At 44.6% G+C, this 71,025-nt stretch overlaps 4 protein-coding genes across 7 annotated transcripts; 3 read left to right on the top strand and 1 right to left on the bottom strand.

Moving 5' to 3' along the window:
- Window positions 1-10,927: 10,927 nt before the first annotated feature.
- On the bottom strand, window positions 10,928-34,019 carry smarcc1a (SWI/SNF related, matrix associated, actin dependent regulator of chromatin, subfamily c, member 1a). 2 transcript variants are annotated; one of them, XM_062538524.1, is made up of 28 exons: window positions 33,781-34,019; window positions 32,341-32,460; window positions 31,934-32,019; window positions 31,744-31,825; window positions 31,318-31,410; window positions 30,923-30,992; window positions 30,437-30,506; window positions 30,014-30,089; window positions 29,739-29,864; window positions 27,950-28,068; window positions 27,484-27,611; window positions 26,931-26,990; window positions 26,679-26,716; window positions 26,298-26,419; window positions 25,805-25,876; window positions 25,458-25,571; window positions 24,864-25,017; window positions 24,514-24,624; window positions 24,019-24,072; window positions 23,441-23,699; window positions 22,745-22,906; window positions 19,483-19,541; window positions 18,789-18,924; window positions 17,795-17,955; window positions 17,372-17,506; window positions 14,979-15,312; window positions 13,913-14,038; window positions 10,928-13,446 (listed from the first exon to the last, which is right to left on the bottom strand). In XM_062538524.1, exons 1-28 carry the CDS (start codon window positions 33,964-33,966, stop codon window positions 13,352-13,354), a joined length of 3,348 nt encoding a protein of 1,115 aa, XP_062394508.1. In that variant the 5' UTR covers window positions 33,967-34,019; the 3' UTR covers window positions 10,928-13,351. The 2 variants fall into 2 exon arrangements, with proteins under 2 accessions (XP_062394508.1, XP_062394509.1); XM_062538525.1 differs by having other exon boundaries at window positions 27,950-28,044.
- A 10,685-nt stretch (window positions 34,020-44,704) lies between these two features.
- On the top strand, window positions 44,705-53,577 carry LOC134082331 (uncharacterized). Its single transcript, XM_062537977.1, has 13 exons — window positions 44,705-45,003; window positions 45,239-45,474; window positions 45,716-45,998; window positions 46,081-46,229; window positions 46,318-46,398; window positions 46,620-46,902; window positions 47,554-47,705; window positions 50,091-50,204; window positions 50,628-50,910; window positions 52,190-52,338; window positions 52,656-52,733; window positions 52,918-53,200; window positions 53,396-53,577. The coding sequence occupies exons 1-13, from the start codon at window positions 44,705-44,707 to the stop codon at window positions 53,553-53,555; spliced, it is 2,550 nt and encodes an 849-aa protein (XP_062393961.1). The 3' UTR covers window positions 53,556-53,577.
- Window positions 53,578-53,905: 328 nt separating this feature from the next.
- pkdc (protein kinase-like domain containing) lies at window positions 53,906-55,825 on the top strand. The gene is made up of 2 exons (XM_062537686.1): window positions 53,906-53,940; window positions 54,229-55,825. The coding sequence occupies exon 2, from the start codon at window positions 54,241-54,243 to the stop codon at window positions 55,210-55,212; it is 972 nt and encodes a 323-aa protein (XP_062393670.1). The 5' UTR covers window positions 53,906-53,940; window positions 54,229-54,240; the 3' UTR covers window positions 55,213-55,825.
- A 425-nt stretch (window positions 55,826-56,250) lies between these two features.
- Window positions 56,251-67,260, top strand: herpud2 (HERPUD family member 2). Of its 3 annotated transcripts, none has more exons than XM_062538522.1 (9): window positions 56,251-56,341; window positions 56,943-57,335; window positions 58,505-58,582; window positions 59,598-59,708; window positions 60,333-60,496; window positions 63,389-63,508; window positions 63,816-64,166; window positions 65,256-65,355; window positions 66,445-67,260. In XM_062538522.1, the coding sequence occupies exons 2-9, from the start codon at window positions 57,189-57,191 to the stop codon at window positions 66,619-66,621; spliced, it is 1,248 nt and encodes a 415-aa protein (XP_062394506.1). In that variant the 5' UTR covers window positions 56,251-56,341; window positions 56,943-57,188; the 3' UTR covers window positions 66,622-67,260. The 3 variants fall into 3 exon arrangements, with proteins under 3 accessions (XP_062394506.1, XP_062394507.1, XP_062394505.1); XM_062538523.1 differs by having other exon boundaries at window positions 56,253-56,322; XM_062538521.1 differs by lacking the exon at window positions 56,251-56,341 and adding an exon at window positions 56,421-56,569.
- The last annotated feature ends 3,765 nt before the right edge of the window (window positions 67,261-71,025 follow it).

Raw genomic sequence — 71,025 nt, 5'->3', positions numbered from 1 at the left:
TAGTTTCGCTAGCTCAGATAGAAGTGAGTATGTGTTCAGAGTTAACATTGATTTAAGGTAATAATGACAATGCTGGAACTACACTAATGTCAATGTTTTTCTTTTGTTAGCATTGCCACTGCCGTATTCTGTGTGACGAGACATTTGCACTGTAATTGGTCATTTAGGTGTATTAGCTGGATAGCTACAGCATAGACTATTTTGAAATCCACACTGAGTTCCTGAGTGAACAATCTTTTTGTTATTTTCTTTTGGGCAGTTGGACTTAAAGATTAAGCTCTTGCAATAAAGCAATTAGTTACGAGTATAAGTATAAGTGGGTTTGGTGGTAATACATAGTGTGTTTCATCACTGTTTAAGTTGAGAATACTGTATTTCATTTCTTTTCCATATTACAAATATTCAACTAAGAATCTATCAGAAATAAACCCTATCTTTTATATTTGTTGTGCTGTGTGTATTTTACCCGGCCACAAATTTTGGTACCAGGAGTGGGGTATTCTGATAGTTAGGTGTCTTGAGGTGCTAGGGTTGTTGCAGTGCAAATAAACAGAATACGGCAGTGGTGAAGAGTGGTGGCGGCGGCCTTCGGTGTGGTGGAGCCAAGCCTGGTGTGGTGAGGTCATTGTGCATGGGACGACGCCACAGACGTCGGACGAGGACTGAGAGGCCAGAAGAGCGCGGACAGAGCCAGACGCCTGAACCATCCAGACTGCTTCCAGGGACACAGTTCCAAAGACTTTATCCTTTTGATAGTGTTTATCAAGGACTTCTAAACAATATGACGGAGCAGGCTGAAGCCTCTGGGGCAGATGACATTCAATCTCAGTTAAGAGAGCTTAGAGATAAACATGAACAAGCCATGGCTACCATTGAAAGTCTGAAGGGTGAGGCCAGTAAGTCTTATGTCTACATTCCCAGAGAGCGACATATTGCTCCCTTTAGTGGTGATTTTGAGAAAGATGGGCGGTCAGTGGATTATTTCATTGAAGAAATTGAACGGGTCCTACGTGTACGAAATCAGTCAGCCCATGATCAGTATGATTTTGTCATGTCATTGTTGAAAGGGTCAGCCTTAGAAGAGGTACGGCTGCGCACTGATAGTCAAGTTGATCAGGTCGGTGACTTGTTCAGTTATCTGAGAGACGCCTTTACTGATAAACGTAGTGGGCCCCAACTTCTACATGACTTTTATAGTTGCAAACAGAGAGAGGGAGAGGACATACTTGACTATTCCCATGCATTACGAAAGGCGCTACAGAAGGTGATCAAACGATCACCTAGTGCCATCACCAATGAACAGGTTGTCTTGAGGGATCAGTTTATTGAGGGGATTCGTGACTCTACCCTTAGACGAGAGCTTAGGAGATATGTCAGGGATAAACCCACTTGCACAATGGTAGAGGTGCGTGAAGAAGCATGTCTTTGGACACTAGAGGAACCTTCTGTGAATGCCAAACAAACTAAAAGCAAAAGCAAAGTGTCTGATCAGTTAGATGAGACTTATTGTGCAGCAGTAAATGCTTATGCCAAGCCAGTGACTTTAAATGAAGTTCTTAAAGTAGTATCTGAGCAAGGGAAGCAAATAAGTGAATTGACACAAGCAATAAAGGATCTAGCTGTTAAGACGTCAAGTACCCCTAGTGTGAAGCCTAGGGCCCCTCTAAGGTTTACAGAGGCTGGACAGCCTATCTGCCTTAAGTGCCAGAAAGAGGGGCACATTGCAAGGGAATGCCCACAAAAGCCTAAAGCTAAAGAGGGAGCTAGCTGGGTTCAGGGAAACGAGACACCCCAGTTGCCATGAGCCGGGCAATTCGGGGGCAAAATGCAGGCTCAAAGATTTCACCGTCTCATGATCAGTTATTGCAGCGTGCAGTTGGCACTTGTCCAATGGTAGAAATAAGGGTGGGTGGAGTCTCTGTCCCTTGCTTATTGGATACAGGCAGTCAAGTGAGCACAATCACAGAAGATTTTTTCCGTAAGCATTTGGGGGGAGAAGATGAAGATATGCTTTCCACCTCTGGCTGGCTCAAGTTAACAGCCGCTAATGGGTTAGACATTCCCTATCTAGGGTATCTTGAATTGGAGGTTGAGACAATGGGAATGACCATTCCTGACTGTGGTTTCTTGGTTGTGAAAGACCCACATAGCTCACAGTTGTCTGTACCAGGCATTATTGGAATGAACATAATAAGTCAATGTCGTCAATTGGTTCAGGCTGAATTTGACACTACTTTGGGAGGGAAAGTGGACGCTGACTGGAGGATGGCATTTCAAAAGTTGCAAAGGTGTAGATCTGAAAAAACGATAATGGCAAGGATAGCTGGTAAGGATAGAGTATATGTACCTGCAGGGTCAGTCGTGACAGTCCAGGCCAGAGGACTGGCCATTGGTACAGAAAGTGAGGAGCAGTGGTTGTTGGAGCCTAGCAGTATATCCTTGCCAGGAGGGGTTGTAGTCATGCCTACACTTGTGAATCCGCATAGCAATCTGGTGCATGTGCAGGTGTGTAACTTGTCTGATGAGGATGTGTGGCTCCAGCCTAGAACCCGGCTGGGTATCTTGTCACCTGTGCAGTGCATGAATAGTGAGCAACAGTGTGAAGTGAAATTTCAGCGTATATCAGCAAACACTGAGCAGGTATCTTTGGATATGACTGAATCTCACCCTGAAACTAATGTGACGAGTCTCTTGGATAGGCTAGACATTGGTGGCACAGAGGAACAGCAAGCACAGCTGCGAGTGTTGCTATCAAAATATGCAGATGTATTTGCTCTTGGGGAGGATGACCTTGGCTATACAAATAAAGTAACTCATGAGATCAACCTGGTTGATGAGGTACCAGTCACCTTACCTTATCGTCGAATTCCACCCACTCAGTATAAGGAGGTGAAAGAACATATATCTCAGTTGTTGAGAAAGGGAGTCATACAGGAGAGCTCAAGCTCTTATGCCTCACCTGTGGTAGTGGTTAGGAAGTCAGATGGTAGTATACGGCTCTGCGTCGACTACAGAAAATTGAATCAGAAAACGAAGAGAGATGCGTTTCCTCTGCCACGCATCGATGAGAGCTTTGATGCTCTGCGAGGTGCCAGATTCTTTTCAAGTATTGATCTTGCTAGTGGTTATCATCAAGTAGCTGTCGCAGAACACGATAGACATAAGACCGCCTTTACGACTCCATTTGGTCTTTATGAACACCTAAGGATGCCTATGGGAGTTTGTAATGGACCAGCAACCTTTCAGAGGTTGATGCAGGTGACCATGAATGATCTGATTTTCCAGATAATGTTGGTTTATTTGGATGACATTTTATTATTTTCTGGAACTTTCAGTGAACATATAGAGAGATTGGACATTGTACTTAAACGCTTGCATGAAACAGGTCTTAAGGTCAAGATTGAGAAGTGTCATTTTCTACAAGAGAAGGTGACATTCTTAGGACATCAGATATCAGCAGAGGGAATAGCAACAGATCCCAATAAAATCTCAGCGGTGAAAGAGTGGCCCATACCCACTACGCTAAAAGGATTAAGATCATTTCTGGGTTTCTGTAGTTATTATCGGAGATTTGTTCAAGGCTTTTCAAAAATAGCTGGGCCACTGCATGACTTGGTGAATGTGTGCCTTAGTGTGGGACCTCCCGCCAAAGTAAATCAAATGCTTATGAGTCTATGGAATGCAGAGTGCCAGAGTTCCTTCGATGTGTTAAAAGAAAAGTTAACAAGTGCACCAGTGCTGGGATTTGCAGATTTCACTTCCCCGTTCATGGTAGAGACTGATGCGAGTGGACTTGGCTTAGGAGCCATCCTGTCACAGCGTCAGGATGACAAGATCAGAGTGATTTCATATGCAAGCAGAAGACTAAGAAATGCTGAGAAAAATGACAAAAATTATAGTAGCATGAAATTAGAGCTTCTAGCCCTTAAGTGGGCCATAGTAGAGAAATTTCGAGGATACTTGCTGGGCGCAAAGTTTACTGTTATAACGGATAACAACCCATTATGTCACCTTGGTACAGCTAAACTAGGAGCCATTGAGCAAAGATGGATGGCACAATTGGCCGTATTTGATTTTGAGGTGCAGTACCGCCCAGGGCGCTGTAACGCAGCAGCAGATGCCCTCTCTAGACAGCCCTTGGCAGGGGAGCCTGAGGCTACGTCTGAAGAGGCCGAGTATGACAATTGCATTGCCATTTGTAATGTGATCAGAAAGGGCACAGCTCTCGACCCGGAGTTGACCCTGACTGGTATGGAGAGATGTGAGGTCAGACAGATTAGGGCCGTGGATGTAGGAATTGCAACTGTTAGTCCTACTCAAGGGGCTACATCTGCCCTCCCAGGATATACAAAGGATGAATTGTGTGTGTTTCAGAGGCAGGATCCCGTTCTGAGTGAGTTCAGGACATTTTGGGATCAGAAACGGAGGCCTACAGGTAGAGAAAGGGGGTGTTTGTCTAAATCTGTGCAGTCCTTGTTCAAACACTGGACCCGTATAAGAGAGCGTGATGAATTATTGTACCGTGTGGTGCAGGACGTAAGATATGGTGAATGCTACCAGCTGTTGGTACCTGACTCCTTAAAAAGGCCGGTACTTGAGAGTGTCCATGATGCAATGGGCCATCAAGGAATTGAGAGAACGTTGCAGCTCTTAAGACAGAGATGTTTTTGGGTAGGACTGCATGAGGATGTTGAGTTGTGGATAAAAAGATGTCAGCGTTGTGTCCTAACTAAAATGCCTCAGCCTAAAATCCACCCACCCATGAAATCCTTTTTAGCAAGCAGACCTCTGGAGGTTGTGGCTGTAGATTTTACGTTGTTGGAGCCAGCCTCAGATGGTAGGGAGAATGTGTTAGTGGTTACGGACGTTTTCACTAAATTCACTCAAGCCTACCCGACACGAGATCAGAAGGCCAATACCACAGCTAAGGTTCTTTTGAGAGAGTGGTTCATGAAATACGGTGTGCCAGAACGACTGCATTCTGATCAAGGGCGGAATTTTGAGAGTGAGGTAATTGCTGAGCTTTGTAAATTGTATGGCGTGAAAAAGAGTCGCACAACCCCCCACCATCCGACTGGAAATGCTCAATGCGAGAGGTTTAATAGAACTCTCCATGAGCTGTTGCGCACTCTACCTCCAGACAAAAAACGCCGCTGGCCTGAACACTTACCAGAATTAGTGTATGCATATAATGTGACTCCTCATTCAACCACTGGTTACTCCCCATATTATTTACTGTTTGGGGTGGAGCCACATCTGCCTGTTGATGCATTGTTAGGGAAAGAGACAACAGAAGTACCAAACTGTGATTGGTTGGCGGTGCACCAGAGGAGATTGAAAGAGGCACATGCTCGAGCTAAGGAATTTTCAGCACAAAAAGCAGCCGAAAGAATTGCTTTGCAACGAGGCAAGGTGTATTGTCCTCAAATTGATATTGGTCAGTGTGTGTATATCCGAAATAGACCACAAGGGCGAAATAAGATACAGGATGCGTGGCAGTCTGTTCCTTACCGGGTGGTTGGGATCCAAGGGACCACATATACAGTTGAGCCAGTAGGAGGGGGGCTGACGAAAAGGGTGAACAGGGTGGACATACGGCCATGTGTGGGTGACCTGCTTCCTGTCTCAACACCGAGAAGGAGAAAGGAAAAGCAGCCTTCTGAGTCAGTCAGATCGAGGGGATCAGGGTCAGACTCTGAAAGCTCAGATGATGGGGAAATCATAGGAGAACTTGTTACCACTGATAACCCAGCTGGGGAAGAAGAACTGATTGAAGAGAGGCAGGTTCTAAGGGGACTTGATACTCCTTCTCAAAACGCTGACGAGACAGTAATTGAGGGTGGTGATGGTCAGTCAGAACATGAATCTTTAGGCTCTGAAATTGAAAATGAGTCAGAACAAGAAAATGAGTCTGAACCCCCCTCTGTCACCCGCAGAAGCACCAGACAGAATGCAGGGCAACATTCAAATATGCATCATCAGCCTAGATCAGCATTAGAGTCTGGTTCACTCAGCCTATCACAGCAGTAGTTTCACATACAAGTGTCAGTCTAGCTACAGTCTTCTTTAGAGAAGCAGTGAAGGAGGTTAGGAATACACGGACGGTCACCGAGGACGTTGACTGTTGAGCAGGGGAGAATGTAGCCTGGTGATGGAAGCTTCACTAGAGGAATGAGGAATTAGCTGTATTGCTGTACGTTGGTCAGGATAAAAAACACAAGGTCCCTTTAAGAACGTGCGCACAGTGTGATGTCATCAGCAATGAGACGAGTAGAAGTTTTCGGATGGAGCATGGTGTAATGAACAAGCCAGCAATCCTAGTTTAATGCACGTTGCAAGTGTGCAGTTTGATCAAAATCTAAGAGTTTAGATGTTGGAGTTTATGTATTAGGACAATAAAGTTGCATTTTGATCGATGACTCGAAGATGAGGATGGATTATCCAGGACTCATGACCCGCTAGCTAGAGACCTGGGATTGCGTTAGTTTCGCTAGCTCAGATAGAAGTGAGTATGTGTTCAGAGTTAACATTGATTTAAGGTAATAATGACAATGCTGGAACTACACTAATGTCAATGTTTTTCTTTTGTTAGCATTGCCACTGCCGTATTCTGTGTGACGAGACATTTGCACTGTAATTGGTCATTTAGGTGTATTAGCTGGATAGCTACAGCATAGACTATTTTGAAATCCACACTGAGTTCCTGAGTGAACAATCTTTTTGTTATTTTCTTTTGGGCAGTTGGACTTAAAGATTAAGCTCTTGCAATAAAGCAATTAGTTACGAGTATAAGTATAAGTGGGTTTGGTGGTAATACATAGTGTGTTTCATCACTGTTTAAGTTGAGAATACTGTATTTCATTTCTTTTCCATATTACAAATATTCAACTAAGAATCTATCAGAAATAAATCCTATCTTTTATATTTGTTGTGCTGTGTGTATTTTACCCGGCCACACTTACATAGAGAGAAGCCATTGTCTCAGACTGCAGACAAACATGTCACAGATCATATATATCCAACTGTATCTGTGGGGTGTCTGTGACTCTTGGAGTAAAGCACCTCATGCTCCTCTCTGTGCCCCAGACTGTGATTAGCTGAGCGGGCTGTTGGGGGCCCTGAGGCCCTGGCTGGAGCTGGCTTATTTACGGGGTCTAATTGGACGCTTGCAGACGGGCCTGTGGCTGTGTCCCACTTTTGTCCCATTCACGTCTGCCAGCCATTAGCTCCTGGCTAATAATGAGCTGGACTCGTCAGACACTGCACTGACCAAGCAGTCCCTCCCTTTCTCCGTGTGTGTGTGTGTGTGTGTGTGTGTTGGGCGTTGAGATGCAGCACATGGCAGAGAGACTGACTGTGGTCTTTCCAGATTAGACAAACAAACTTCATCACTCGTCTCACACATTCACTGACATTACCATTCCAATAGCTGGATATTGGGGTTTCTTGGTGTTATGTTGTTGTACATACAGTATGTTACTTGCCTTTGACACCAAGAAGTTCAGACAGGAGGAGCACACTGGCGTGCTAGAAATGGCTAGAGGTGGATGACACTCATCAGATCAACACTAGCAACACTAGCAAAGCAACGGGAAGGTGTTGGTGCCGGGGCTGTATGTTATATTGGGGATATGGGTTCCACTCACCAGATAGAGTTCGAAGAGAGCAGAAGGCCAAGATGATGCATCTCATTCTGAAGGTGGATCCTCTTGAGTGTTTCAGTAGTGGAACTGCACTTCCTTAACAGCAGATACTGGGAAGCCATGCAGGCAACATCAGGTGGAATAATGAGAGCAGTTGCCATGGGAACCTTCTGAGAAGGAGTAGGGCAACACAGAACATCTAAACGGCGCTGTCAGGCATGCAGCTGATAGGAAGAGAATTATGATGATGCATCTGACATGAATTCAGTTTTCCTTTTCTACTCAAAAAGTAGCACACTCACACAAATACACACATACACACACACACTCTCTCTCTCTCTCTCTTTCTAAACACTTGAACAGACCCTGGCAGCCTCTGAGCAGTGGCCATCTGCACATCACACACAGGCTGTCACTGTTTGTTTGTGCAATTTATTTTTAAATTTCGTCTCTTTTTTTTGCCTGCAAGGGACCAAACTGCAAACTCTCCTCACAAACACATTTACCTGGCACCCACAGTTCTCACCACTCAGTGTTTGCGAGGTGTTGGAAATATTTATTGAAGGCTCCCCACCAAACAGTTTTTTATGGACATCAACTTGGATGACTTGCTCTGTTCAGAGAATGTGAATGCTGCCATCCATGTATGAAAGGATAGTAGATATGCCAACTTAAATACCAAACTCTTTGGATCCCCTGTGCAGTAAAAAGAGATGCGTGTCCTCAATAATGGTGAAACTACAACATGCACAGTTCTGTTCCAAAGAAGCACAGATTGAAGGAGCCTGAGCTAAAGGCAGACTCCCGTGTCTGGGAGTGACCATGTCTTCTTGCTTCAGGAGATCAGTGGGTGCAAACACACACACACACACACACACACACACACACACACACACACACACACACACACACACACACACACACACACACACACACACACACACACACACACACACACACACACACACACACAAACACGTACCCACACCCACACCCACCAGTGATCACTGCAGTTGTGTGTTTGCACCATTGTTAGAGATTCTCTGATTCACGCTGTCGCATGCTCATATCACTGGATCAACAGCCACAGGGAAACAGGGGAGAGAGATAAGGGAATAGAGCTGGGGGGAGAAGGGAATGAGAAAGAAGTGGGTGAGTGGGTGTCAGGGTGACAGAGGGGGGCTGTCACAGCGGGAGACAGACAGAAAGAGAGAGAGAGAGACCAGAATCAGAGGTAAATGAAAACAGCACCATGGCTATCTCAAAAAGAGAACAAAAAAGAAAGATGGGAAGATGGCGAGAGAGGGGAAGGAGAAGAGAAGCAGGAGGGTGGGGGAGAGAGAGAGAGGGAGAAGAATGGTTGTGTGGGGGTGGGGGGGCACACACGCTTGAGTTGTGGTGCTGTGAGCTCATCCTGGGTGGCAGAATCAGCACAGCCAAGGGAGGAGGAAGAGGAGGGGGAGGGGGAGGAGGAGGAGGAGGAGGCGAGAAGAGATGGGAGGGAAGGAGGGAGAGGGATGGAGAAGAAGAGAGAGAGGGATGGAGAAGAAAAAGTAGATGGAGGGAGGAAGAGAGGGAGGGATGAAGCAATGTGTTAATTATGAAGCAACTAGCGTAGCGATCAGCTCTTCTTAGCTGCCATGACACCAGAATGCAAAGCGGCTTTCTCAGCTGCACAACCACTGCATGAGAGACAGCATGATCACAGTACTCTCTCCCTCTTTGTCTTTCTAAAGATGATATTTAATGCTCTCCCCCCGCACGCCAGGGTCAGGCTCTCTCTATATGCCGTTAGCCCAGAGCGAGAAGGCTAAGCACGAATCATTAGGAGGGCGCTGGCAGTGCCACATCTGGTGTGCCTGATCGCACCACTCGGAAACAAAGGCAGTTAACCATCATCCATATGGAGCCTGACCCAATGACAGGCGGCACAGTTAAACAGCCAGGTCATAAATATCCTTACACACACACACCCTATATAGTGCCTTGCAATCTGGGGCACTGCATCACACACACACATATTATATATATATATATATATATATATATATATATATTTTTTTTTTTTTTTTTTTTTTTCAAAACTGGCTATTTAATGAGCATTTTATGTAATCCCTATATCTCCATATGCACAGAAAATGGTGGAATCATTCCTGATTCCAGATCTTTAAATTCTAAAATCTCCTTATTCTTCCGGTATATAAAAAACAACCCACATTAAGTGGGAGTGAATTAGTTTGCCATTAGGCAAGAATGCCTAGACTGCTCTAATGTGTATGTGTGATTCAGACCATGTGTCTGGGTCTTCGTGAAGAGCAGGCAATCATGGCCTTCCAGATGGCCAACACATCCACACTGTGGCACATTCCAGTGCACGGCCACAAGACCGTGCCAAGCAGGCAGACACTGGAGGATAAACAAAAGTGCCTCTCACACGTCACGCTAAATATAGACCCGTCGCTCACATGGTGCCAGACGAGAAGGCAAGACGCTAACATGCTATGGCACCTCCACACACGTCCACCGAAAGTAGACACAACACGACTTTGCAGCTCTGGTCACGGTAGCCATCGATTCTTTTCAGTTAGAGGGCTTTAAATGTAAAGACTAGGCCTACACATTTACATTTAATTTTAGGTCTGACACATTGGACCACTTCTCCACAGAAATGTCTTAATTCTTGACGTTTACTGATGTCTGCTGCAGCTGGGTAAATTAGTAACTTGTAACAGACCGATTTCCTGTTGTTTGACGTGAACACAAGTGACTGGGAGACGCCAAACTAATCTAATCCCTTTCCACGACCATGCAGACCCACCCCACCCCATTGGTTGACTGTCGCAGGTCAACCCCGCTACACCTGCCGGATTATGCAGCTAGGATTAAGGTTTATAAAATTATATATTTTTTTATGATTTCTATTTATATTATTTATTTCTGACTTGGCTGCAGAGGGGCGGCGTTGTCATGTGACGTGTACGTTAAGAACCCAGCTGCTACTTTGCACTGCCAGGAGCTTAGACACAAATGTGTGTGTGTGTATGCATATCTGCAAGTGTGTGTGAAAAGCATCTATCAATCTATGCTGTGAGTGCACTGTGTATCAAGTGTATTACAAATATTAAATGTTCAGACCTGGGATGATCATTGATCAATAATTTTTCCCGTTAACTATACAACATGGTCCATTAAAAAATAATACATTATTTAGCGTGCCACTAAAGTGGCTTAAAACCATGTAGTAAAACACTTTGGGTGCATACTCTGGAGACACGGAGAGATGGTAGAATTTAAAAAACAAAAAACAAAATTTTATTTAAACAGTGATCAGGTCTCAGTACCAATGTGCCTGTTAAAATCAAAATCAAAACAAAAGAAATAACAGGAATAAACTACAAACTTCAGGGAACAAAGATAACAGAGAGTCTACACAAACTTTATTTTCTTAAAAATACATTACCATAAAATAAAAAGTAGCAATAAAAGATATATATGTGGGAAGGGGGCGGGGATGGGTGGGGGTCAGAAGGGGAAACGAGGGGTAAAGCGTTTTGGCTCCCGTCTCTCGTGTTTTGACCAGCCTGGAGAGCTGAGTTAGGGGCGTGTTCGCATGTGTGTAGCAATGGGGCGATGGGTGAGGCGTGTGTATGGCGTGAATGGATCACGCACGGCAATGGGGGGGGCTATGTATTAGGCGTGTGCGTGTTTAAGTGTGTGTGTGTATTGTGTGTGTGTGTGAGGAGGATTGGTACACCTGAGGAGGTAGGAGGGCACGCACCCTCCACACAGCAGTTATGCAGCAGTCACGTGGGCACACGGAGAGCAAGAGAGAACAAACTAGTGCATCTGCGAGCGAGGAAGAACGGAAAGCTAAAAAAAGAGAAGGGGGAAAAAAGAAGAGTGTGGAGAGAGAGAAAGAGAGGTAGTGAGAGAAAGAGAGAAGCGAAGAGAGGTAGTACAGTGAGAGAGGTAGAGCGAGGCAGGGGGCAGCTACGGCTTCAGCACCTACGGGAAGAGCGAGGGGCTGGCTACAGTATGTCTACAAAGCAGAGATCCTCCCTCCTTTCAGTGTGACACCAGGCAGAGCTCTTTAAGGACAGTGTGTGTGTGTGTGTGTGTGTGTGTGGGCGCAAGTATGACAGTGTACATGCATGTTTTAAAACAGTAACAGACATCAGTGTGTCAATGTGTGTGTAAGCGCCTGTGCATATCTGCTCTGTGGAACATTCGGAGGGAAAGAGTGTGTGTGTGTGTGTGTGTCTGTCTGTCTGTGTGTGTGTGCGTGCACATTTGCCTGCGTTTGTGTGAAGCACACTACTTGGCTTTGCTGCACAACTGCCCAGTGAAAGAGCAGAGTCAGAAGTTATAGCATGTCCACAGATCTACATTGATCTCAGCAGTGTGTGTGTGTGTGTGTGTGTGTGTGTGTGTGTGTGTGTGTGTGGCTAGCTGGGCAGAAGGCCATTAACAAAGACCTCTTCCCTCCATGTCCAATAAAAGAAACCAGCTGTGTTGCCAGACACACACACACTTGATGCTTTACACCACCGTAGAGAACGCACCAGAGCGAAGTCCTGGAGAGGTAGATTCCCAGATACACAGCAGGTTGGGGGGGCTGAGAGCAAAGATCCTTTCAGTGTGTGTGAACGTGTGTGTGTGTGTGTGTGTGTGTGTGTGTGTGTGTGTGCGAGCGTGTGTGTGTGCGTGAGTGTTTGTGAGCGTGCAGGTTAAGAAAGGTGACCCTGTGTAAGTGTATACATCCATGTTTGGTCACAGATGCAAATAACTTCCCCCATTTACAGTAACACCAGACACACACACGCTCACACATACTAATCTAACACACACCGACAACTCTACTTCACGGGGCGCTGAATGGGAACATTGAGCCGGACGCCCAGGGGCTTGGGACTGGAGCAGAGGTGCCACTAGTGAGGCCAGCTCTTCAGCTACAGTGTTATTCTGAGTTGCAGGGGAAACAGAGGAGAGAGAGAGAGAGAGAGAGACAGAGGAGAGCAAGAAAGTAAGTACACTAGTCCACAACCACCCCCACTACCTCCTTTCAGTTCCCCCCAGTGTGAACTTAGCTTATGCAGAACACCACAATATACACATACGGTCCGTCACATTACAGGGGAGGAGCTGACCGCCAGCCAGTGGCCACCTCTGCTCTCAAAGGCCCCTGGGTGGCTACTTAACAGCAGGGGTCACTACAACCAGCACCAAACAGAGCCTTACTAAAGTCAGAGATAGGGAGGGGGGGCAACCAGTGCTATTGCTGAGCTGGAGAGGCATGGGGGAGAGGAACATGGTATCCCTGTCCATGTGCCCTGAGCTAGTAAGCCTGTGTGTGTGTGTGTGTCTGTGAGCAGAGAAGGGCATAAGGCCCTGAGAGAGAGAGAGAGAGAGAGAGAGAGAGAGAGAGAGAGAGAGAGAGAGAGAGAGAGAGAGAGAGAGAGAGAGAGAGAGAGAGAGAGAGAGAGAGAGAGAGAGAGAGAGAGAGAGAGAGAGAGAGAGAGAGAGAGAGAGAGGCTTGGTTAGAGCGGAGTCACCCACCAGCGAGGCAGTCAGCAGAGACAGGGGTCTGTGCCCACAGGGTTCAGTGTGAGCAAAGGAGGGGGGGGGGGGGGGGGTGGAGGGGGAAGAGGGGGACAGTTTTCGCTTTCTAAACAAGAGGCTCTAAAAATGACCAGAAACAGTGTGTGTGTTTAGTTCTCAGCCACGCGAGGCGGCACCGGCGGCACGGGTCCTACGACGGGCGCTGGAGGCATCCCATCGTGCGGTCCAGGCATCGGTCCTGGGTCTGAGGAGAGACAGACAGTGTTACTACCCACATCTTGGGTTCTTTCACCTAAAAACACCCTTTTACGATTTGAATCGATCTGAACTAACTATGGTGTCTGTTTCCTTACTTCGTGTTCCATAGGCTGCTACCCTAACGTAAATATGAAGGCAACGTAATCTGCCTGGACAGACATCTGATACCATAACGTAAATTAGACGGCATGTTAATCTGTATTCGCTGCCATCACCTGTCCAGCTGTTCTAACGGTCTGATCTATTGGTTTGGACAAACACCACCACACACAGATCCGAGTGAACAAAGGCAATGACCATCTGATCCACAAGAACCAAATTCTAGAGGCTCGTTGTGAACTCTACCACTGCTGATCATCACGCTATAGAGACCTAGCACAGCTGTGAGCAACATCATGATGATGATGATGATGATGATGATGATGATGATGAAGATGGGTGGGGGTACTTACACATGCCGTTGGGGGCTCCTGGGTGTCGTGGGCCCATCATGGGGGGCATGCTGCCCTGGGGGGGACCGCCAGGGGGAGGGCCGGGCATCATGCGGCCAGGCATCGGCTGACCTGGAATCATTGGTCCTGCACAGAGAGGAGACCACAAAATAAGCCAATCAAAGTGTTGCAGGTGTAAAGGTTAAAATGAGGGGGGTGGAGCTAGTCACACTTCCATATTTGAACACTTCCATATTTGGTAATGAGCTGAGCGAATAAGTCTCCGTGGCCCACTTGAGGAGGACACATGCATGCATGCATGACCATGACCTAACACACACACACACACACACACACACACACACACACACACACACACACACACACACACTACTGAATTAAACACATGGGCCTAGGGACAGAGTGCTCATTCATTATAGAGCACACGGTGCTAAAAGGCCACAGCAGGGCTGCTCCATGCCTGGGTCTGATCAGCACATGTGCACACACCTCCCCTTGCTGCTAAGGCCACAGCGCACACAAGACGCCCGGATTAACCAACATGTACAGGGCCTCTACATGAACCGCATGCCTTTTTAAGTCACAACGTCCTTGTGTGGGATCATACATCAGTGTTTCCCATACACTGACTTATTGTGTGGCAGCCCACTACAATATCAACATTGACTACCACACAATGACCTGCTATGTTGCACTATTTAAATGGGATGAAATATTTTCATTGTAGAGCACTATGCACTTTCACACAGCCTCTCCTTGTGTCTCTCTCTACAAACCTGCATGTACGTTTAAAAAAACATATTGTTGTTGGCACAGAGGACCACTGGCTAAATCCTGATTAAATCTGTGGTTAAATCATAACCGCGCTGCACAAATTTATGCTACCCCCCGTTATCCATTACCAGAAATAGAATGTAATTCTGTGGGAAACACTGTACATCACCTTGATGCACACCTCAGCACACAGCAGCACTAGACTTTTGAACACCATCCTTCTCCCCCATTTACATTGTCATCCACACACACAGACCTGGGTGCTTTCTCCCTATACCTTGGCGGTGCTCACCTGTGGCGGTTGGGTGGTGTGGTCCCATCTGGTGGTGCATGGGCGGGAAGCCGGGGTGCCCGGGCCCTCCGGGGTGGCCAGGGTGCCCTGGGTGCATGCCCGGCATGGGCCCGTGGGGAGACGGCCCGTGGGCGGGCGAGGGCGCGGCGGGTCCGTGGGGCCCGTGCGGGGGAGGCCCGTGGTGGCCCCCGGCGGCGGCGGCGTTCTGGGCTGCGGCGGCTGCGGCGGCCGCCTGCTGCTCCATCTGCTGACGCGCCTTCATCTCGGCGTACTTCAGCTGCTCCATGTGGAACGCCTGCCGCTCCGTCAACAGCTGCTGCCGCTGGAGCTCCAACTGAGATGGAGACAGAGAGAGGACAGAGAGAGAGAGAAAGAGAGAGAGCGAGAGAGCGAGGGAGAGGGAGAAAAGAGACAGATAGAGACAGAGATGGAGGGATGATAGGATGAGAGAGTAAGGTGGAGGGAGACAGAAATGCCGAGGACAGAGAGAGAAGACAGGGGGGAGAGGAGAGAGACAAAAGGGGAGATCAGAGTTAACGTCACTCTAACCTGCAGCTCAGCACTTTCACATTCCGCTCCTTGCTCTTGAAAAGTTGCGTGCATGCACAGCTGGAGTCTGATCAATCAATACAACAATCAACACTCCAACCCCCAAACGATGGGGTTGGATTTCTGGCAATGTGGAGACATTGTGGGTTGATTTGGAACCGAGCACAGCAGTTGGGACTGAAATGTGCCGTGTGAGTTCTAACATGGTACGTGATGGAGAATAATTACATCGTGCCACACTAAGAGAGATGGACTGGAGCGCTACTGTGGAGGGTCTCAAAAGGGACTTGAGGCCACTACTGCTCCCTGTGGCACGCCACACAGACAGGAGCAAGAGTTCTGGGGTTACAAAGAGGGCACAGGACCCCGAGGGTCATACCGGGTTTTTGGGTAAAAGAGTGTGTGTGTGTGGGGGGGGGGAATGTGTGGGTGTATGTGTGTGTTTATCAGGGTGTCTGAATTATGGATGTGCAGTGAGTATAAGGGTGTGTGTGTATAAATATGAGCGTGTTCAAATATGAGCGTGTGCGTGTGTGTGTGTTGGTAAGATAAGCAGATGGCTGATGAAGGCGTCCACAGTTAAATGATAAATAAGCAGCAGCGCTGGGCAGTGAAGGAAGAACAGAAGGCTAAGATGGGGGGAATAAAAACAGGGAAAAAAAGAGTGCAACTGCACAGAGTTATATAAAGCCTAATTCTTCATGCACTATTTACAGCTAGCAAACTGGGTTACTATCTACAGGCTCGCAACGCATCTCTGCTGCTCGCCTCGTCTGTTAGCCTGCGAGGTCAGTGAGTGCGCGCGCGCGCGCACACACACACACACACTTTAAGCCATGGCTTCTCTTAAGACGTGAATGTCTAACACTATTTTTGTATAACAAGGGGAATTCCAGGCGAGGTGATGTCACGTGTGTGTGTGTGTGTGTGTGTGTGTGTGTGTGTGTGTGTGTGTGTGTGTGTGTGTGTGTGTGTGTGTGTACTGGGCTAGACATGGCTTCAGCAGCACTAGTGAAAAGATAGGAGTCACGGAAGAATATCATTTCAAATGTTGACATTTGGTCAAACAGACAGCAAGAAGGCTATTTCACCGCTGCAGCCAACGTGCATGTTATGCATTGTATAATATTTCTGTTCTATTACTGTTGACAGATTGCCAAACAACACTTCCATTTTAAACAAATGTAACGGACAATAACCTTTCCCTATCATCTACTGCACCTAAATGAGGCTGTGACAAACAGCAACACTCCCTCCTGCAAATGAGCTGCATTAATTTAATGAAGCCTTGCATCTGATTAGCATAACTCAAGAGCCAAGCCGACAGGGTAGGGTGGGAGCGTTCACTACCTCGGGGAGGATTGGGTCGGGGCACACAACTTCAGAAGAGACGCAGTCATTTAAACAAAAACAGAACATGGTTATCTAATACAAGATGAGTCATCGTTCGGGTAACAGAAGTGAACACAAACAGTAAGAGGATTTGAGACGAGGCAGACGCAACTTAAACGTCTTGCAGGTCTGGGGGGGTGGGGGTCGGGGGCTGTGAAACCTCGTCACAGATTCAAACAAAAACACAAACAGACAGACAAGCACAATAGTGATGATGTGGCTCAGTGCGGTGTGCAGACATGGCTGGCCTTTACCTTCAAGTTAAAAAAAGCACCCATTTGCACGTGTGTGTGTGTGTGTGTGTGTGTGTGTGTGTGTGTGTGTGTGTGTGTGTGTGTGTGTGTGTGTGTGTGTGTGTGTGTGTAACTTGGTGGGTGGAAATGCAATTCTTCATACATAGAGTGGGCCGAATGGGTTGCTGTGTCTGTGTGTGTGTGTGTGCAAGCACTTACAGCTTCTTTCTCGCGGTCCATGATGGTCTCCAGCTCCTCAAAGTGTCGGAGCTTGATCTCCAGCTTCTTCATCTGCGTCTCCACCAGCAGGGCCACCAGAGACTTGATCTTCCTCTCCTCTACGGCCGCCAGGTGCTACAGGGCAAGAGAGTGGGGGCAGCGGAGGGAGAGAGAGGGGAAGAGAGTGGGGGGAGCGGAGGGAGAGAGAGGGGAAGAGAGTGGGGGCAGCGGAGGGAGAGAGAGAGTAAAATGGGAGAGGGTCATTTCATTGACTAGGACCAGGTTCATTTGCATAGCCCATCACATGCCATGAGTATGTTTTTAGCAATAAATGATCCTTAAAAAAGAAAATCAATCGTATTTTTTTTGCAATATGTGATTTGTAAAAAGAGATTGTTGTTTGCATCCTTCACTGTAGGGTACCTTGGCCTTGGTGGCAGCGGAGGCGAGAGCGGCGGCGGCGGCCGTGGCGATGTTTCCTTCGCCAATGTCCAGCTCCACCTTCTTCTTCCGGGCCTCTTCCTGCTCCTCCTCTCCCTCCTTCCCGTCCTCCGAGGTCTCCATCGACTCCTCCTTGTCTTTCTCTGAAAAAGTCACCGCCAAGTAGTCAGCACGCCGCTGAGGTAACATTCCACACAATGTTGAGGTGTATGGCTGCTTTTGAGCAGTGCAGGCAGGGTCTGGTGACACAGCTGCAACTCATCAAAACAACATTCATTTGCCGATCAGACAATCCTCTTCCTGCTGCCACTCTTAGAGCAATAAATCCAAAGACTGTCTCGCTACCGAGAGGAATCATAAAGGGATTTGCCAATGGAACGAAATGGCACGTAGTTCCGCACTCCTAAATGGGCGTATCCATTACGTCAAAGATAAACTTTTCTCTGAATGAGCAATAAGAAAAGATTAATATAATTTTTAAATATAATGTGTACTATTCTGTTGTCATTGAGTGTGATGCCAATCAAACACTCTTTCGGACAAAAGATACATCATTTAACTTTGGAGTTGGGACCTTGCTACTTCTGGACTCTTGACAGATGCAGGAAATTACCCTCTTAGGAATTGCCTCGCTTTATCAACCGTCTCTGGTAAATCGGAGGGTGCTCAATACACTGAGTTTTTGGAAAATATCCAAAAAGCTGCTATGCTATGGACGCAAGAAAAAAAAATCTCTGATGTCTGACAATGAAGTATTATCTAATCTCCTCTACTCTACTCAACCATGGAAAGCAGAAGTCGAGTGGCTTTCCAGAAACCCCAGACCTCAGTGAACGTGGAACAGAGAGAGGCCCAGCCAGCAGCCCATTGAGTGTGTGACAGACAGCGCCGGGGCCTGATTGCCTCTAATCCCGGCTGGGCTCGCCTCCATTCGCTCATTCGGTCGCTCTGATTTGGCAGCGCCGGCGCTCCTTACCTCTGCTCTTCTCCTCGCCGCTGTCGTTCTCCTCCTCCCCTCGCTCGGACGCCTCCGCCCCCTCCGTCTTCACCTTCTCGCCCTCCGCCGGACGCTCCGACTCGCCGGGCTTCTCAGCCTCCTCCTTGGACTCCGCCTGGGGGAAATTCGGGAAGAGGAGAGGAAAACGGGGTGAGACAAGTGGGGAAACGAGCGAGATGAGACCGCTGACTGCAAAGGGGATGCCAAGACAGAGTCTTGGCCTTGTTAAGCAGGTTTGATTGGTCTCCCGTGAAGTCACGTTAGGAATTTTATTCCAACTTCAAGGGACTACGCTGGTATGAACTAAAGCAGAATGTCACTTAGTGTCCTTCCCCACTGGGTTCCTTATGAATAAGACTAACAGGAAGGCTCATCAGTAGTAGGTGTCCTCTACCCTAAATTAAGATACAATATCAGGCTGCCTTAGGGGAAAATAAACATTTCAAACTTAGTCGGGATGACATGGGCAATTCAGGCTAGTTTACTCTGGGCCATTTCTAAAACCATATGTCTGGGAGCACTTCATGATGGGAACCCATAAAAGAGGAATAAAGTGGGCAACACGACTATAAATACAAATAAAACTGAAGCAAGGCACAGCCGATTGTGACTTGTCCAGAAAAGTCTCTGCCACTTCTGTGAGCTCTCGAGCACGACCGGTCGGCCTGCTCACCTTGTCAGGCTGCTGGGCGTCCGTGGAGTCGGTGTCCATTTTCTCGGAGTCACTGGCCTCTGCAACACAAGCACAGAGGGACGCATTGGAAAAAACAGTCGGACAAATTAACAGGACGCAAGTGGAAGAGAGGAGTGGAATCTAATGGGGAGGAAGAGGAGGAAGAGGGTGAAGAGGAGGAGGAGGAGGGTAGAGGGTGGGGATGGGTGAGTGAGCTGATGCAGGCTAATGCTGTTTTCACCGTTTCACAAAGTGCACCGCGCATTAACCCGACACTAAAACACACCCAGCGCGCCCAAACACGCCCCCGGGGCCAGTTTACTTAGCGGCCAGTCGATAGGCTTTCCCCACCGCCACAGCCCTGACAGAGGCACACCACACACACACACACACACACACACACACACACACACACTGCACTGGAGGACACCGCGGGAGAGCGGCCCGTGTGTGTGTGTGTGTGTGTGTGTGTAAGAGATTCATGTTGGGCAGAGCCAGTGAGGATCTACGAGGTGGGTAAACCCGTCTGGACTGGCGGTGATAAACGGCTGTAGAGCGCGGCTGGGCGGTGAGCGGAGGAGTGAAGTGACCCAGCACAGAGTGGACCCATATTTAACGTGACCGCTCCGCAGCACAGGGTGTCCGGAACAGAGGCAGGACTCAGATTAGAGAGAGAGAGAGACAGAGAGAGAGAAAATGGACAGAGAGAGAGAATGAGAGTGTATGTACACTACAGAGGTTGGCAATGAAAGATAGATAATACTATCCACGGAAACGTTGTGCATATCACCATTATTATTCACACAGCACTTCTGTAGCGCAAACCTCAAGGTGATAGTTAAGGCCAACAGGAAGATAAATGTGCCCATTAAGACTTAAATGATCTGACCCATTTCAGACTTTACGATGGCAGTTTAGGCACTTTGAAGGCCGCTGGTGAAACAGGGAAGCCCAGAAGCCATAAGTGTGTTGTTATTAGTGGCACAAGTGGGACACAGCACAGGCCTAATGATGGAGCTGCATAGATGTGGTCCCACGGCTTATGAGATGGTGTTGCTATTAGCAGTGGGGAGAAGTGTGCACACCAAACAGTGGATTTGCCTTATGTGTCTTTTCATCATCTTTCACAGTTCTGTTTGGCCATTAAAATGCAAAAAAGAAAAAAGGAGTTTTCTAACTAACACGGGGCCAACACTGTTTCCAAAACCTCTCTGTTTGAGGGGCTCAACACTACAGTACAGAGCAGTAAGCTTGAGAGACATCATTGGAACAAGTGTTGCAGTTTAAAACCCAAATGCAGAGCTGTGGACTCCCTGCTAGTTGCACGGTAAGAGGCGCGATTCAAATAAATCTTTTCATTACTCCACACGCGGCTCTTTAACAGCCGGGAACACACTGGGAATGATTGGCCTGGGGGGGGGCAGGGGAGGGGGGAGAGAGAGTGTGTTTTGCCAAGAGGCCATGCCATGTCAGTGTGCTGACAGCGCTGGGTGATGATGGTAGCTGTGGTGTGATGTTCACGGGCATGGGGCTAAGCAACGTGTCTGTTTGTCTGTGTGTGTGTGTGTGTGTGTGTGTGTGTGTGTGTGTGTGTGTGTGTGTGTCGGACCCTCAAAATGTCAAAACCATCGAGCTTTGGCAGCTGACTATATTAACCTTTGAACCAGGGCAGAGCTTTTTGTGAGGCTTTGTACATGTGTGTGCGCGTTTATAAATGTCCATCAATATAAAAAGCTGTGTGTGTGTGTTTTAGCTGCTCCCTGCAGAGTGTCTGTGTGTGCAACTGCTGTTATGCATGTGCATATTTGTTTTGAGCAAAACCAAGCGTGTATATTTTTGCTCTGTGTGTGTGTGCACATTGAGTGGCAGTGTGTGTGTGTGTGTGTGTGTGTGTTAGTGTGTGTGTGCTCCGAGTGTGGCACACTGAGCTCACACTCGACTGACCCACTTTTAGCCACCCACCCCCTCCCCATCTGCTGCTGCTGCTGCTGCTGCACTAATCTGTGCGTTGCCACGGCAGCCAGCCTCTCTCTTTCTCTCTCTCTCTCTCACTCACACACACACACACACACATATATATATATATTCGCCTCTATGTTGCCCCTCTCTGGCCAAATCCTCTGTGCACAATGACACACACATCATCCATGACCACTGTGGGTGTGCAGGACACGGACTGAAGGCACACTGGCAGCCCCAGGTTAGCGGTCACATCCACCCTAGTGTCCCCTGCGTGGTCCCGCTCTCGTCCAGCCACATGATGGAGCAGTGGGACAGCTGACCGGCCCAGACTGAAGCTCAGGGTGATGCAGCGGTGTTGAACGCAATACCGCTTCCACGGGCCATCAGAAGGTGAGCTCTGGAATGATTGACAGGTGGCTCCAAAAAAAAGAAAATCACCTCCCCGTAGAGCCCCTAAAACCCACACAAGCTGCCCCCGCCCATTCATACATCCTGAAATAATCTGAAATCGGATATAATCTGAAATATGTATTAGGACAAATAAATAATCCAAGTTGATATTAAGCAACAAGGCGGGAAAAGCTTAATCTGTGCATGCATTAGTGGTGGGGCAGGCAGCAGATAGCAGAGCTGCAAACCAGTAGACAGGCCGAGGTGGCTGCAGCCTCCACCCATGATGACTGCATGTCCCTCAGTAGCTGCAGCTCAGATTAACACTGCTCAGCTGCTGCTCCCTGCTGGACACCAGAGCTACTGCACATATGACCAACAACAAGGTCTACAGCCGCTGCTGCATTTGTACTGGATGCAGGGCTCTGAACGTGGAAAGCCGGTACGGTCCGGTACTGCTTACCACTAAAAAAAATTCAGTGGCAGTAAGCAGTATTGGAGAGGACAGCAGCTGCCTGCCAACAACAGGGCTACTCTCTCACGTTGAGCGTGAGATTCATGCAATTGACAAATCTCACTGACTCAGGCCACACATGCCTCACGTACATGTTGGAGACTTCCATGTTGACACTTACACCAACACCGCCCACAGCTTTGGGAAAACGCACCAGCAAGCTTTTCCTTTCTGAACTCTTCTTTCTAGCTTCCCCTGATGTATTTGTATATTTGATGCAGTTTTCTTTTTTACAGACATCAGTGCTCCAATTCACATGTCAGGTGAATTAAAAAACATGCACACTGGGGTTAGGAGGAGAGAGGGGCCTTCCAAAGAGGGTAGGGAAAGAAGAGCATCACATGCTTGTGTGCAAGTGTGTGTGTGTGTCCGTGTGTGTCCGTGTGTGTCCGTTACCGGTCTTCTCGGGCTCCTCGGGGGCAGTGCCGGCGATGCCGCTGCTCTCCAGGCCGAAGGCGGGGTCCACCTTGCCCGTGTTGCGGGCGGCCTCCTGCACCTTCTTGACGTGGGCCTCCACCAGCTCAGCGGGCACCTCCTCACGCACACGCGAGAACTCCTCTGCAGGGAGGACACGGAGAGGAGGGAGAGGAGGGAGAGAGTTGGTACTGAATTATGCATCATCTACTGAGAAAATAGCCAAAGAGTAAAGGCCAGAATATACTCACAGTAATTTGTGTAGAAATCAACAAGACAAAACTGACACACTATTGTGTGTACACTAGCAATATATCGGCCTAATGTCAGTAAATGATACAACATTAAGCAATGGCAGTGGCCTATATTTATCTGCTGCGTGACATCAAATGTGCACCAGCTACATGTGCTGTTGTGCCTGCACTGGCACATGCAGAGATCGTGCTATGAAGGGCTGAAAGATTTGCAAACGGGCCAGTTTCTTGGTCATTGTGAATATTTTTGTTTCCCTACCAGTAAAGGGTAAAATTAACAACACAAACTAAGATTACAAATTAAAGAAATATCCGTAGAGGCATTTGCAATCAGCCAAATTGTTATTTTGAACCTTGATACCAGCCCAGAATTTCAAAATCAGTGCATCCTAGTGTACACACACACACACGCACACACACTTACCGAGGGCAGCTCTGGCTGCAGCGGCAGCCACGCGAGGGTCCACCACGGAGGCCAGGAAGGCGACGGTGCTCATGACGGGGTTCCCGGACTGGCTGAAGGGCACGGGCTGGTAGGCCAGCGGTCCCATGGTGGCCTCGGTGCTCTCCAGGTACGGGTCCTCGATGGGCAGGCGCAGGAAGTGCAGGATGCACTCGTCCTGTGTGCGGCTGCCCACGTGCTCCGACACCTTGTTCCAGTCGTCCTTGTACATCTCCAGAGCCTGAGAAAGACAGAGGGAAAGTACAGATAGAAAGAGAGAGAGATAGAGCCAAAGACACAGGAAGAGGGGAATTGTAAAATATAATACCAGTGAGACAGACCACAGAGGAAGTCAAAAGCTTAAGTTCTGAGCCGAGTGGTAAACAATTTTATTGAAGCCACAAGGCCAGAATCAGCAATGGTAATTAGGCTGTCTGCCTTGATGACCCAGGGTCTACCTCTGCCTGTGTGTGTGTGTGTGTGTGTGTGTGTGTGTGTGTGTGTGTGTGTGTGTGTGTGTGTGTGTGTGTGTGTGTCTTAAGAGAGCAATGGACACTCACCTCAAGAAGGAGCAGGGTCTCCTGTTCAGTCCACTCCCTTCCAGACTTGCTCGGCTGTAAGGGCAAAATGAATCAAGTTATTATTGCATATAGATACATGTGTATTCCTATACATCTTTCAGATTAAATGGTTGGAGTGCAGGCATTCCATCAGTGCTGAAAATCTTTAGCTGGCTGAGGGTAAACAGAAAACTAAACTCAGTTACACTTGTTCTTTATTACGCAGACACTACCATCCACAGAGACTAACTGGACAGATTTCAAATACACATTCAATCAGCGTGTTTGCTGGCTGGGAATTAAACTTAAACTTAGAAAAAAAAGACTTTTATTTATTCCATACTTTAATCTGTGTATCTGATCTGACGTTTTTTGGTAGGTCTCTAGCAATACAGACATTTTGAAGAAGAGCAGGGCCTTAAAAATCACTAAAATGTAATAAACGGCTGATGACTGGATACTCGAGTGTCTGAAACTGAAACTCTCGCCTCTCACCTTGGCAGGCTTCTTGGAATACATGTCTGTCCGGAGGCCAAAGTTCTGCATGTCACTGTGCTTGTCTTTAAGCTTATCTGGGAAGTTCAGCATCTGCTGGGCAGGCGGCACCTACACACACACAAACACACAAAGGATCTGTGATATGGCTGCACCGTTATAGGAAAAATGCATTACAGCTATGCTTTTAACTGAACACTCAATGAGGCAATGCATACGCTAGTTACAAACACACAAAGCTAGATAAGACCTTATAAGTGTTCTGGGTAGGCAGGTAAAAACCATAACCTACTTCAACTATGCTAAGAGCACACATTACTCTCTCTAATGGCTGCAATCCTAGTACTGACCTGTGGGGGGCGGTGGTGCAGAGGCACCAGGCCTGAGGGGGTGTCAGCCAGCACGTTGAAGTGGGGGGTCGGGGGTGGGCCCATGGGCAGTGGCCGGCTCTCTGCGTCCACCTGGTAGTTGATCAGTCCCCACTGCTCCAGGAAGGCATGGACCCTGAAATGGACCAACAAGATGTAGCGTTAACTAAGCGGGACACGGCGACTCAAGCTCACATGATCTCCTGAACACAGCATTGAAGCACGAGACGAGGCGAGGCGCTGCATGTTGTTCTCCCGCTGGTGGAAGGAGCCAACACCGAGCTAGCATCATGAGACAGCTCTGAGCAAGGAGAGATCTCACATCGGATAGGGAGGGAAGGAAGCTTTAAAACACACTGACACACACACACTGACACACACACACTGACACACACACACTGACACACACACACTGACACACACACACTGACACACACACACACACACTGACACACACACACACTGACACACACACACACTGACACACACACACACTGACACACACACACACTGACACACACACACAGGTTTCAGGCTCTATGACCTTGGGGCCCACCAGACGGAGGGCGATCTCACCTCATGACGGCACAGACGTCCCCGGTGAGGTTGCGGCGGCAGGAGGTGGAGGTGAGGTACTCCTGCGGGTTCAGGCGATAGGTGTCGATCATGAAGTTGCGGTACGCCAGGTATCTGAAGGAGAAAGGACAGAAACACGGCCGAGGACGTTAGACTCAGTTCTTGTGTCCGAGACGGTACGTGAGATCAGACAGTCAGAGGTAGGAAAGCTAGACACACCAACAGGATGTACTGCACATCACTACTTAAACACATAGCACATAGCTCATTGTGTAAATACATTGATATAGTGAGAGAGTGTGTGTGTGTGTGTGTGTGTGTGTGTGAGAGAGACCAGGAGGACTCACATCTCTGGAGTTTTGGATCTGTTCTTGCCATTGAAGAACTCTGGCAGAGCCCTTCGCTCAATCTCATGGATGCTAAGGAGAGAGGGCATGTGACAGTTAGACCACAACCACCACTGCACTGAAACACAATCCCGCTCTTCTTAAGCTGTCAGATCTGATGTTCATCTACAGATCATTCAGCTGATCACTTATGTCTCTCATGAACTGTCCTCACACAACTCTTCCTTTTCTGAAAGTGAAAAAGAATGGACTACACAGACATAGGATAACTAAATAAATTGATTTGTTTCTGTAATTAGATCTTCAGCAACGATTGTCCTCACTGTTACTTGCAAGCAATCCTGATTTGACGCGATCGAAGCGTTCCTACAGCTTTATTGCTTCGTCTAACTCGATCACTTTCGAATCAGAGTGAAATCCACATTGATAAATGACAGTATGCCTTAGATATGCCCATGTTCTGTCATCAGAAATCGGGGCCACTGTTTCTCACCAATTATAGTCGAACCAGGCGGCGTAGCTGGGAATGATGATGTGGTGGGTCTGCTCGGTCACGTTGTCCTCACCGGAGTCCAGCAGGCGGTTCACCTCAGCCTTGCTCTGCTCCTCATCATCCTGGAATGAGAGACGGACTCCTTAGTTTATGTTGTAACTTGTGAGGTTTGAGAGACGGACTCCTTAGCTTATGTTGTGAGGTTTGGAGGAATCAGACTATTCGCCCTCAATATATCAAACTCTTGTTATAGTGTTTAAAAAACGCAAACCCTCCTCCTAATCTTTCCATCTGTGTGTAACATCCTGTACAATCAATAAGCATTCTTATTGTGACTTCAATGCTCGTCTATAATTACACCAGAACTGTTGCTGCTTTTACCTTGCCACCAGACACCACTGAACCATCCTCTTGCTCATCTGAAAATTATTGGCAAAATGAAGGAGATTAATAATAATGCATCAATATTGTACTAATCAATTATTACTGACTGCTTAATTCATATTTGATGCCAGGGCTAATAAAGGAAAGCATGCACAGACAGACAGACAGACAGACAGACAGACAGACAGACAGACAGACAGACAGACAGACAGACAGACAGACAGACAGAGACAGACAGACAGAACCTACCCAAATCGGCCACAGTCCCTCCCTTCACTGGGGTATTTTCACTGTCTTTCTTCTGGTTGACTGCATGGACCAATCCAGGAGTGCGCACGTGCACGTGAGGGAGAAGCCAACGAAGGACAGGATAAAAATGGAACAAGCAATTACTCTACCTACACCAACAAAGGCCCTTCAGAAGGCAACAGTGTGTTGACGACTCAGAGAAGCCAGAGGCCTGTCAGAGTAATGTGGGACAGCACCGAAGGGACATTCTATGCACAAAAGGATAGCACCCGCCTCTTTTAGACAGACACTTCTACAGGAAAGACAAGACAGCACTGACGACATGTATTCCTCAAGCCAATGAGCTGATAACTTGCTGTCTTTTCAGTGGATTTTTGGAAACACTAAAATAAACCCTACTCTCGAAATTAGAGACATTTTCTAAAATTCTAAATTTCCCTATGCAACCACGGCATAAGCCAACTATTTACATGAACTGACTAGGAGGACTGGCCATTGGCAGTTTGAACCAGCTAGGTGGGCGGCGTGGGCAGAATAGCAGACCGTTACTGACCGGCCTTGGGCAGCGCAACCTCCTCCATGCCAGGCACAGGCGACGGGTCCTCCATGTCCTTGGTGAGGTCATCGTCCTGCTCGTCGTCATCACGATGCCCTCGGCGTTTCCAGTGCAGACCAGGGTTCCTGACAGACACAGCCAAGCAGAAGCATCAGCATAAGCAACAACAACAACAAACATAAAAGCCAACAGCCAACTGCTCAAATAAAACAACCTTTCACAGGCTCTCTATGGGGCATGTGGATAAAGCAGACAGGCGTTAACTCAAACAGGATTTTCTCCATCATGTCTCCTTCATCCGAGTCCCTTTCTGTCACAAGTTGAACAGCAGACTACCGCGACTCTAAATCAGCCCTTCTTGCTGCTCTTTCTTGAAGGGATTCTCGCTCATATCACATCACAACTGAAATTTGCTCAATCTCTTTCTGAGTCCTGTGTGGCGCAGGGGCGTGCTGACTCTTACCCTTTCTTGCCCCCTTTCTTGCGGGACTCGGCGGGGGTGGTGGGTGGGGACGGCGAGCGCCTCCTCTTCTTGCCTCCGGCCATAGACTTGCGGTCCTTGCGATCGGGTGTACGGGAAGACTGATCAGAAGCGTGGGGGTGAAGGATGAGAGAAAGAGCGAGAGAATGAGAGGATGGAACGGCTCCTACGCTTGGCAGGGAGGGAGGGAGGGAGAGAGGGAGGGAGGGAGGGAGGGAGGGAGGGACGGGCCGGCGAGTGGAGGGTCAAGGGTGGCAGGAGAGAGGAGGATGCAAGGTGGCGACGAAGGTGGAAGAAAAGAGGAGCTTGAAAGGATGGGTGAAAAAAAGATGACAACAGCAAAAACCACAACACACACACTGAAGCATGCAAGGTTCCATCACCACCCCACCACCCCCCAAAACACACACACACACACACACAGACACACACACACACACCTAAACCTGAGCAGTATGCACTGAGCAATTTGCTGAATAAGCAAGTGCCACTGAAAACAGGTCCCACTGAAAACACACACACACACACACACACACACACACACACACACACTAGGGCTTTGACTCCGAACTTCGTTATTCGAATATAATTCGAATTTTTGAAAAATATATGATATTCGAACGAATTTTAGGCAGCTCTTAATATTCGAACCTGTTATGGGCATTATTTTTTTGTACAGTGTTTGCATGCAAACATTGTTTTCAATTCAGATTCAGCAGCTTTCTCACATCTGGTAAAGTCGTGAATCACGAGCTCATTAGCAAGGCTATTACTAGTCATCTGGGCTCCTGTGATGTTAGCGAGTGAGCTTACTGTTGACATCTCTTGAGTTAGGCTACGGAATGGAAACAACTTGAACGTTATTAAATTCCGATCTTGCCATTGACAAAGACATAGACTATTCATATGACGACTTCACCTCTTTAATTCAGCTGTCTGGTTGAAGCTCTAAAATATTGTAAACAAAGTAGCATAGGTGGCTAGCTTCTCATAATACTCTACTGGTTTGACTATTCAGTTTCCCCGCGTGTGTGTAAGTTTCAAGGCAAACTAATAGTAACTTCCTCATTGGGACAGGCCTTGGAGTTGGAAGACATTGGTATTGAGATGGTCAGTCAACTTGAATGCAAGAGTTTTAATCTGTGCAGCATGCTAATCATGCTAACCGGATAATTTAGCTTGTTGTCTTCTATGCGTCATTGATTTCACGATTGTGAATGTTTAGGATGCATGTCGACGGACGGGTGTCCATAGAGCGCGCATGTGGGAGGACGAGAGAAAGCGGGCCATGGAGATTGAGTTTAGGCAAGTTGTACGCATAGTGCCTCCACCCGGGCAAGGTTATGTGCATCGGTGCAATCAAGCTTCCAGGGATCTCGTTTTCATGGAGACAGACGCGGTGTGCACGGAGTTGAGGGGCTGTGTACGTGTGTGTGTGTGTGTGTGTGTGTGTGTGTGTGTGTGTGTGTGTGTGTGTGTGTGTGTATGTGTTTGTGAGAGAGAGAGACACACAGATGCATGAGTGACAGAGAGACTGAGGGAGAGCAGGTTAAGGAAATTCAGCTTAACGAATGCTGCGTGTTTTTCAATAGCGTAAAAATAATGGTCAAAATATTATTAACAAATATTCGAAGACATTCGAAGTTTGATATTAATAAACAAACGAACTTCGAATATGATTTTTGGCCAAAAGTCAAAGCCCTAACACACACACACACACACACACACACACACACACACACACACACACACACCTTCCTTTGGTCCTTACCTCCTCTTCGCGAGGGAAGATGCGCTGGCGGAAGAACACCGGCTTCTTGTTCTCGTCCATCTCGTAGTCCTCCTCGGTCACCCACTCGTTGAAGTTGTCCGTGTCCAGCACCCATTTGGCGTGCACCTAGGTGGGGGCAGGGGGAGAGGACGGGACGGGACGGAGAGGAGAGGAGGACAAAGACAAGGGGGTGAGACTGAGCTCCTGAGCAAAAGGCCCCGGTGTAGAGTGTGTCAGAGATCAACACGGCGATGGAAACACTCCGTCACACTCACCCTCCAGGGCTTCTCAGAGCTGGGTGGGTCTTCCACATCCGCATCCACATCACTGGTAGACACCCAGGTGTCATAGCTGCGTACACACAATATGGGGTGAACATCCATTTTCAATGCATCAAAAATACACAAAGGACAGTAGCATTTTCTAAATATCAGTTCTTGCCGTCACATATCCTACATAAACCACGCCTTCATTATACAAAAAAAAAAAAAACATCTATAAATTAAGTGCATATAAAATGTCTCGTTCCACTCATGCAGTGCTAAGCATGTGTGAGACATCTTGTAACAAAAAGCCTGAGGTTTACTTTAGGCATTAGAGGAACATAAAGCAAACTGCACCACCAAACGCTTGCGATCTGCAGAGCCATCACGAGTGAATACAAAAAGCTGAACCGCTGCAATCACATCACATCTCACCTGTCCGGAGAATAGCCCCAGTGGATGAGCACCTGCTTATCCTTACGCATGACGGGACGCAGCCACTCATCTGAAAAACATCACATCACACACACACACACGTTTCTTATCTCCACTCTGCTATGAATAAAAACAGATGCATTAAGCGGTCTAGTGCAACAACTAGAGACACACTTTGTCAGGAAATCATGCATTCTTCAACATGCTGTGTGGATTCTTTTCCCTCAGACTGAACATAAGGCATAATAAGGCATTACAATGGGATGGGTATACAGCACAAAATTGTGTGTCCGGCTGTATTATGCTGAGAGTCTGAATGTCTTATCAGCATGTGCAGCTTGCTCCTCACCGTCAAGTTCACTGTTTGATCTGATCAGTATGTGCTTTTATTAATCACTGACCAATAACCAGAAGTTTTTGTTTGAGTGGTGGGATTGTTTTCAAGGTCAATGCTGTGGTGTTAAAGTGCAGAAGAGGAAGGCTCACCTTCATCCTGTTGTGAAGGGGATGGGAGAATGATGTGAGTGGCTTTGGACTTCTCCTCAGTGATGGTTCCCTAAACAAAAACATTGTAAGTTTCAAAAATAGCAGGGGGAAAAACACACAAGACATTAAAAATGCAGGTCATTTAAATAAATTAGAAAACAACTGTCTCCCCTGTACAGTAAGATCAAATGAGACTCTAAACAGAAGCAACATGATCATATCCCAGAGGATGAATTAAAAATGAATAATATGAAATAAATTAATATATTTACCATTATTTCCCACTACAGCTCTTAACGGTAAATACACTATGTGCAGCTTCTACAACAGGCTACATGAAGATTCCTATTACATTTCCTAAAACAGAGCAAACATACATCACATGATGCTTGTACCTGATGCCTTTTGATGATGTCCTTCAGTTTGCTGACTTGTTTTTGCTCAAGGTCGGATGAAAGATACACAATTGGGCGGGTCAGGCAGTTATTCTGAAAAACACAATGACATTTTATCTAGTGACATCCCTACCCCATCTTACATTTATATTTATTCATTTAGCAGACACTTTTTGTCCAAAGCAACTTACATTATTAATTATATTACAAGGGCCATTGTGCCCAGACCAACTTGGTGTTAAGTGCCTTGCTCAAGGGTGGTAGCAAGGAATTGAGCCCTCAATTTTTCAGGCTATTGCATACTAGCCCAGCTCCTTATCCACTATGCTACCACCACCCACGATATCTTGTGACATTCTTCACTTTTGGTATAGACATTCTCCTGTCCTCAGTCAAGCACCAAGTCTATCTATGCATCATATTTACCTGTACCAGGGTCTTCTCAACATTCATGAACATCTCTACATTCCTGTCCATCCTGGAAGGGTTCTGCAGGTCAAACCTTCGCCTATAGTCACACACAAGGTGGCACAGTTAGGAGGATGAAAGCTAGGCTTTAAGCATGAGCAACTCAACACCTGCATCACTCTACCCTCCCTCATTAAGTCTTACTCACCAGCCCTGTTCACTCTTAAATTTGTAGGCAGACCCCAAGATGTGACATAAGGCACCTCCTGCCTTGAAGTCAAGGAAGCTTTTAGCCTGAGTGGAGAAGAGATATACAAACCAAAAATGGTTAGTGCATGAACATTTCTCTCACACCCCTTTTTTTTCATTTACGATTTATGCAACTGATCTGGTATGCCATCAGTCAGTAACAGCTGAAAATGTACTTGGTACACACAAAGCTTACCAGTTGTTACCGCAGTTATCAAAAAGTCAGAAAGTTTATTTATATCACACATTTCATACACAGAGGTCATTCAATGTGATTTACATAAACAAAAGCAAAAAGTAATAGCAAGAAAAAGCATAGAAGGGCAAAAGTTGTAAAAATGTTTATAATCTTGTAGAAGAACTCACGGGTAGTTTGGTGAGGGCTGGGTTGTTCACCCTTCGGCCAAACGCATCCTCCTGGAACTGCAACAGCTGGATGACCAACCCAGCCAGAGACTTGCTAGAAGGGTTGTCAGTCTGGACATACTACAAACCAGAATTGTGAAGACACACAAAAAAATGGTGATTTACTGAAGAACACAAAGTAATTCAATAAATAGGGTCCATCAATAGTTAAATCAGTGCATAATGATCAATGGTCAAAAGAGTTTCCTCGATATGAATAGTTTAAAAGTAATACAGTGTCAAGAAGGGGCCCTTCAGGGACGTCCTCTTATGTTTACATGACCATTAGAAAATAACTACAAACAGTTTAGGGACGGGTCTTTTGTCTGCGGATAGTAAGACATGATGCCCTTTTTGTTTTTGAAATCAAGTCACTCATCGGTAGTTTAAACAGTCTCCTTTGTTTGAACGACAAATTGCCATAAACAACCGTCACCAGAGAATGAATTCGTTATTTACAATCTTTCTTTTCTCTCCTCATGGCGGAAAACAGGTTTTGAGCTGGTTGTAGACACAGACCATTGCTAGCGTCCGTCAATTTTTCATTTCATTCAATCCCATGATCTGCCAGACGTTAGCTAGCGGTTTGCTAATATTAACAGGTCAGGAAAACGTTAGCTAACCATAATCAGCCACTGACTGTGCAACAACACACATTCCCAAAATATTACTTTATCTAGTCCTAGAGGGAACCGACATACAATTCGTATCGATTAGAATATTTGGATTAACTGAAGTTAGGTTGTCTCCCGACTTGACTACACTGGGGGGTGGGGGGGAGAAATATCAAAGAGCCGTCTCTCAACCGTCTGTTAAGTTATCCATAACGTTAGCTCTTAACCGTCTGTTAAATTACCCTTTACCTTAGCCTTTAAGCGCTAGCTGCTCAGCTAGGACAGTTAGCAATGCATGCTGCTCTCTGTGTTTGTGATGTGACACATTCAGACTTTCTCCTACACATACAGACCATTTAAATTAAAAAACGGCCCCAAGAAAAACGACACGTACAGTTTTGGTCTAAATGAGCGGGCAAGCTTCATTTCCAACACCGTTTTCTTGCAGCGACCAGCCAGCACGCTACACAACCGTTAGCTGAAGTTTGTGAGCTAACGCTAGCCAACGTTAAGCATGTAACGTTGTCAAAACATTAGCTTGCAAGCTAGCTGATAAATACTTTTAGAATGCCCGTCTTGTAGACCTTGGCAAGAGTAAGCGTCACATTTCATGTCAATGACTGTGCAAAATACTGTGCAAAGCCACTTCGCTTTAGCACAAAACTTCCATAACAAAGTTGCTAGCAGGATCTGAAGGAACATTTCTATTGTGTGATGGTAGCTAGCGCGGGCCTTTCGATCAATGGAGGCTAGCTAGCATTTTAGCTTAGACCAGAGGATGGCCAACCTTTTTGTAGTGCTTCCCGATCCACTGGCGCACCGACTCCAATTGATTAATAGTTTCTGAATTCTCCCAATATTTTGAAGATGGCCCTCCATCTTTCTTCCTCCCGATAGCAGCTCCTGAGCCACTTTGACTGGCTGCTGCTCCTCCAGAACCAGTTCCTCCTGCTGCAGTCGCCGCTGTCGCCATTGTTTCTTGTTTGGTGCCCCTCTCCGGTCTCTTCCACAGCGACACACACCACACAAGTTTAAAAATGAAACTGCGCAGTCGCGGATTTAGTGGGCGGACTGAGTTTGGACATGTTAAATGTTAAGTTTACGAGCCTGCCGCCTGACCCCTATTAAAAATGAATGGTTTATGTTTGGATTTTGCTATCACTTTTCTATTGTTTTCCCACATCTTTATGGACATATAGCATATACATATTGTATGGAGAAAGTCAGAGGGTAACCACAATATTTGCCTGCAGCCTTTATGAAGGTGTTTCAAATAAGTTGGTCTGGGGCATGGTTGGGATGGTCCTGACTGGGCCCTTTTCCTATTAGACCCTACTCCAATTAGTTGAACTTGAGTACACCTCTCCCCTTTTTAAATAATGTATAGGCCTATATTGCCAATTGAAAAGAGTGCAATGTTGACAACATTGATCAGACTGGTTACATAGCCTACCATAGAATATAGAGCTAAATTAAAAACAGATATTTGTGTGCAGACAGCTTTTTCTATGGTAAAGATGATCATTGAATGACCCAAATTCAACAGTGCAACATAATAGGTTTAATAAATCATTTATTGAAGTGGGTAGGGGGTTTATAGCCTAAGGGCCAGGAAAAATAAACAAGCAACAGCAGAGGTATGAAGAAGCTGTTTGTGGTTTGCGGTGACATCAGGCATGGACTTCCTGTCCTGTCCTTCCCATCTCCTGTCCAGGGCCTCAGTAATTTGTCTTTTCCCACTTCCAGATCTCCTGGCTGTGTCCTCTCATCACCCATTCTAAGTTTTGAGTCCTCTCCTTCCCCTTTGCCGAGGACCATTCTGATGTTGCTTACATCTGTAATCCATTTGAATCAGTTGGTTTCCTGTAAAAAAATATCTGCCTCACTAGTGTCATCATTTGTCAGATAGAACATTCCTCGGCTACTGTTAAAATCAGTCTGCAGAAAACTTTGGTTGAATTTTGAGGGGTTTTGATAATATATTTATAAGTCACTTTGGACACTCCAAACTGCTCTACAACCATAGTTTTGAGTTATTTGGGACTTGCTTGTGTTGCTCGATGTGTGTCAAACTATGCGTGCTTTCGAACACCCGCCCAACTCTATCACTGATTGGTTTACCATGAAATGTTATTATAATAATAGCCTAATAATAGTATGGTATCCTAATAATAATCATCATCATCATCATTATTATTAGGCGATCATAGTCTACAGAGCTGATTAAGCAAAACCAGAGCCATAAATAGAGTTTCTGGATTTTTTATTTTAGGAATATTTAATTTACTATATATTTTTTCTACTGCCTATTCTTTGTGCACAGTACATAAATGGCACAGGGTACTGTACAATGTATTTAAATCATTTTAAACCTATTTAAATGAGTGTTTCTGAATGTTCTGTTGTTTTTAGCATTGTATGCTAACAATTGCTTGAAAAATAGGCTAAATAAAAATGAAATGAAAAATACTATGTAAATAATAATAATAGTAATAATAATACAAATAATATAAGTATGGTATCCTAATAATAATAGTTATTATTATTATTGTTATTGTTATTGTTATTGTTATTGTTATTGTTATTGTTATTGTTATTATTATTATTATTATTATTATTAGGCTACAGAGCTGATTAAGCAAAACCAGAGCCGGCTCTGAGCAACCTCATCAGGCATCATCAATTATGACATCCTACTAATGCCTATGACATCATCGGCTGAGAGTTCATCTTTGAACATTCAAAGAAAACATTGTTATAAAACATATGTCACTTTGACACAGACTGATGAAGAGACAGCATTGAGGAAAGTATTCTTCCTGCTATTGCTTCTGTTTTATACAATTACTTCACAGTTTTCAATTAAGATTAAAGCAAAACGTAAGAAAGGGCCTCAAATGGAGTCCCGTGGATGCTTCAGGGATGCCCTGAGGTCTGTCTGGGCCAGCATCAGGAGCATGGCAAAGAGGCACAAAACAACGCCGCAGGAACTTGCGCATTAGCAAGATACAGGCCATGGAGAAGATGGACCAGAAGTGGAACACGGGACTGAACAGAAAAGTTCCCAAGTCTGGATCCAACACCTCCAACCAGGAAAGGGGAAGAGAGCAACTTGTGGCCGCTGGATGGAAGCCGAGGAGGAAAGAAAGCAAACTGGTGAGGTGCAAAGTCCAGGAAAAGATGGACGTCACCCTGCAGGCTTTCCAGGACTCAAGGAAACCCCTGAAGGTCCAGCTGAGAGCCCAGAGGTCCCACTGTCTGGGTGACATGGAGGACGTAGAGAAGGAAAAGTCCAACCAGGACCACAAGACTGGTGAGACCAATCCCCTGAGTAAGAACAGGAAGAGTATGAGAGACTAAAGTAGTGTAATTCAGTAGTGTTTGAAGTGATGGCTGACCGAATATTTCCATTACCATTTCAGTAGCCTGCATGCCCCTGAGGGGAAAAAAGGCCTGCATCCTGAAATGGCAGGACGTGATCCTGGGATGGACACCACCAGTCTTCCAGGAAAACATGGAGAAGTGCAAGTTAATTTGAGAAAAAGAGTAAAAATAGAATAAACGATCACGTGGAATGCTTTAGCGTAATTCAGCAACTCTGTCTGATCTTTTCTACAGGCTGTGTACTCCTGTCAGGCAAAAAGGCCTGCAGCCAGAGATGGCAGAACATGATCCTGCATGGGACACCAGCCATCCAGGACAAAACAGAGACACGTAAGTGAAATAGTGGACCAGAATCAACACATTTGAATTTCAGGATGGTTAGGTTAATGTTTGGGCTGAGACAGTCTTGTTCATTTGTGAGACACTCAGTAAATTACTTGGTCTTAGAGCCTCAATCATGAAGCATGTTTTATATTAGAATACTGAAAAACTGGATCTGGAATAGAATTGGAATTGGAACCCAAGCTGTGCCATGTAACTGATATGTTTTTGGAATTAATGCATTTTGATAGGCACTGAGTCCAACAGCCCGACTGTTCCTGAACTGGGCAATGATGACTTGGAGGACAAAGTGCAAATTGAAAACAAAGAGAAGGGAGATGTGCAAGGTATGAGTCGAAACTCAAATGAATAACTTTGTAACAGAGTAAAACAGAAATATTACAATATTATATTTAGAAATGAATAGCTATTAGGAAGCTAACCCAGGATACAGCAAAGTTGAATTAATGCATGTCCTCTTTACATTATGGCACAGGATCTGTTGCAGAGGATAAGCACCTGCCTCCATTTGCCAGACTTGATGCTCGCAATGATGCATCAGAAGACTCCATCTCTGTCTATTATTGTTTGATTAGCTCTTTTATTATCATTTGGTTTATAATTGGTCTTTCTTCCCCTAACTACTAAATCAAATAAAGTATTTTGCCCATTAAAGATGTTGCTGAATCACTCAAACAAAAATGACCCCAGTCCGTTGTTTTAATTTCGGACTTTCATATAACAGTTCGCTAAGGCGTAAAACAACTGAGAAGTATTATTTTAATATGAATTGGAAATAATGCCCGTCCTTGTGTGTGTGAGTGTGTGTGTGTGTGTGTGTTCAACAATCCACAACAAATGCATTTCCAAAGTAACTTGACCTGCAAAGTATTGTGAATGTGGCCGCACATCTGGGCATTGAGCCAAAAAGTAAGTTGCCTATATGTAAGGAAGTAAGTAAGTAAGTAAGTAAAGCAACAAAAAAGGCGCATGGTGGGACCAAGTTATTGTAAAGAATTATCAATTTTTTGGTCCACAATCCATCTTGATGCTGCTTTAGGTAGAGCGTGTGTTTATTAGGTTGGTAAGGGATAGTTGTAATCTATCTACCAAATTAATCTGGTAGCTAGCGCATCAGCTATAGCTCTGCTATCAGTATGGATGGTTAATGTCAGTTACTTTCCAATGAGCAATAAAATGCCAGGTATGTAGATATTATGTTTATATAGTGGATCAATACAAATAACATTTGTTTGAACTCCACATTCATTTGACTATATTGGGCGTCTAGTTCAAAAACGTTTTTCTACACGGTAGGGCTACCCCTCCTCTGACCGGTATTTTGGCAACTAGTGCCCTGAATTAGTTTGACTCAACCATAATGGCAGCATATCCTCCACTACATACCTGGTTTACAGTTAGTTCAGTTTTGGTCTTAGACTAAATGTGTGGTGGGGACAAGCTTCAGTTGTTTAGGTTTTGTGGCACTGTCTCCTTTTCCTTTGGTGATCTTGGCCACTAATTTAGTGGAAGCATGTATAGCCTACGTTTTAAAGATGTTTAAGTAGGGGTAGACCGTGTTGAGACACGAGTATAGTTGAGACACCTTGAATATCTTGCATGCGCAGTAAGCCCAAGTTGTGATTTTTGTTATGCACATGCGTATTAGTGTCCTCTTCGATCATGGAAAATTTGAATGACAAAAATATCTCCAATCCAACATTATCGGCAAAAGATGTTTTCTCATAAGAAAATTTTGACGTCACCATGTGCCTTCCACAATGAATAGCTCATTAGCCTACTCTTATGAAACTGTTATACATAATTGGTATCATTACAAACGTTATCATGTGCCCTACAAACTGACATATTTATGACATTGTGTCATGTAAGGTCGTAGCAAAATCTGGGGAAATGTGTGAGGTGCTCTGCGGGGGACAGTTGAGACACACATTGTATTGTTAGCGTCATTACTCCAACATTCCATTTGCACGGTGGCCATATCTGTTCCTGCGTCACATGTTTTGTACATGTTTCGAACCCCTTTAACAAATGATAATGAAAATTAAATTAATGAAGTTAAATTAAAAACACTTTGCAATTTCTAGGGTTTTATTCATTACATTTTGCAATGAACGGTAGTTTACTATACTTCATTAAAAATGGGTGTCTCAACTGTACCATGGTACTGTCTCAACTGTAGGCCTACCACATATAGGTACAGTTGAGACGCAGTCGAGACAAAAATGCACCTTATGTTTATGAGCTAATTGTGGAAAATATAAACTACTTATGGGTATTATTGATTGATAATATTTAAGTCTACAAGCTCATAAAACGTCATGTGAAATATCATGTGGAAATTCACTTCTTTTCACTATCTATTTTTGTGTGTAAAATCAAAACGCAAAAAGTGTCTCAACTGTACACGGTCTACCCCTAGTAGCCTACTTGACAACGTCGTGGATAGGCACTTTTGCCCAGGGTATAATGTGCATATCACGATTGCATTTGAGCCAAAGACCTTCCTTTAATTTCTTGGAGGGAAAAGTGATGGCTATACTTCCATTTACAGAAAGCTACTTTTGGGTTATTTGGGATCGCCTTTCTGTCTCTCATTGATTGACTCGCTTAATTGTGCTGCTCGTTGTGTGTAATCACAAATTCCTTGCAATGTTTCAGCTTGTAATACAAACTGCTCCTTACCTCGAAATCAGAACACATCTTAGCCCTGACTATAAGGACTAAAGACTCAAACACTTAATTGATCAAAGGTGCTGAGTGAGTGAGTGTGTGCGGCCACATAGGTTCAGATATGAATGCGTTTGAAGAGATCACATGTTACCTTGGTGGCTGTTCCAGAATAAATAACCAATCTTTTCCAGTTAGGGCTCCTAAACCCTGGAACAGCCCTTACAGCATTAATTCTGTGCCGTCAGCATCAGGCTTTATATTCAGGCTTTATATCTGCCCTTATAAGACACACTTGCCAAATAGAGTAACTGGATTTTTTTTATTTTAGGAATATTTAATTTACTATATATCTTTATACTACTGTCTATTCTTTGTGCACAGTACATAAATGACACAGGGTACTGTACAATGTATTTAAATCATTTTAAACCTATTTAAATTAGTGTTTCTGAATGTTTTGCTGTTTTTAGCACTGTGTGCAAATAAAATCTTGAAAAATACTATGTAAATAAATAATAATAATAATAATAATAATATAAGTATGGTATCCTAATAATTATAATAGCAATAATAATACTAATAATACTAATAATAATAATAATAATAATATAAGTATGGTATCCTAATAATTATAATAGCAATAATAATAATAATAATAATTATTATTATTATTATCATTAGGCTATCATACAGAGCTGATTAAGCTAAACCAGAGCCTAGATGGCTCTGAGCAAAACCTCATCAGGCATCATCAATTATGACATCATGCTAATGCCTATGACATCATCGGCTGAGAGTTCATCTTTAAACATTCAAAGAAAACATTGTCACTTTGACACAGACTGATGAAGAGACAGCATTGAGGAAAGCATTCTTCCTGCTATTGCTTCTTTTTTATACAATTACTTCAAAGTTTTCCATTAAGATTAAAGAAAACGTAAGAAAGGGCCTCAAATGGAGTCCCGTGGATGCTTCAGGGATGCCCTGAGATCTGTCTGGGCCAGCATCAGGAGCATGGTCAGGCAAAGCGGCACAAAACAACGCCGCAGGAACTTGCGCATTAGCAAAATACAGGCCATGGAGAAGATGGACCAGAAGTGGAACACGGGACTGAACAGAAAAGTTCCCAAGTCTGGATCCAACACCTCCAACCAGGAAAGGGGAAGAGAGCTACTTGTGGCCGCTGGATGGAAGCCGAGGAGGAAAGAAAGCAAACTGGTGAGGTGCAAAGTCCAGGAGAAGATGGACGTCACCCTGCAGGCTTTCCAGGACTCAAGGAAACCCCTGAAGGTCCAGCTGAGAGCCCAGAGGCCCCACTGTCTGGGTGACATGGAGGACGTAGAGAAGGAAAAGTCCAACCAGGACCACAAGACTGGTGAGACCAATCCCCTGAGTAAGAACAGGAAGAGTATGAGAGACTAAAGTAGTGTAATTCAGTAGTGTTTGAAGTGATGGCTGACCGAATATTTCCATTACCATTTCAGTAGCCTGCTTGCCCCTGAGGGGAAAAAAGGCCTGCAGCCCGAAATGGCAGGACGTGATCCTGGGATGGACACCACCAGTCGTCCAGGAAAACATGGAGAAGTGTAAGTGAACTTGAGAAAAAGAGTAAAAATAGAATAAACGATCACGTGGAATGCTTTAGCGTAATTCAGCAACTCTGTCTGATCTTTTCTACAGGCTGTGTACTCCTGTCAGGCAAAAAGGCCTGCAGCCAGAGATGGCAGAACATGATCCTGCATGGGACACCAGCCATCCAGGACAAAACAGGGACGTGTAAGTAAAATAGTGGACCAGAATCAACACATTTGAATTTCAGGATAGTTTAGGTTAATGTTTGGGCTGAGACACTTGTTCTTTTGTGAGACACTCAGTAAATGACTTGGTCTTAGAGCCTCAATCATGAAGCATGTTTTATATTAGAATACTGAAAAACTGGATCTGGAATAGAATTGGAATTGGAACCCAAGCTGTACCATGTAACTGATATGTATTTGGAATGAATGCATTTTGATAGGCACTGAGTCCAACAGCCCGACTGTTCCTGAACTGGGCAATGATGACTTGGAGGACAAAGTGCAAATTGAAAACAAAGAGAAGGGAGATGTGCAAGGTATGAAGCTGCTCGAAACTCAAATGAATAACTTTGTAACAGAGTAAAACAGAAATATTACAATATTATATTTAGAAATGAATAGCTATTAGGATGCCCTATAACCCAAGATACAGCAAAGTTGAATTAATGCATGTCCTCTTTACATTATGGCACAGGATCTGTTGCAGAGGATGAGCACCTGCCTCCATTTGCCAGACTTGATGCTCGCAATGATGCATCAGAAGACTACATCTCTGTCTATTATTGTTTGATTAGCTATTTTATTATTATTTGGTTTATAATTGGTCTTTCTTCCCCTAACTACTAAATCAAATAAAGTGTTTTGACCATTAAAGATGTTGCTGAATCACTCAAACAAAAATGACCCCAGTCCGTTGTTTTAATTTCGGACTTTCATATAACAGTTCGCTAAGGCGTAAAACAACTGAGAAGTATTATTTTAATATGAATTGGAAATAATGCCCGTCCCTGTGTGTGTGAGTGTGTGTGTGTGTGTGTGTTCAACAATCCAACAAAGACATTTCCAAACTTGACTTGCAAATGATTGTGAATGTGGCCGCACATCTGGGCATTGAGCCAAAACGTAAGTAAGTAAAGCAACAAAAAAGGCGCATGGTGTGACCAAGTTATTGTAAAGAATTACTCTTTTTTTAGTCCACAGGCCATCTTGATGCTGATTTAGGTAGAGCTTGTATTTATCAGGTTGGTAAAGAGAGGAGTTGCATGTTTCCTCTTCGGCTGATAAAAGTGTGCAGCCGAAGACGAGACATGTAACTCCTAAAAGCAGTAGCCTCCATCTTTCTTAAATAGAACAGTTTGGAACAACAAACAGTCCTCCTAGATCTGCTGTTCAGCCAAACTGAGTAATCCGGGGCAAGTTGTTTGCCGGGGTTTCTGAGGATGGCTTCATTCATGACATAGTTCTACACCAGGGGAAGATTAGAGGCACATAGACGCTGGAGGCACAGATCCCCTCTGACGCCTGAGCAAGAAGCCATTGGCAGCACCAGCCAGATAGTGTCCGTCCCGGCCAGCACCATGTCCTCCTCCACCACCACCACCATTTTTGTGGACAACTTCTGCACCAGATTGTGTGATACCTAAAGGATAAAAACAGCAGGGGACAGCAAGGGACAAGAGAATAGGCACGCATTCACTCAAGTCCAACAAGGAGATGGAGAAGAAAACTGTCCCTCATGGTACGTGTGACTATATCATCAGTGATGATAGGATCCTGGCCCTCAGGTGGAAGATTGTTACTCTGCTATCAATAGACATGGGGGTGGAGCCCATGTCCTCAGTCTATGGTACTGCTCCTCTGTCATCAAAAGCTACAATGCCAACATGGGGAGCATTGACAAAGAGTGACATGCTGCTGGTCATAAATCAGCTTTGCACAGATGCATTGTCACATCGACGCCATATGTGTAGACGAAATAATATAATGGTGCAGTAGTTTCTCAAAATGAGTTACACGTTTCTGCTTCATTCAATTAATGAGATAGTCATCAGTCCTAGACAGTAAACTTCATTAGCCACACAGAGCTTTCGAAAGCACAGTGTACATAAAATATTTTGCTGCTGTTTTTTTGTCTAAACATGTACATACATGCTAATGTGGATCTCTGGCCTTTTATTTTTCTTCCACATGACAGTTAGCTCAGCAGATATGCAAGGAGATAGCAGCCCACAGGGGCTCAGGGGGTAAAGTCAATGTCAAAACACTGCCATGTCAAAACAATGTCAAAACACAAAACACTCTTCTCCAATCAGTCTCTGCCTGGACATGTATATTTGGCCTCGCTCACCTTGGCCTTGGGTTGATCTGCTGAATCCGTCCCTGTCAACCTCCAGCACACTGGGTGAAATCTGTGCCACGGAAAATACTGCTGAAACGCACAGTTGGATAGACTGTGTTATGGCTACTGCAATTCATTTGCGTGCATGGCTCAGTATGTTAGTCTTATGCCTGCTCATCATTTTTATGCTTTCACTTTGTGACGTGTCCATCCAAAATACTTTTTATAACTTTTTATACTGCACACGATATCTCACATTAAGTGGTTGTCATGTGTATTTCAGTTAGAGTACGTTGGCTCATTTGATTGCACAGACACACACTTGCACCTGCAGATGAGGTACTGGACATGAGACAATGAGGTATAATGACATGTTAATGTATGCACACCACCACAAGGCCTTGTCTGCGTCCCAAAAATTGGTTCACTTTTGTATCGTGAGGAACAAAAACGCTATTCTGTAATTCCCATTGAAATTCTGTGCCTATACTCTTGGCTGGCATGCAAGTCGTAAACTGTATAGCGGGAGAGCTTGGCATTCACATACTTAACAACTATACCCCACACTCTACCCTGCGTGGAGTTGCCAACCTCATTCTGAGAACAAATCTTAACACACCTCGACAAAGGCCTGCATGCATGTGTGAAGCTCTACTTGCCAAGGCTCTTGGTCATTGAAATGCTAAGGACACACACTGTATGGATCCTAGGATACATGTGTTTAATTAAGGCACAAACAACGAAGCTCTGTTGAGGGCTGTTTGAAAGCAGACACTGTGTTGGTCAGAGGAGACAGGCTCTGGCAGGCGAAGCCTGAGGGAGAGTATGGACCCTGCCTATACGCATGTTAAACTCTGTCCAGATACATGCCTTCACACACACACACACACACACGGGAGCCACATGCACCGTGAACAGCCTGGATAAGACAGCAATAAAGATATCACACCTTAAGGTAGGTTTTACGTCTCCTTCTGGTACTTAGAGCTTACTGAATTCTATGGAGGAAAACGTCCATTTATTTATATCGGAGGGATATTTGAATTTATCTTCTAAATCCTTGCTCCTACTCATTTACTTCAGTGCTTTTGCTGACAATATATCTTTATTTTTGTTTAATTCCTAATTAAGCAAATAAGATATATTATAGAATGTATAGAATATATTGAACTTAATTCTGTGGAACTGTAACATGGTTTTACTCTTCCCCTGTAGCATGACAGTATTGTGTCTACTCCTTCTGATCCACCTTGCGGGATATGGCTTGTATGCTGCTGAAGCCTCTGCATTGGGTATGTTATTTATAGAAAATAAATCATTTTAAAAACTCTTTTGAAGCATTTATCTGTTGGATAAAGCCAAAAAGCATGGTCATGATAAAAGTCATTTCAACCCACATGCCCATGTTTTCAGTGAACGTAGCTTCGAGAGGCAGGACCACTCAGTCATCGACGTTCAACAGTTCCACAGCTGCCAAGAAGGCCATCGATGGGAACCTAAGCGGTGTGCTCGTGGAGGGCTCGTGCGCGCACACAGAGGCTGAGACCAACCCCTGGTGGAGGATCGACCTGCTGGACACATACAGAGTCACCTCCGTGAAGATCACCAACAGGGAGGACTGCTGTGCAGAGAGAATCAATGGAGCAGAGATCCGCATCGGCAACTCACTGGAAAACCATGGCAACACTAACCCAAGGTAACAGCTGTGTCTGGACATGTGGGTTTTTGTTTTTATTGGACTTGTTTATATAAAGTGCTGAGTTTGTCTATGGTGACAACACCTATTTGGATTGCTATTGGTTCTCATTTCACAATTCATACTGGTAAAGTGAATAATGAACAATTTTGTTACCAACTTTACCAGCTTGTTAACTTGTAATTAACTTGTTCCATGTATAAACGAATTCAACATTTTTCTACTTACTTAACAGGTGCACAGTGATCTCCTCCATACCAGCAGGAGGAGCCAGCACCTTCCAGTGCAGTGGGATGGAGGGTCGCTATGTGAACATCTTCAGCAGGGGCTACAGGCAGCACCTGACGCTGTGTGAGGTGGAGGTCAACGCTGCACCTGTACCTGTTCCTGTGGGTAGGGAATCAGAGTTGCCAGATATTACTGAAAAAAAGCATTTAATCTTAAAAATGTCAAATATGACCTCTTCATTTAGTTTACATTCCAGCTCTCTCTTATAATCATTTAGATATCCAGCCAACCAGTCTGAATGGGCTTGAAAAAGGTGATCCCTCTAGAGGTAAAGTAATAGAATATGTGATGTTCCATTCAATATTCATTAATGAACAGAGTGTCTCAGATGTGTTATAAGTGTACAATTAATTATAGTTAAACATATGACATGCTAAGACATTGCATCAGTGATGAACTGTTATTTCTCTCAACTCTCTCATAGAAAATGTGGCTTTGAATAAACAGGCCACGCAGTCTTCGCAGTACAACTACTTGGGCAGTCCCAACAACGCTGTGGATGGAAGGCGCAATGGCCGGTACAGCGAGAGGTCCTGCAGTCGCACCAAAACTCAGATCAACCCCTGGTGGAGGGTGGATCTGCTGAGGCCTCACAGCGTCACAATGGTGACCATCACCAACCGTGAGGACAACGACCCCGAGATGATTGATGGGGCAGAGATCCGAATTGGAAATTCCCTGGAAAACAATGGGAACAACAATCCACTGTGAGGAATCTCTCTTTAACATCCACAGATATTCAGCATTGATGAACACCTTCACCCCTTTACTTTAACATCCTTTTTGCAGATGTGTTGTCATTTCCTCCTTCCCTGCGTGGGAATCTAAGACGTTCTACTGCGGGGGCCAGCTGGGTCGCTTCGTTAACATCATTCTGCCAGGCTGTGACAAACACCTGGCACTGTGTGAGGTGGAGGTCAACGCATCCCCTGATCAAGGTCAGCAGAAGGGTTTTTAAATGAAACCTCTAAAAAATAACTTCAGTACTCCACAGGAATATAATTTGAATAACGCCTTGTCTCATAGGGGAGGAAATTGAGGATGAACAATCAGAACCTGCACAAGGACGACGAAACACTAATTGCCCTAACACTAAAACTGTGCTTGGTAAGACATAAACATTAGTTTGGCTTCAACATTAATTTAAATAGTTCCTTTATTTAAGAATACAACTGTACAGTATTTAAGGTGGAGACACAAGCGGTACCTCTATTAGGATACTAGTAATTTAGTCGTTACTAAATAGTTCCACATGGGATTGTTAACTATGGCCTCAGTGCTCTTAATGGTATCTTGTAATGGCGTTTTCTCTGATGACCTCCTGGAAGAGAATGCGGCCACTGGAGGGATCGCCACCCAGTCGTCTCAGCTGGACGTGCTCGGGGGTGCCAATAACGCCATCGACAGGAACAGGAGTTCCACCTACTCGGACGGCTCCTGCAGTCAAACCAAAGCCGAGATTGACCCCTGGTGGCGGGTCGACCTGGGACAGGTCCACAGTGTCATCTTTGTGACCGTCACCAACCGTGGGGACTGCTGTTCTGACAGGATCAGTGGAGCAGAGATCCGCGTTGGCAACTACCTAGACAACGAGGGCAACAACAACCCACTGTGAGTGAGTCCTGTGGCCATTCACACAGACCTGACCTATGAACTTACAGACTAGATTAGTCATTTATCTATTCATTTGTTTATTGGCATTTGTTTATTTATTTGTTTTACTTAGAACGAAAAAGGTATTGAAGCATGCATACGTAGTGGGGTGTCCACAATCCCAATCCCAAATTGCTCCTGCCGGTTTTTTAGCTGTCTGATCAATAAAAAAAAAAATCAGGTGTTTGTACACAGTCCTGGCTCTCGATATGAGAAATAAACATAGTGGCTCTGACACAAAACAGCATTAGTAATCCAGCATGGATGTGTATTTCTTTGGAAATGAGTAAACAACTGCATTGGAAAACCCTCGTTCGTAAGTCAGTGAACTTCTCCAGATCCACTCTCAATTGCAATTGGGAAAGTCTGCATGCGTGCTAACCAGGCTAGGACAGTACAGGATAAAAGCTGCACTTTCACAGAGACAATCAACTGTGTAAATCATCGATTGATTACACCTGTCAATGCCATAAAGCTTTACATGGGAAAACTATGATTATACTACATTATATCCCATTTTAATACATTACATAATGCAAATATAACATGCCATCTTGAATGCATAAATTGTTAATGACAGGTTTGGGTTAACCATCACTGTTTCTGTAGGTGTGCAGTGATTCCTTACATCCCAGCTGGCCAGATTAGGACCTTTGAGTGTGGTGAGATGGAAGGACGGTATGTCAACATACTGCTCCCTGGCCGAGAGAAATACCTGACTCTCTGTGAAGTGGAGGTGCATGCCAGCACCTTTCAACCAGGTGAGCTGGTATTAACTTTTCACATTCCATTCCATTATCAGTTGTACTGCTGACATGGGAAATGAAAGTCAACCAGGAGTTTAAACTAATTGTACAGCACATGGTTATTATTATGTCTCTGTCCAAAATGGATTGTTTTGATAAACATTTTTAAAACAGTCACAGAATGAAAACAGTAGAAAGAGTGTAATATGATGTGCTTTTTGCATAATATACCTGTCAGCTGTTTGATTTGATTGTATGTGAAATTCTGTGGCTGTCTATTAGCAGTGTTGGTAGTAACGGCGTTTAAGTATAACGCCGTTACTAACGGCGCTACTTTGTCAGTAACGAAGTAATCTAATTAATTACTTTTCTCATCGTTGCAACGCCGTTATCGTTACTGAGAATTTAAAGCGTCGCGTTACTACAATTTGGCTGAATGAAGCGAGTTCACTGGATAGGATCATGGAATACCCTCCCCTGAGCTATACATAAATGTAGGCTATATTAGCCTAATCACCCTTGACAGACTAGGCATAGCGACCAAGATACTGTACATCAGAGTGGAATATGGAAATAATTTCATTAAAGGCACACTTCCAACTTCAGGAGGGGAAAAAAGACTTGAATAGGCTACTCACCAAATCCAAGCCATTTCATTTGCACGTAGCGAACTTCCCACGATAGCTTATAGGCATAATAGTGACAAGTAAGGCGGGGATCACATTAGCCAGCGGCAAGCGGCAGGTTTCCTATTGTTTTCTATGGTTCGGCAGCGGAACGGTGACAACGCTGGCGTAACGCTAGCGTTGAGCAAACTGGGAGTTGAACTTGGTTCAACTTTGAAGCGCAACGCTCGGCACATCACAATCAGTTTTAGAATGTTTAGGTATTTTGACCAATCAGATTCGTCTAAGGACGTAGCAGCAAAGATTGAACTTAGCAACGAGATAGAATGTTTTGGATGTATTATTATGGTCTGAGCGTTGCGTTAAGCTTGCCGCTGCCGCTTGCCGCTGGCTAATGTGGAGCAAACCACAACCTGCACGCCCCCCCCCCCCCTCTCTTCCTCTCCCCCCAAAAACCTCAAACTCAAACTTTCCATCACTTATGTGCACTTTCTCTGTCTGTCGGATTTCTATAGTTTCTTGACAGGGCTACTTCACTGAAACTGAACGTTATTTTCAAAGGAGGACCCTACACATTTTAAAGATAGCCTATTTTATTTTTGAGGGCTTCTGATATCGGGGGTTACCTTACAGTAAAATTAATCATTAGCCTATTACACGTCTCTGCTGCATAGCCTACATTTCGTCAGGGCCGTTCAACTGGAGAAGGGCTTGTTCATTTACTCCTGTAGATTGCAAATATAGACTTGCTGCGACTTCCGAACAGTTTTGTGAGTGCTACTTTGTTAATATTTGGGAAACTGCGAGTAACCCCCCAGTCACACACGCTACAAGCGACAGCGACAAAGAGACAGGCTGCCGTTCATTTTCAATGGGAGTAGACTTTTGCCAGAGACAAGCGACAAGCTTGCCGCTGTCGCGAGCAAGGCGGGGCTAAAATAGACAAGCAGGCTATTTTATGCAAATGTTGAGCGAAGCGACAAAGCGACTGCCAATCGGAGTGAAGGCAGCGTGACGTTCCTTCTTTGAAAGTAAAGTTGAATTTTTTATCCAAGATGGCGGAGCTAACTAAACGAAGGCAGTATTTCTGTACTAACAAGTAAGTTCAGGGTTTGTTGCCTTATATTTTGCTACTTCTAGTGAGAAATATGAACTTTACAATCCAAAGAGCCAGGTTTTGTAACCAAAAAATATATCTGAAGGCATGTACGAGCTATCGGTCAGCCACCTAGCACGTAGCAATCGTTAGCCGTCAATCACTCGCGAATCACCTCCCCACTCAACGGCAAGTTTGTGGAGTTGTCGCTGTCTCTTGTAGCGTGTGTGACTGTAGGGTAAGGGGCGGCCGCGACCGCGCAGCCCTGGCTGCTGAAGTGCCACGAGAGCGCAACAAATCGTCAGAAACAATATATTTAAGCTCACAATAATCAGACCGGCCCAAAACGTTAACGGCCCACCGGGAATCCTCCCGCATCTCCCGATAGCCACCCCGGGCCTGGGCTGGGTGGGCGGATGCCATGCGCACGTTCTGACTTCCACCCACTAATTGTACAGAATAATTGGTTTTATTCTTCAATCAGTTAGGCTATAATAAATATGTATGACGTTAAAGATGTTATATAACATAAAAATTAACGTCAGTTACTTTGCTGAGTAACTAATTACTTTTACAGTGTGGTAACTGAGTTACTAACTCAATTACTTTTTGGCAGAAGTAATTTGTAACGGTAACTAATTACTTTTTAAAAGTAAGATGACCAACACTGTCTATTAGGCCTACCTTCATCAGCGCCTCCCTCTGCTGTACCTAACAAGGCGGCCCCCAACCCTTACCTGACCTGGCTGTGGGGCCCATGGCAAAAACTGCGCCAACCTGTGGCTCGGAGTGGTAGGGCTTTCTTCTGATTTTGTCATGTTTACAAGGAGGCATTTAGAACTGTCCAACTGTTATGATTGCACAGATCACCACGATAAACAAGTGGCATGTAACTGCTGTGGTCTGGTCAAACCCAACTGATTTAATTACCTTTTTTTACTTTCATTGCCATGTGCATAAATGAATAAGCCAAGCAAGCCTAGTTGTAACTAAGTGAAGATGTGCGTGAAGAACAATGTGTTAGAACCTTTAAGTATTATATTTTAAGAATAGTAGGCCAGATAGTTGCTGTTGTACAGAAAGAAATATATTTCATTTTGCAAGTTGTAGGCCTATCTCTCTCTATCTTTTTTTTTTTTTTAATAATTATATTTATTTGGGATTTTCTTTCGCACACCAGTACAGTTCTCTCTATCTTTCTATTACCTTCGGAAGATAACGTTGCAGTGAAGGGGAGAGCCACTCAGTCCTCTCAGTTCAGTCGCCTGACCCATGCTGAGAATGCCATCGACGGGAGGCTGGACGCAGAGTACCTCTCTGGCTCGTGTGCCCACACACGACTCCAGTCTGACCCCTGGTGGCGGGTGGATCTCCTGGCGGTGCACAGGGTGGACTCCCTGACCATCACCAACAGAGAGGACTGCTGTGAGTGGAGACTGGACGGGGCCGAGATCCTCGTTGGGAATTCACTGGACAACAATGGGAACAGCAACCCAGTGTGAGTAGATACTGTATGTCAGGTCAGTGTTTCCCACAGATTGGAAGGCAATGTGTGGTGGTCGCCCCATGGCCCCATTGCATCGCTTTTTTATCGCTCTCCTTTCATATAATGTAAATTATGTTTTTAACAAGATGTAAAGCTTGTGTTTATTTGAAACACACATTATGTAATTATTTACATTCTATATAATATACTGACATTTCTGGTATTCATAACAGCAAACTTTATGCAGATTATAGCCTACTATTCATATTACAACTCCACTTCTTAAATTCAGCTGTCTGGTTGAAGCCTCAAAATATTGTAAACAAAGTAGCAGGTTAAGCTTATCATACTCTACTGGTTGGACTGTTCAGTTTCCCCACATGTGTTTAAGTTTCAAGGTAAGCTAATACTTTTTCTCCTTGGGACAGACCCATTAAGTCTTGGAGTTGAAAATATTGGCATTGAGATGGTCAGTCAACTGAATGCAAGAGTTTTAATCAAATACCTGCAGCATAGCCTACTAATGATGCTAACCGAATTTGACATTTATTTAGCTAGTTCTGTGCGTCAATGCGTTCACGATTGTGAATGTTTTATTTGGATTAAATATGGATGTCGATGGCGGGTGTCCATTGAGCGCGCACGAGAGCCGGCCAAGGAGAATGAGTTTACTTCTACTGTTTGGTAATTTGTTGCACGCATAGTCTACAAAAGTTGCGAGAGAACTTTATGCTTCTACCCGAGCAGCGTCAGGTTCATCAGTGCGACCAAAGCCATGAGATATCGATGGCTTTGAGTGCGACCACCGACTACGCTTCCAGGGATGATCTTGTTGGTTTTCATGGAGATAGACGCGGTGTGCACGGAGGGGATGGGCTGTGTGTGCCTGTGTGTGTGTGTATGAGAGACAGACGCGTGAGTGACAGAGAGGAAGCGCAAGGAAAGGAAATTCAGCTTAACGAATGCTGCGCGTTTTTCAATAGCGTTTCAATAGCGCACAATAAATAAATAAATAAATAAAAAATAACGAAACGCAATATGTGGCGGCCGGTGCTGAATCTGTGGCGCACCGCCACAAATTTGTCTATGTGTGGGAAACACTGCAGGTTCAAAAGGTGTTACCAAAGATCCTTGATTACTAACCGCTTTAACCCTCTCTGGTGCTACCGCGTCTCAGGACGCAGACCTCACTTTCCACATGTTAGGGAGAGACATTTAAAAATCACCTTTAGTTGACTTGTGTAACTGGTAATCCTACATGCATGTGCATTTGTGTACATCTTTCTTATAGGTGTGCTGTTGTTTCGTCCATCCCTGCTGGAGAGTCCATAACCTTCCAGTGCCAAGGCATGGAGGGAAGATATGTCAACATCATCCGACCGGGATGCTTCAAGTTCCTCAGTCTCTGTGAGGTGGAGGTCCACGCCAGGCCTGTGTCTGGTGGGTGGCCCATACCACTGCTTTGCTCAAATGCTTTTCAACCAAGTCACTGGGATGCATTGCCCTGTAACATGCCCAAGTGAAGTAATAGGCTTTGTTGTAGTGCACCAGATCTTCATTTTTATTATTAAAGGCCTTGGAATGCTTATGTCATTACCATAGACATCAGAGGGACCATCCTATGTCCTTATCAGCAATTCTGTATCACTTTCGTATCATAAAGAACTATACAATGTCAATTAAATTGTATAAATTAGGTATGGCTATAGCATATTATGAGGTATGATGAAGTATGTACCCTTGCTCTTTACTGATAGGAGTATCTACACTGAATACTGTACAGGATTATGAAGACAAGCCCTTAGAAACACAATGCCCTGATGTCCAAGTACCTGGTAAAGTATTTGACTACACTCAGATCAGACTCAAATGCTCTCAAAAAGTGTTTTGTGTGTTTTTAGATCATGTTTTAAATGTGGTATATGGAATGGCTCTGATATGTTTGGCTATCCAATGGTAACAAGTCAGTTCTCGGTGTCTTGACAGAGTGTATATCTTTCTTGTGATATTTAAACCCAGAGAACATTGCCTCCCAGGGAAATGCTACCCAGTCCTCTCAATATGACCACCTTGGAAATGCCAACAATGCCATAGACAGAAAGCGAAACCCACTGTACCACACTGGCTCCTGCTCTCACACCAAGCGGGAGGCGAACCCCTGGTGGCGGGTCGACCTGATGAGGAGCCACAGAGTGACCTCCGTGTCCGTCACCAACAGAGGGGACTGCTGTGCGGAGAGGATCAACGGAGCCGAGATTCGCATCGGGAACTCCCTGGAAAACAACGGCAACAACAACCCTCTGTAAGTCACCACAATGTAAAACAAAATGCTGTATCATCCTAATTGAATTCGGCTTATGAATATCATACTGTATACAAATCTAGGGGTCTCGATAGTATAGTGGAGAAAATGTATATGCAAAAATATTGTTCATTTCATTTAATACAGTTTATCAGATCTGAAATAAATAATTAATTAGTGTGTGTATTTGGACAGGTGCGGTGTTATATCAGACATGAGAGAGGGAGACTCCATGACCTTTCAGTGCCGTGGAATGGAGGGTCGTTATGTCAGCGTCTTTCTTCCTGGAAGAAGAAGATACCTAACTCTATGCGAAGTAGAGGTCAACAGTACCAGAGAGAGCGCTCCCCATTAAAGATATTGTGGAACAGTGGAGTTCCTCCATGTTAGGGCCTCTTTAGCAAATTAGTTACTCTCTTGATTTTGGATTGATACAGAGTTACGTGTACTGCTCATAATGAAAAAGAAAACAATAAAAACAAATTAAACAATTGCATGTGTAATTTGTAGACAGACGACTCTCTCTCTCTCTCTCTCTCTCTCTCTCTCACACTCACACACACACACACACACAGACACACACACACACACACACACACACACACACACACACACACACACACACACAGACAAACACACTCCCTACCAATAGGTGGCAATACATTGTTCAGTACTATATTGCCATTTTCAAAAGAGGAAATCAGACTGATGAGGCACATGAATACCGTGAAGGGCTTCAGGTAAATGAAAACACTTTTATAAAGCGCAATGTCTATTGAACTATGATGTTCTATTGATGATCTGCTAAATTGCTGATGCCCATCGGGTAGCATAGCCTATGTATATTAGCGTTCATCATTTTAAGAATACGTAGTCTAACATTAACTTTGTGTAGACTAGGCTACCCAATCTAGCTTTACCACTTCAGGACTTTCTCACATGTTAACTCACATTTGCTGTTTCATTATGACATGCATAACACAAGTTTGCTGTTCTCATATCACCTTTCTCGTCCTTTCAATTGACAGTCTATCTTTGGAATGCAATCATATCAAGAACTAATTTTGCAAGTAACCGGAGCCAACGCTTTACGCACAGGTGCCAAAATACAAACCCTTTGGAGTGGCTATGGCGAAATAGTGAGAATTCATTTGGAAAACTGTGACCGTCCATCTGTAGTCGTCAAACATGTAAAGTTTCCTCAGGAGTCTGCGCATCCAGGTGGATGGAACACCGACAGGTCTCACCAGCGAAAGGTGCGGTCATACCAGGTGGAAACGCATTGGTACCAAAACTATTCCACCAATGACCGTTGCCGTGTTCCCGTTTGTCTTGCGGCTAGATCATTTGGGGATGAGCAGGTGATTGTTTTGGAGGATTTAGATGTGGCGGGATTTGATCAGCGAAGGACTAGTGTGAACGCAGGTGAGATCAATGCTTGCCTCAGTTGGCTCGCTAATTTTCATGCTCTCTTCATTGGAGCTGAACCAAAAGGATTATGGCCCATCGGTACATACTGGCATCTGGAGACCCGGCCCGATGAGCTAGAGGCCATGTCAGACCAACAGTTGAAAAACGCAGCCGGTGAAATAGACAAGATACTAAACAGCTGCCGTTTTAAAACCATTGTGCATGGGGATGCTAAATTGGCCAACTTCTGTTTTTCCGGGACGGGAAATGGGGTGGCAGCGGTGGACTTCCAGTACGTGGGGGGTGGCTGTGGGATGAAGGATGTAATTTATTTCCTCGGCAGTTGTATGAATGAGAAACAGTGCGAAAAGAGGGTTCCAGACCTGCTGGACTACTATTTCTCTGAACTGAGGGCAGCCGTTGATGACCAAGTGAACTTCAAAGATCTGGAAATGGAGTGGAGGGAGATGTTTGCGTTTGCATGGACAGACTTTCATCGTTTCCTGCTCGGATGGATGCCAGAGCATCATAAGATTAATAGGTACAGCAGGAAGCTTACTCAAGATGTGCTGGCTAAGCTGAAGCAAACGCACTTGAAATGAGGCTTTTGATCACACATTGCATAGCCTATGTGAACACTAATGCAGAACATTACTTATTTTAAATGATAATTATTCTAAGTTTTCCTCGTAATTTGGGCTAAAAAGGAAAATATTTTTTAACATCCCATTGAGCTGGAATAAAATGCCTATGCCCATTACACATTCAAGTATTGTTTTTCAAAATCTACCTTTATGGAGTATGCATCTGTAGGCTACCAATGTTTGTCCAGCACTGATATTGCAACACAGACAGCCAGACAGTTCAATTCTATGCATTACATGGATTGTCTCTTTTATTGTTATGTGTTTATGGGCATGAAATATGGTCAAGTGTTGTAGTTTAGATGTATTACATTGCAGTCCAAAGTAGCCTAGTGGTTTGTCAACCGTGTTCGATGCTCTGCATTTCTTTCTTTTCTGTTTGTCTTATACAAGGCCAAAGCGGTAGCCTACATTCAGAGTTGCAGACATGTGGACTGAGCACTATGACCTACAACTATTCTATATCTCATGCTGATAAATGTATACTGTGCTGTCACCTGGAGAAGAAAAAAGAAAGTGTATGGCAAAAGTGAATACAACGTATGAGACATAATAAACATGTTATGATCTATTTTTATTGTTTATTTCTTATTTATCTATTTTGTTTGTCATATATACCATCTCATACATGCCAATGACTGTGGCCAGAACCCCTTCACAAATAAACCAATGACTTCATTGGTTCTCTGTTAGACATGGATGTGAAATCACTTCAATATCATCGAATCTAAGCAAGAATGAGCACGAATCTAAGCAAGACTCAACATGTAAGTGTCTAAATAGCATGAATTTAGGCTATTTCTGTAGGCTATATGGAAAACATCTTTGTGACAAAACAGAATGTGATGCTCGCAGCTGTCAACAAAATCAATACTATGGAGATCAAAATATTTGTTTTCTGGCCTGCTGAAAATCCTGACCCAGACACAATATTCTCTGCTGCCACCTGGTGGACATTCGCTCACCTTACCGACAGGGATGTCATTTCCGGTGATACACCCGACTCCATTTTACAAGATAACAAATAGGGTGTTATGGATCCGCACCAAAAACAAAGGACTAAAAACGGTAGGAGCGGCTAAGTTGGGTGCGTATAAACTCTGGCACTTCATTGGATGAGTTTGGTCTCTATCACATGTTCCTTTCATCTTATACGTTCTGAATGCAAACTGCGGAGTTGTGAGTCTTGGAATTCTGTTCCACCTAGCGTTGGCTAGCTTCCCCAGGGAGGCACCATAGCGCTAACTATCTCTTTCATGTAACTTTCGCTCTTAGTGCATTGCACTGAAGAAAACAGAGTGCCACGTAGATTGAGGTGCTTCCCTATGTACACTGTTATCTTGGTATTCCTTGTCAGTTCAGTCATTTTTGCTGTCAGACGTGTTCAGGTAGAAAGCTAGAGCTGTCCTCTTGGCATAAACATTGTTGTGTGTCTGTGTGGTTAGGTTGTTGGGTTGTTATGACACCTGTCAAGTTAACGCAACGCGACAGGTGCGTTGTAATCGTGTCATGTCTATCAACCGTTAGTGGGTCAGCCTAGTGTTTTCATGCCTTGTGGTCTGTATTAACGTGATGTTGCTGATGTATTGTAATGATACTAAAGTTCAGGAAATATTGGGAATGCTTTTGGCCTACTTGTTTTTTTGAAACACTGGCATCAATTGTCTATTGTTATGGTTGTCTTTCAGGTTGTCTTCAGTTGAAGTTTGACACTTCCTTCTTGACTGGAAGATTTGTTTGGACATATGTCACCCGACGTTTCTAACAAAATGCTGCAATAGAAGTTTGTTGGCTATCACTGCTAGGGGTTGAACCGAATGTGACCATGACGAAGGTCTAAGGAAAGTCTTGGAAGTTCTTTCAACATAGGACTCAGAATTTGAACTGAATCCCTTCATGAAAGCCAGCAAGGGAGTAGACCACTAGCATGAAACATGGACCAAGGTGCAGTTGACAGTCCAGTCACCCTTGTCATCAAGGCCCCCAACCAGAAGTATGATGACCAGACCATAAACTGTTTCTTGAACTGGACTGTAGAGAAGCTGAAAAAACACATCTCAAATGTGTACCCCAGTAAACCGGTGAGTCTGCATGCAGTTATTGCCCATGTCTTTGCTGTTTAAACAGTAGTGCATAAGACATGACAAGTCATGTATGCTTATCAAACCTCTACATGCCCAGATGTGTGCAGTAGAGCTTAGTCTAAGGAGGTGATGAGAGCAATCAATCAATCTATTTGTAGTTAGCTAGGTAGCTAGGAGTTTGCAGCTGATCAAAGAAGTTGACTGATGTCATTTTTGTGAGCAAATTCCTTTCATTTTTTGTATATTTGGCCATGCTAGATATTCCTCTCCCCTCTGTAATTGGTGTGATAGGATCTACCTCTTGTAAAATGGCAACACATGACAAAACAAAAACATGTTTGTTCATATTTATTATGCAATAATCAGTAGACTAAGTTGTGATAAAAACAGAAATCTAAACAATTACAAAAATAAGTTTGGCAAAAACAATACAATTTGTTATCATACTATTTTATTGTTAATCTTTAGCTACATGGAGAATATTTTCAGCATCCCTTTAACCATACGGGTCCTTGTGATCACATGGTCAAACATGTAGGCTAATGCACTTATTGCACACAGATGATTATAAAAACAGTTTCCTATTGGGTTTTAGGGAAATTTGACAAATGTAGCTCCATGACATGAGTTTCAATGTGAAGTTTACAGGAATTCATGCAGTCAGGTCTCTAATGATTAGTTTTTCATGTGCCTGAACCACTCACTAAAAAACACACATTGTGTGTGTGTGTGTGTGTGTGTGTGTGTGACATTGTCAGAGACAGAATGACAGACATAGAGTGACAGATATTGAGCTGGGGTGAAAAATATAGATTTAAAATGGATATTAATTCATATTGAAAATCCCATTGGCCCACAATCCCACAATGGCAATACTAGACCGAAGAAACTGTGTCTCAATGTGTATGACATATTATGAAGATCTGAAATTCCAGACCTATTTTTCTAGTTTTTCATGGGGGAAAAACACTTAAAATGATTATTTTCCCTTTAATCGTGCTCTCGTGTCGTTCATCAGAGGTGTGTAGGACTAGTGTTGACTTCCATGTGAATTTGAGCCCTGCATGAGCCTTGAGTCTGTTGCATAATGGCTGACCTTTTCAGGGCCCTCTATGCAGCTGACTGGTAAAGTGCTGTTGATGAGGTGGTTTCTGTTTGTGTCGCAGTCATCAAAGGACCAGAGGCTGGTGTACTCGGGACGACTTCTCCAAGACCATCTACAGTTGAGAGATGTCCTCAGAAAGGTGTGTGTCTGTGTCTGTGTCTTCGTCTGTGTGTCTGTGTCTGTGTGTTAGGTAGGGAAAAGAGAGAGCGAGCGAGAATGTGTGTGTGCTCGTGTGTGCACGCATGCGTAATATGTGTGACTGTGTGTGACGTAGAGAGTGTGTGTGTGTGTGTGTGTGTGTGTGTGTGTGTGTGTGTGTGTGTGTGTGTGTGTGTGTGTGTGTGTGTGTGTGTGTGTGTGTGTGTGTGTGTGTGTGTGTGTGTGTGTGTGTGTGTGTGTGTGTGTGTGTGTGTGTGTGTGTGTGTGTGTGTGTGTGTGTGTGTGTGTGTGTGTGTGTGTGTGTGTGCACGCGTTGAATAGTTGTGAGGTAGGCCTTAGTGTTTATGCTGGGGTGGTTATTCTTTTTGTGTGCCCCTGAGTTCCAGTGAGTTCTCTCTGCTGGCCTGGCGCTGTTGACTGCATTGTCCCCATCATGCAGCCACAATAATGAGAGCAACAATAAAGAGCAGGCTCCCGTCTTTGACCAGCCTTGTTTCATTAGGGCTGGTAAAAATAGCCCATTAGAAGGCCACTGGCTCTCCTCTGAGGATTGGCCATTTCTTTAAGCCTCGATACTGCCTGGACCCAGTTTCATGCATCATCCAGTGACTATGATACTGTATCACTTAGGCTATTCATTTCGGAGTCTTGGTATCTCCTCTTGGTACTGTATCTCCTATGCCTGTCTTATAAGATAGATAGATAGATAGATAGATAGATAGATAGATGTTGTATTGATCCTTTAGGAAATTCATCTTACGCCATACAGCTTTTCAGATAGACAGACGACAAACAACAAAATGACAACCACACACTCACATAACACCCACACAAAACAACACTCAACACCAAGTATCTCTATATTATGGCAAATGGCGTATCTATAAGTTGCTTTGGGTCAAAGCAGGTCGTCCCAAAGTGAATAGATATGAGTGTGAGCAAGCAAAATAAAACACTTGGCCTAAATGTAGATTCTATCTGTGCATCTGCCGCAGCAAGATGAGTACCACATGCTCCACCTGGTATGTGCCACCCACAGCCCCCCCGAGTCACCATCCACCCACAGCAGTGCCAGCACCCCCGAGACACCGGACGCCAGCTCTGGGGTGAGTCCATCCACCCACCCACCCGCCCGCCCACCCGCCCACACTGGAGCTCCCCTGGGTCTCTCCCTCTCCATCCCCATGCAGTTCCCCTGGCTACTCACTGCTGTGTTTCATGTGGGGTTTATTCTGAGTGGGAGATACGAGAGATACTCTACCACTAGGATAGGACTCTTTATTGTAGTTACTCTGGCTTACTTAGGGCCATTCATACGTTTCCATCCATAACTACAATGACGTGTTTGAAAGCTGTAAATTGGACTATTGGTGTAGTTCATTTAGATTTAGAAACTCCAGATCATGCACTAATGATAATGAAGACCAATGTTGTGCATCACAATGATTTTGCGAACGATAGAAACACCCACAGCCAATCAGAGGAATTGTAGGACAGGTGCTTCCTTCAGTCACTAGATCTATGAATGAAAGTGAAAGAAAAACTTGCACTCCCTGTGGAAATACTGATTGTTTTTACACAGTGAAGGAACTTGGGCTTTTGAATATGCACCGTTCAGTTTCACTTTGCCGCCATGCCCTGCTTGACTTTTCCTGTCCGTTATTATTCGATTACTATTTCATGCTTTTAATGTTTTTAATTAGTGACCTTGGCCTTTTCTCATCTCTCAGAACGTTGACGGTTCCGGCTCCTCCTCGTCCTCCTCAGCCAGCTCACCCAATCAGGATGGCCCATCCAGCGCCAGCACAGGAAGTTCCGACGGCCTGAGGCACCGGGGGCCCTCCCACACCCACGCCCACGCGCTCAACCCAGCTCCCCCAGGCATCATGCAAGAGTTAGTACCCAACGCCAGCCCTGCTTCTGCCCTTGCACTCTAGGACCTTTTAGTCATAGCTCCTGAGCATGGTCTCACTCCATGGCCACTCACAGACATGTTCGCTCAAAGACCCACGATGAAAAGAATGGGTCATTGAAACAGAAAGATGTCTGCTACTGTATGTGTGAGGAGCAGCAGAATGGCTCCTGCTGTATGGGCGGATGTGAGTGTGTTTGTTTGTGTATTCAGCGGGAAGGGAAAAGCATTACCTACCTACTTTATATCTGACAATGTATGCTGGTATTGTCCGATGGGTTAGTAGTGTTGAGTGAGAAAATCTGATGCTGATTATATTGTGTGTGTGTGTGTGTGTGTGTGTGTGTGTGTGTGTGTGTGTGTGTGTGTGTGTGTGTGTGTGTGTGTGTGTGTGTGTGTGTGTGTGTGTGTGTGTGTGTGTGTGTGTGTGTGTGTGTGTGTGTGTGTGTGTGTGTGTGTGTGTGTGTGTGTGTGTGTGTGTGTGTGTGTGTGTGTGTGTGTGTTCTACACTGTGTTCTTGGATTTCCGAGACGCTTTTGGGACATTGCCACATAGCGTCATGTACTATGCCTTAGATGAAATAACATTGCCTCAGCCATATACAGACATTATCAAAGACATCTATAAGAATTCGTATATTCAAGTAATCTGCGGAAACAACTTGACCGACCCAGTCCCACTGAAAATCGGTATCAAAACCGGGTGCCCATGGAGCGCCATTAATTTCATATTGGCCATCAACTCCTGGATTACATGGATGTGTCAGTGCGCGCCAGCAGGTGCGCGCTCCCCGAACCCTGTGCAAGGCTACGCGGACGACGTGCAAATGGCATCAAGAGATGAACACGTTATTCGCAACATGCTTCTGCGCACAGATCAATTCATTCAATGGTCTGGCTTGGACATTAAACATACAAAATGTGCCGCATTCTATGAGAGAAGAAGTGGTGGAAACAGATGGTACAAATCCAAATCTGACCAGCCCCCTGTCTTCTCTCTGACTAATAAACCGATACGTCTGTATGAGCGGCACGAAACATATCCCTACTTGGGACACAAATTCAATGTAGCTGGTGATTGGGAGGAACAAGTTTCAGAGCTGTGTCAGGAGTACACTCAAAGACTGGCCTTGATAGACTCTGCCCCCCTCCCCATTAGGATGAAAATCGAAGCCATTAGGATCATTGCAGTGGCCAAAATCCAACACCTGTTCTCAAATATTCACATCACACAACAAACGCTGGCAGCGCTTAATAATGAAACCGTGAAGTTGGTGAGAAAATGGTTCGGACTAAATAGTCATACAACTCGGGACATTATCTTCCAACCACGCAGAGACGGGGGGCTAGGTGTGCCAAATATCGAGTGGCTTTACACTTCCTCTAGAACTGGACATTTGATTAATATGCTAAATAACGACGATCCATCAGTTAGAGAGCTGTCTCGCGAATCTTTACTTCTACATCTCAATCGCCGTAAAATTCCTGAGGCTTCCTCTGACGACCCTCAATTTCTTGGGTTTAAACTTAAAGAAAATGGCAAGCTGGACATCAGGGCCGCTGGTTTTGGAGTGCGCTCTGATTGGATGGACCTCAACGATCTCTGCCAGCGCGTCGGTCTACAACTCTCCTGGCTTAGAACAGACGGAGCAGCGGTAGCGCTCAGTGAAGACGTCATCACAAACACCCAGATCTCAGCTGTAGCCATGCTCAATACAAACAACACACACAGTCAATTGCAAACAAAGAAGATTAGAGCCACGCTTCTTCACGTTAGAAAAACACAAAGCGCACAGCACTGGACAAGTTTAAAACTACAAGGAAAACTGGCGCTCCTACAATCTGCTGATCATTCTGTGTCCCACTCCGTCCTGAAAAACAACTCCATTTCAGAGGAAATTCTTGTTTTCATGATTAAAGCACGATTGCAATGCCTTCCAACCAAATATAATCTTGCTACATGGTATCCATCAAAGCATGACCCTTACTGCATATTACACACAAACTTGCAGGAATGCGAAACTATGGCTCATATTCTGAACGGATGTCATCACTACAAAGGACAATATGTAGCCAGACACGACCGTTTGGTCGATCTTGTTGCAAAGGATCTTAAAAGAAATGGACATGACTGCAAATTGCACTTACATAGTACTGTGAATATGAACTGGTTTGATAATAATGCATATAACAATGACTGCTTCAGGAACATTCCAAACACTCCAGATATTGTAATTGTGAATGAATCTGTGAAATCAGTATTTATTGTTGAAGTGGGTTGCTGTTTTGATCTGTACATGGATACATGCTATTACTCCAAACTATTGAAATATCAAACTTTAATGGAACGCATTACCGAGCTAGGATATGATTGTAGGCTAATAGTCCTGGTCTTTGGAAGTCTAGGCCATGTACATAAGAATGTTATCAGAGGGCTGCAGATGGGGGGGCTGCAGAAAAAGGTGGCAAAAAGACTTGCAAAATTCTGTTCTGTCTCAGCTGTCATTGGTAGTAGGCAAATATGGAGACGAAGATGCTTTGTTTATCCTTGAATCTTGAATGCTACATTAATAAGTGTGTAAGCCTAGTAGATCTGTCACCATGTCATTGACTTTTCCCACAGTGTTTGGATCTTGTATCATTTGCTTGTCTTCTGGGTCCAAATAAAAGTAATCAAATGTGTGTGTGTGTGTGTGTGTGTGTGTGTGTGTGTGTGTGTGTGTGTGTGTGTGTGTGTGTGTGTGTGTGTGTGTGTGTGTGTGTGTGTGTGTGTGTGTGTGTGTGTGTGTGTGTGTGTGTGTGTGTGTGTGTGTGTGTGTGTGTGTGTGTGTGTGTGTGTGCGCACGTGTGTGCGCACGTGTGTGTGTATCCACAGTCCAGCGGGATTCCCGGTCCCCATGCAAGCAGGAGTTCCTCTGCCGGCCCACCCCATGTATATGCCTATGCAGATGCTGTGGTGGCAGCAGATGTATGCCCGTCACTACTATATGCAGTAGTAAGTGCCTTTTTTCACTCCGTCACTCTCCCTATGTCCCTATGTGGAGCATGGCCTAGAAATGATTCAACATGACTCATCCTCTCTCTCTGCCATGGCTGTTTGTTCATAAAAGTCTTTTTGTGTGAGTAGTGCTCAGACACATTTTTTTTTATCTTACTCTCTCTCTCTCTTTCCTGATACGCCTTCTGCCTGCCTGCCTCTCTCTCTCTCTCTCTCTCTCTCTCTCTCTCTCTCTCTCTCTCTCTCTCTCTCTCTCTCTCTCTCTCTCTCCCCCTCCCTCTCTCTCTCTCTCTCTCTCTCTCAGTCAGGCGGCGCTGGCAGCCTCTCAGGCCCCTATCACCGCCCGTGCCCCCTCCCCCAGCGCCACGCTCTCCCCAGCCCAGCCCCCCCAGGCCAACGACCCCCCAGCCGCTGCCGCCGCCGCCCCCAACCCCGCCGTGGCCGTCGCTGCAGCGCCCGAGGAGCGGCCGGCCAACCCCAACATCCAGATGAACGCCCAGGGTGGGCCCGTGCTGAACGACGACGAGCTGAACCGCGATTGGCTGGACTGGATGTACACGGTGTCGCGCGCGGCCATCCTGCTCAGTATTGTCTACTTCTACTCGTCGTTCGGCCGCTTCGTCATGGTGATCGGAGCCATGCTGCTGGTGTACCTGTGAGTTGGGCCCCTCGTGGCCTTTTCAAAGGGGACATTTTGGTGGCTGTAGGCCCTGCTAAAGCGGCATAGATGGAACTCTCCGCTGCATCTCTCTTTATCCGTGTGTCTCTCTGTCTTTTTTAACCCTCTCTCTCTCTGTCTCTCTCTCTCTCTCTCTCTCTCTCTCTCTCTCTCTCTCTCTCTCTTGTCCTATTGCTCATGTCTTTCCGTAAGCAAAGCTCTGTGCGATTTTGGTCAGATTTTAGCCCTGAATCAGCTGGACCTGAAAATCATTAGAATTGGGCCGAATTCCTGTTCAAGCTCGTGATTCCCAAGTAGGAGATCTCAAACGTACCGGGTTCAGTCTGATCTGTTTGGATTTCTGGCACGTCAGAATTTGTTCTGCTGTCAGGCAGTGTAAGCAGTTCTAACGTTCATTCTGAGCACAGCAATCATAGCTGATTATATCTGATTATATGGTGTGAGTTACTATAATGTTGTATGTGTCTGAAGAAAATTGCAGTGTCGGCCTGGCTTTAGGGACACCGCTACTTCATGTTCACTGTTGATACCCATAGCTGTCAACGCTGAACATTGAAAATAAGGGAAATTTCCCAGGTTATTCACCCAAAATGTGGGAAAATGTCAACATTCGTCTTTCTGTTGCTATCCCTCTGCTGACAGCAAGAATTCGTACCACAAAGTTGAATGATTGGCAGATTGGCGTCAAATCGTCACAACAACCAAGCTGCTATCTTAAAAAGGCCAGCATCACCCTTAAGGTTGCCTTCAAGCAAGCATAATGATGCTTAGAAAACATCTGTTTCGCTGGAAGGGCAAGGGAGTAGCAACAGGGCAACAGTACAGAGAACGAAGTCTGATGGAAGGGCTAATGTTATGAGAGTATTAAAATATGGATATTTTACGAGAAAATACTAAAACGGGAAGACGTTAGCTCGAAAAGAGCTAAAATACAGAGAAAGAAAAAAGAAAGAACGGGAGGGTTGACAGCTGTGTTGCTACCATGTCTTACCCTATGCACACCCCTCTAATATGTGTGTGTGTGTGTGTGTGTGTGTGTGTGTATATGCTTTGTATTCCCTGCAGGCACCAGGCAGGCTGGTTCCCCTTCCGTCAGGAACAGAATCCCGGAGCAGGAGACGCACCCCAGGAGGAGGGCGACCGCCACAACGATATGCAGGAGATGGTAACCAAACACACACACACACACACACACTCTCTCATCTCACATTCGCTTTAATCCGCTAACATACACACACACACACACACATACACACTTGAACTCTCTCTCATACACACACCCCTCAGTTAGAATGTAGTTGTGCTAACTACTATCTGGAGAGGCCACCCTAGAGCTGCACAGTTCCCAGGGTTATTTTCTGTTTGCACACACACATAGTAGGAACTCTGAGATAACTTATAACACATTAATTGCCCAATTATTACATGATGTAACGTAATGAAATGGACAGCACTGTTATCTTATTTAGTTACCAGCTGCTGACGTTTATTGACAAACTAGAAGCTCATGGTTCAAAAATGTAATCAGCATTGCTTTCATCCTTATTCTTCTCATCAGTCCAGAATGCATTTGCCTTGTGCAGTTCAGCAATTTAAATGCTGCTGAATTATTTTTACAGAGATTTAAAAAAAAATGGTGCCTCTGCTGCCTTGGCCAAGTTGACATATATCAGTCATGGTTCCTATGCGCTGGAAAAAGACACTATATGAGGTAGTAGCATACAGTAGTTATAGAGTTATAGGAGCTGTAGTCAGAGGACAGTTCCATGCTGTCTGAATGTGCTGAAAAAAGAGCTCTAGGAACTGCATGTTGTAGGAACTGCAGAAAGTTCCTCCAGTGCGAAAGGCCTTTTATCAATGGCATTTATTTGTGTGATTTTCTACATTTTGCTCTGTTTCTGCCGTCATGTCTGCTTCAGTGCGTGTTAGCATGAATATAATTGTTTACGTGTGTCAGGGTCTCTGCAAGGATTATTTCTTGCTTGTCATATGTCTGGATAGAATTCTTTTTTTTCTTCCTTTTTTCATCTTCCCATGAAGGAAAAAAGCTCAATGTGTCCCATAGTTATATTAATGTAAATCAAGTTGAATCACTGATATTTGTAAAATTAGCTATTTGTTCATAAATTTTTACTTAAAAATTGGTAAATATCACCAAGTGCGTGCGTGCGTGTCTTGCCACTTAAGTCAGAGGCTGTGTGCCTAGTCTTCTTGACAGTCTTGTAACCCCCCCTCCCCACCCCTCGTCCTGCAGGAGCGTCTGATGGATGAAGGCGTAGACGAAGAGGACGGCGAGAGTGGAGAGGAAGGCCAGCCAGACGGTGCCAACCCCGGGCCGCCTTATCCGGGCTTCCTGGCGGCCGCCTGGTCCTTCATCAGCACCTTCTTCACCTCACTCATCCCCGAGGGACCTGCCCACGGTGCCAACTAGGGTTTGCCTGTTGGTGTGTGTGTGTGTGTGTGTGTGTGTGTGTGTGTGTGTGTGTGTGTGTGTGTGTGTGTGTGTGTGTGTGTGTGTGTGTGTGTGTGTGTGTGTGTGTGTGTGTGTGTGTGTGTGTGTGTGTGTGTGTGTGTGTGTGTGTGTGTGTGTGTGTGTGTCCAAGAGTGGGTGAGGAGGCACAGAGTCCTGAGCCGTGTACAGCGAACTGTCCAAGAGGAAAAGGCAGCAAAGTGAGCTGATAATAAAAGAAAGAGGAGCCACCACTCAGAATCATGGTTGTGCCATGTGTCGGCAGGTCATAAATGCTGCTTTTATGTGTGAGTACACATCCCTTCTGCGTTAGTTACTAAGCCTACAGTTTTACTATGATTTTTAATTTTGCTTTTATTTTTGTTTTTGTTTTGATCATGTCAGGAGGTACTTTTCGGTGGACTGACAATGTCTGTGTCTTCCATATTTTTCACCTGTTTTAAAAAAAAGAACTTAAAAGACTAACAGACACACACTGACACATACAAGCAAATATGAGAACTTATATATAAACGCTATGTAATGCATATTTAAACATACGGATCTCGTTACAAGAAGGCATTGCTTTTTTGAATAATAAAAAAAAACGTTGGAGTTTCAGTACCTTTCATGTATTTCTTCATCTGATGCTGGGCATGTTTAGTCAGTACTTAATCATGACTTATATGGGTCACTAGGTGGCACTATTTGTCCACTAATCAGACCTGGGATCTTCTCACTGGATTCTTTGGCGGTTCTTTTTCCATGAGGTGACCTATTGATTTGAATTGTTTTTGTTTGTTTGTTTGTTTTTTGATTACCATAGAGACATATCTCAAATGTAACTCTTTGGACAAGCATAATTTATCAGCAGGCAGAGCTTGCCCTGTCAAAAAAACATGGACATAAATCTGAAAAAAGGCCTTCAAGGCTTTTTCATTTCTCTGCCCTTCATCACATTTGGACAGATATCATTATAGCATTGGTGGCCTTTCATCTCAAATGACAATAGCAACAACTCCTCTTTGTGCATGACACAAGTGTATAAGATATCAGGATTACGAAAAGGATCTTAACATTTTTTTTTTAAGTTAAGGAAGCTACCAAGTCAAAGAAGCACAATAGATAGCCTACTTGATTGCTCTTCAATGAAAGTGACCAATGGACCTACTGACGTTGGAGACGTGTAGGTGGAGAGGACAGCAGTGCACTCCAGCGTCCTCAGAAGCCTCTAATCAAATGAAGATGGATTCTGTTTAGTTCATTGCAGCAACACAATTAATTATGCATGACGGAGCCTTTATTGGGTCCTCATTTTACTTGGTGCCTTCTTAAGTAACTGAGCAAATCAAGTTAGTCTCCTTCAGTTCAGAGCTGAGGCTCCCTTATCGGAGGTCGAGATTTTCAATTAATGTCCTCTTGTTCTTTCATTTCTTCCTTGGAAATCTCATCATCATAATGAACTTTAGTAGCGTCCACGCTCAACGGTGATGTCTGTCGGCTGGCGTGGACTGAGTGGCCCATGTAGCGTGCACAAGTTCAACAGACTATTCAGGAGACGTTCTTATAGGATTTCTGTCTTTCCATTTATTTATTTACATTTGACTGGCTGTGAATAGCAACTCCTGAAACATAGTCAGCAAGTTCAAGTCATGTGAGCTCACGTGGCTGTGTGGAGGCAATGGTAATGGATGGTTGCAAGTGTCTGACTGCGAGTCCGCTGCGCTCCAGAGAAGCAGCCTTTTCTTCTTGGTTTCTTTATCAGCAGAGGGGATGAAAGTTTGCTATTCTCGGCCCCAGCCGCCACACAATAAACAAGCGGGGGCCAAACCGCGGCCTCTGACATAGTGATGCACGCCTGCTGTCTCCTCGAAACGCTTAAACGGCCACCAGACAAAAAAAAAAAAAAGAGATGCAGAATTGATGGAAATGACATTAGATTCATCTAGCAGTACTCACTGTGTAAATTACACTGTTATTCCCTCAAATGGACTCTCGGGCGAACTGCTCCTTTCAATTTATTTCACCATACCTCACCGCCCCGAGACTGCCCTTCGCCTATCCCTTTAATTCAATCAGCGTCTCAGTGGATGTTATTTATTTGTTTATTTATTTATTTTCAAAAGGATGTTACCGATTTTATCAGGGGATAGAAGTGCTCCCTTCTTCCTGGTGAAACGGTGACTAACGCCCTGCTATTGATCCAGCAGTGGGCCTGCGGCGGTGAGAGTGACGCCACATAGACAGACTCCTGATGAGGGCACACTCAGGGCCCCGACCAACTATTGAGGTGGACTCATCATGCTTTTAAAATACACACCATAGCATAGATATTGTGTTCTATAGCCTTGCATTTCATTTTTAGAAATTGTTTTCATATTTATTTAAATATTGTAATAATGATAGATAGGTGCATCTTGAAAAATTCGAATGTGGAATGGAAAAGTTAATTTTCCCCGGAATTTATTTCAAGAATTGAAACTTTCATAATTTAGATTCAATATTTCAAGTTCATTTTCAATTCAAGTTTTTTTTTAATCTTGATTATTCTAATCTTGATGGTAATGGTTTACAGCTAATATAAATCAAAAAAATAAAAATCATGTGTTAATAAAATAAAAAATGTATTATACAGGTCTGTCGAGCTGAGATGAGCTCTAATCAGAAAATTAAGTCAAAACCATGACTGTATAATTGGGTCAAAACACCAGCAGTGGTTTCCTGAGCCCTTAATCTGAGATACACTTGTATACATTTTAAAAATATTGCAATCTATGGCTCAGGCTGTAGGCACATGACCCCAGAATAATGCATAGCTGCTAGTAAGGTAACCTAGTGTTGTGAAATGCAAAGGATCATTTAGAACACAACCGCCTCTGCCTGAGTGATAGCATTAGCATTAGCATTAGCATAGCTCCAAAGGGAGAGAGTCGACCTCATCATCAGGAGTTTTATGAACCCTGCTCTGGGAGGTCTCGTGCACTGTGACTCACAGATCAATAGATCTGCTCTGAGATCAGGGTGGGCTCTAAGAGATTACATTAGTCAATAATTGACAGTGGGCCACATATCAGTTCCGCCCCCTAAAGGAAGTGCATTTCAACTCAACGGGTGCCCTGAGGCTCGTCTCGTCATGCCCATGACTGAAAACAGGACCTACTTTACCCAGTATTCAAGTCCTCCCTGATCATATCTAAGTGTCTTTCACATCAATATATTTGTTCATTTTTATATTTCACATGGACATTTTTGGTTATGTAAATTACATGTGCATCTCTATTTCGAAGATTTGGAAGATCATGGCTATTATAGCAGGTAATGTAGGATCCTATATATATTTTTATTTGACCTCTCAATTAGCTTTTAAATGAATGTTCATTATTTTTTGTTCAATTAATATTAATTGCCAGAGAATCCTTTTGTTGTAAATCCAGCACAAATCCAACGAAAATACATCAATGTCACTAGATGAAACAAACGGCTGATTTTGGAAAAAGGTAAATGTTATTCAACTTTAACATATTAATAGTTTCATTAGACAGAACATTGCATCAGTGTGCATGAATGTGAGAAACATAATTGATCACAGATTTCAACATTTGGGAAATCACAGTCTCAGAGCATACATTTTGTTTGGGTGATAAGAGTATATATTTGTCATTGTTTACAAATAACATCTATTTTTAAATGCTTGAAATATTACATTATGCCGTATCATTTTAGAGCAGAAATAAATATATTGCACTTAAAAATCATCCAAATGATGTTATGTTACCTTATGTCTAGGTTGCACAGAACATGGAAAATAATACAATAATACAAGCATTAAAAAACACAAATGAAAAACGAACAAACAAAAAAACAGAGAAATCACTCTGCAGATCCACGTCCATAACTGTGCGTACAAAGTCTTCTTTCAGCAAGCAACAGAGTCCTTTTCTCCTTCAGCAAGTACGGTGCATGGATGACATTATTAGTAAGTCTGTAATGTCTTTTTTTACATGACATCTAGGACCAGACCCATACAAGTAGGGACTTCATCCCCTAGACAGAAATACATTTGTCGTTTTTTGTGTGCACCCACTGTAGATTCAACAGACTATAGTAAGAATGGCATCTAGGTTTTCAAAGAGTTGGCTTTCCATGCAGATATTACCAGAATCCCTTCAAAACACAAATCAATTTATGCCACATTTTAGGTCACAGCTTGGGGGGGAAAAGTGAAAAGTTTTTTTTTTTTTTTTTTAATTCCCCATCAAATGCATCCTCTCAGAAAAAAATATATTTCTCAATATATTCTGAACAAGTCCAGTTAATTCAAAACAGATAGCACAGTATGCCAAATAAAATAAATTATTTGATGAACAAGTGCAGTACATTTTCCGC

Source organism: Sardina pilchardus, chromosome 6 (assembly GCF_963854185.1).
Source record: "Sardina pilchardus chromosome 6, fSarPil1.1, whole genome shotgun sequence".
Lineage (NCBI taxonomy): Eukaryota > Metazoa > Chordata > Actinopteri > Clupeiformes > Clupeidae > Sardina > Sardina pilchardus.
Note: the sequence above shows the minus strand (reverse complement) of the source record. Positions and strands in the feature narration are given on the sequence as shown.

Bases quoted from the DNA above. Each gene is read 5' to 3' on its own strand.
- pkdc (XM_062537686.1), top strand. From the start codon at position 54,241: ATGCAATCATATCAAGAACTAATTTTGCAAGTAACCGGAGCCAACGCT.
- herpud2 (XM_062538522.1), top strand. From the start codon at position 57,189: ATGGACCAAGGTGCAGTTGACAGTCCAGTCACCCTTGTCATCAAGGCC. The intron at 60,497-63,388 runs GTTAGTACCCAA...GTGTATCCACAG, and splicing joins CCCCCAGGCATCATGCAAGA to TCCAGCGGGATTCCCGGTCC. The intron at 64,167-65,255 runs GTGAGTTGGGCC...TATTCCCTGCAG, and splicing joins GCCATGCTGCTGGTGTACCT to GCACCAGGCAGGCTGGTTCC.
- smarcc1a (XM_062538524.1), bottom strand. From the start codon at position 33,966: ATGGCGACAGCGGCGACTGCAGCAGGAGGAACTGGTTCTGGAGGAGCA. The intron at 31,826-31,933 runs GTGAGTAAGACT...GTGTGACTATAG, and splicing joins TTTAAGAGTGAACAGGGCTG to GCGAAGGTTTGACCTGCAGA. The intron at 17,956-18,788 runs GTAAGGAGCGCC...TGACTTTTTCAG, and splicing joins CGGCGAGGAGAAGAGCAGAG to AGAAAGACAAGGAGGAGTCG.
- LOC134082331 (XM_062537977.1), top strand. From the start codon at position 44,705: ATGCCCATGTTTTCAGTGAACGTAGCTTCGAGAGGCAGGACCACTCAG. The intron at 45,475-45,715 runs GTTTACATTCCA...ACTCTCTCATAG, and splicing joins AAATATGACCTCTTCATTTA to AAAATGTGGCTTTGAATAAA. The intron at 46,230-46,317 runs GTCAGCAGAAGG...CTTGTCTCATAG, and splicing joins CAACGCATCCCCTGATCAAG to GGGAGGAAATTGAGGATGAA.